General features: G+C 38.5%; 1 protein-coding gene and 1 pseudogene across 2 annotated transcripts; one reads left to right on the forward strand and one right to left on the reverse strand.

Annotated features, from left to right (window-relative positions):
* Window positions 1-28,660: 28,660 nt before the first annotated feature.
* On the reverse strand, window positions 28,661-30,624 carry LOC149821770 (protein ELC-like pseudogene; annotated as a pseudogene). Its single transcript, XR_016426058.1, has one exon. The product of XR_016426058.1 is annotated as a protein ELC-like pseudogene (transcript).
* Window positions 30,625-43,032: 12,408 nt separating this feature from the next.
* Window positions 43,033-44,458, forward strand: LOC149821771 (uncharacterized). The gene is made up of 2 exons (XM_089981433.1): window positions 43,033-43,444; window positions 44,271-44,458. The coding sequence occupies exons 1-2, from the start codon at window positions 43,033-43,035 to the stop codon at window positions 44,456-44,458; spliced, it is 600 nt and encodes a 199-aa protein (XP_089837559.1).
* The last annotated feature ends 13,135 nt before the right edge of the window (window positions 44,459-57,593 follow it).

A 57,593-nucleotide genomic window follows, 5' to 3' on the forward strand; every position in this document is an offset into this window, starting at 1 on the left:
GATAAGTTTCCAACATTCGTAATAACAAGATCTACCTGCAATAACCAAACAATGCCTTAATGGCACACAAGACGACATGCCTTCTTCATCGATAGCATGATGAGATGAAAAGCTACTCACGGAGCCTTAATGGCACTAGTTGGAATGTTTGTGAATCATTGCTTTCTTCCATGATGCCTAACGACAACAGAAATGAAGAGAAGACACTGGAATGTTTTGTAACACAAGGCAGGCACGAGAAGGCGACAGTGTGTTGTACAACAGGATAAAAAACAAGGCGGAAAGCTCGACTGGAGACGAAGGCAAAGTTTGGGTTGATAATGGGAGCAACTGTTACAGCAGCAACTGTTACAGCAGATGGCGCAGGCGAACGTCTTCACTTTAAATGGTTAACATCAAACTTTCTGGATGGAGGACTTTTTTGTCCTTTTCCCCACCCGTCGTTTCACAACTTTTGAATGGAGGATATTTTTGTCATTTTCTCGAACCGTCATTTCAGGGCAAGAAAAGCAAGTAAGGGTGATTAAGTCTTTGCAACAGCACCAGAGTCCGATGCAAAGTTATGTCAACATACACGGGAATACGAGCCCCATGTGCATGAATACGTGGCGCTCATTCGATCCCCCGAACACAGACGTGGGATTCAGTGAATCATCGGGGGCGAACATACACAACCCTTCTGTTGTTGCCAGGGTAGGTTGATAAGATCCTCTCACCAAACGTATCTAGGGTTATTGCCAGTGGGCTGGACAAAAAAAAATGTTGTGGATTAGGGCTGCCAATGGATCGGCTTTGGGTCAGTATCCTGCCCGACTCAAATCTCAACATTCGGGCATGGTTGATTTGAATATCATTTGGGTGGACCGGACGTATATAGGGATGGCAGTGGACCGGGGGAAAGCGGGGCCCCGCCCCGCCTCGCCCCGTTTGGACCGGGGATGGAGGGTATGAAACGGGGATGGAGGCGGGGACGAAGGTTAAAATCCATCCCCGTCCGGGGGTGGAGGCGGGGATGGACTGGCACGTTCCCCCGCCCCGCCCCATCCCCGCCCCGCCCCTGCCCCGTCCCGGCCCCGCCCCATCCCCGCCCCCAACCCTTTATATTTTTTTACATGTTTACTAACCCTAACTCCCTTCCCTAATTTCCTAACCCTGGAGCTGCCAAGCTGGGCCGTCGCCTCTTCCCCTTCCCCATCCGCATTATCATTGGAGCCGGGCCGTCGCCGACCACCGTTGGCCGACACGATCTCTCCCTCCTTTCATCTCTGCCGCTGCCTTGTGCCACTGCCATGAGCCTCCTCTGTGGTGCCAGCTCCTCCCTCTTTTCTTTTTCCTTTCCCCGTCTGTAGCCTTGCATCGTCGGAGCAGCGTCGTCGCCGACAAACGGGGACGGGGACGGGGATGAGGCGGCGGTGGAGCTCCAAAGTCTCCCCCGTCACGGGGGTGGACCGGGGATGAAGGTTACATTTTAGAGACGGGGCGGGGGTGGAGACCTTGTCCCCCGCCCCGGTGCACTGCCATCCCTAGACGTATATTCTAGATACAATTTAAACTATATGGGTTGAGTTTGGAATTTCATTTTCTTGACGTGACATAACACAAACCCGAGTGGTTGTTATCTAGGGCGGGTTCAGGTGCACCCTTATGGGTTGTATACCCAACTCTTTGGCACCTCTACTGTGGACTCAGATCTAAGTCAGGCATACAACCTTTTGAGTTGGGGAATGAATTTCTTTACTCATTCCTGTTTAGCAAAGCTCTTGGCCTAGCCGTGTAGGGCTGTTACTAGAGTTGGACTCACTAATGTGAACTGGTCGATGGGTATATAGCTGAAGAGAGCCTAATTGGATTTGGCCTTCTCCAGATATCGACACTAGTTTTCTTTTGATCCCAGGCACCTAATTCAATCTAAATGGAGACATGAATTGGCTGATTTTTGTTTTACTAAGACAATAAGTAGAGCTTGAGAAACCTATACCACCACCATCATCATCATGCATTGCCCCCAGCAATTTCTTGTAAATTCACTAGTCTTTTGCCCACTAGACACAGAATCTGCCACTCTTACTCTATCCATAAGAGGGTTGACACCATCCCTTTGGAAGGGTTTTGGAGTACGTACTACTAAAATAGGCCAATTGTCTAATGGGTTCTAGTTGGATGCAAGTAGGGATGCCAATGAGTTGGATTGTATCCATATTTGACCAAATTGGGTTTGGTTTAGTTGCAATTGGTAAGCCAAAACCATATCCGATTATAATTAGATGCATATATGGTTTTGAAAATTTGCTATCAAATTCAACAATTATCTGAATTTGATGGATATCCTAATCTGTTTACATGTAAAAAAGCATATCTAGTATGAACTTCTCACCAACCAAATCCTAATTCGAATTTGAATCTGTTTAGCTAACATCTTATTAATAGGATATGGTAATAGGCTACGTCTGATCCACTACAAGAAAAATGTGTAATGGCGACGGATGCTATCCGTCGCTAGTCCATTGCTAATCCATCGTTGTACATGTTTACGACGGATTTTTGCGACGGACTAGCGACGAATATCATCCGTCGCATAACCCTAGTCGCTAAATTATGACAGAATTTATCTGCCGTCAATCCGTCGCTATGTTGCGATGACTTAGCGACATATCATGTACGTCGCGAATTTATCGTTAAACGATGACCGATTCGGTTAAGCGATGAAATTTAATTTGTTGCTATTTCTGTCGCTACCATTCATTGATGGATGAATATCCGTCGCTAATTGGCGACGGACATTAGCGATGGCTTAAATTCTGCCGCAAACTGATGACTACCTCAATTTGGCGACGGAGTAGTGACGGATATTATCTGTCGCTACTCCGTCGCTAATTTGTAATAAAATTTTTAATTTTTTTTAAAATATTTTAAAATTCGAGAAAAATTTCTCGTATAATTCATATATCTTGCTTATAAAAAAATAATATAAATAAAAAAATACATACAAATTAAATAGAAATGTTAAGTTAAGCAAACTTTGACTACCAAGTACAGTCCTTGCGAAGTTATAATTAGTTACAAGCTTTTCAAACAAATTAAACAAAAAAATCTAATCCTCGCCAAGATTTTGGGCATTATCCTCTTCATTTTCTCGATCTGCCCCTTCCTCCATGCCTCCATCAGTTATGTTGATCATCTCCATCATCCTACAAAAGAGAACCAAAATATTAGTATTTATAAATAAAACATAATGAAATAAATTATATGGAATCCATCTAATCTAATGCAACAAAGTAAATGGCTGAATGACAAATAGACTAGTAATAAACTGAAGGACATTAACAAAATTATAAAGAAAAATTTATAGCAATTCAATCATGCATACCTGACGGGTACCTGAGCTCATGTTGAATGCAGATGAAGTTCTCCTATCTTAAAAAAAGGTGCACAACTCATTACAGACAAGGTTGAAAATAACTTTATTTAAAAAGTGTTGCATTTTGTCCTCAAGACGCTGATAAATACCATCCCAAGACATAGCAGGGTCAATAGAACGTTAAGAGTTGATGCTGGCGGAAGAACTCTGTGAGCCCGTGCTACAGGAGGCATGGTGTGGTGTTCATGTTACTCTCAAACCCGAACACGACCCTTTTTGGGTTCACTTGTAGCAGTCACCCATGCTGTAGGATCAAAAGACGAATGCTGAGTGGAGTCATCGTCATATCGTTGTATCATTTTTGCTCGTATGACTTCTACAAAGTAATAATTAGAATATGAATTAATAATTAAGAATTACAATATTTATGATAACATAATTCAAAGTAACTTGTATATTACAATGTTTATTAATACAATAAATACATACCGTTGTCGCTCTAGCCTTCTCTGATACAAAATCTTCTGTACTCTTACGTTTATGTGTTTCAACAAACACATCCTTGTAAGACACAATGCTTCATTTTTCTACTTCATGCAATGTGACATGATATAAAAAATTGATTAATAAGTATGCAAAAATACTCACAAATTTGACTATATATATATTAATGACTTACCATTTTCTTCTGGTGGCTCGCAAAAGTCCTAGATCCATCTGTATGTAGATGTGCATCAGGTATCACTGTTCGATTTTGTGCAGCCTTTGCTGAGCGGTTTCGAAAATCATTGCTCGCCCACTTGTTGCACATGCCCTCCCAATAATCTCTCCCGATAGTAGCCGGCCCATGACCCTTCCACTGCAGTGAATCATCTATCACACCAGCTGCTTTTTTTGCTAGTCTTCATATTATACAGTATGTCAGAAAATCGATTGGCAGCCACCGTCTGCCACACTACCCTCGCGTCCTTCTCCTCGTTTGCACTTGTGAAGTGATGAGAGACCTACAAATACTTTCATAACATTAGCACACATTTTAATAAAACATTGCTTATTATGATAAATGATTTCATACCATGAATGATAAAACTAAGCTGTCCAACACCTCTCTCGGGTACTCTTTCAATTGCGCTACTGGTCCTAAAAGATGATGCAGTAATCACTTCGTAATTCCTCGTATTACTTTTTGTTGCTCAAACCTCGCACTGCACATGAAAAGATACACATTAACAATCGATTGTCAATATACATTTTTTTATAAGTTAAATATTGAACAAGTGACAATGAAATACTTATGGTCGACCATCGATATACACTATTTGAATTACTTGTCGTGGGTCACACGGAAAAGACCTTGCATCTAGCGTATATGGGTCATATGTAGGCGAAACAACACCTATAGAACAATGAGTTAGAAATTCATATAATGTAAATTTCAACTAATCAAATATATAATTATTTAAATGATATACCTATCGAAGGAGCCCGTGAAGATGAAGGCTCAAACTGGCTACCAATGGGTGCTCGACGACTGTGTCCTCCACGAACCATATTCTAACAAATTAAAATGTACTGGCAATACATTCAAACATTGCATTACATTTCAATATATTCAAATCATTCTAATCAAATTGAAAAAACCTTCATGCAAGACATTCAAACATTGCAACACATTTCAATATATTCAAATCAATATAATACATTTCAATATATTCAAATCAATATAATACATTTCAATACATTCAAATCATTCAGATCAAATTGGAAAAAACTTCATGCAAGACATTCAAACATTGCAATACATTTCAATATATTCAAATCAATATAATACATTTCAATACATTTAAATCATTCTAATCATTAAGATCATTCATATCAAATTGAAAAAAACTTCATGCAAGACATTCAAACATTGCAAAACATTTCAATATATTCAAATTAATACAATACATTTCAATATATTCAAATCATTTTAATCATTCAGATCAAATTGAAAAAAACTTCATGCAAGACATTCAAACATTGCAATACATTTCAATATATTCAAATCATTCAGATCATTCATATCAAATTGAAAAAAACTTCATGAAAGACATTCAAACATTGTAACACATTTCAATATATTCAAATCAATATAATACATTTTAATACATTCAAATCATTCAAATCATTTAGATCATTCAGATCAAATTAAAAAAAACTTTATGCAAGACATTCAAACATTGTAACACATTTCAATATATTCAAATCATTCTAATCATTTAGATCATTCATATCAAATTGAAAAAAACTCCATGCAAGACATTCAAACATTGCAACACATTTCAATATATTCAAATCAATACAATACATTTCAATACATTCAAATCATTCTAATCATTTAGATCATTCAAATTAAATTGTATTACAAGTTGTATTTCACTAGCTCGTGAATGACTCATCATCACTTGTCTAACTTTCATAGTCTTCTTCTTCTTCCTCTTTGTCATCATCTTCTTCTTCATTTAGCGCCCATCCACTTCGTATATCATTTAGATCACATTCTTTCATGCATGTGCCATCAGCCAATGGAGATATGACATGCATACCATGTGCGACATCGTGACAATAAGAGAAGTCATACATATCATCTGATTGATAGTATTCATCCTCTTCAACATTCTTGTCTTCCTATAACTTATCATACTAGAGGTATAGTTTAGACTTCACCTTACAAACTGCCCACCATTCATTTCTATCTGACTTCCTTGTTGTCGGATATAATGTATAATACACTTGTTGAGCTTGCGAGGCTAATATGAATGGTTCATATGTTCCAAACCTTGATTTACCATTCATCTCCACAATGCCTGAGACTTTGTCGACTCTAGTTGTTGTGGGATCAAACCATTGACACTTGAATACAGTTAAGCTATTATTTGTGCCTAAGTAAGTCAACTTCATTATTTCTTCTATAACACCATAGTAGTCATGTTCATTTTTATCATAGTTTATACCCTTGACGCACATGCCACTATTCATCATTGACTTGTTGACACCGTTGTCTTTTGTATGGAAATGATAACCATTTACGATATACCCGTTATAACATTGCACAACTTTAGACAAACCATTTTGTAAATCACATATTCCTTGATCTTTAACATCACCATGGTGGACCTACAAGCACAAACAAGGACTATGATCACGACAAATTAAGTATCTTATTGTTGTATAAAGGAAAAAAATGTATACAATCGTCCTTACCAACTCTTTCAACCATGCCACAAATTTATTTTCACGTTCTTTCTATACTTCTGCATCAGTGAGTTATGGAAGTTTTTTTCGCAACTTCAGATCAAATCGTCTACACTTAACATAAACTTATTTTACTGAACCATGTACACACGTATAAAACTTAATGTTATGTATTAACTATACTTACTCAATGTATGGGTCGATTGCTGAGCAATTGAAAAGGATATATATTGTGTTGCATCTTGCTCTCGATCTTCCAAGAGTCTTGACCAACAACTGCCAAATACATGTCCAAGTGGTTGAAATATAGACAATTTGTCAGTTACAGTTAATTGTTCTCCATCATCATTACGAGGTGGGCATGTGTAACGTGTTGGAATGTGAGGTTCAAAGTACATAGATGAGAGTTTTGAAATCTCTTCCATGGTGTACGCCTCACAAATAGAGCCCTCTACTCTTGCTTTATTTTGAACCTTTTTTTTGAGGTCAAACATGCATCTGTCAATAATATACATCTCGGATTACAATAAATTTTTCAATAGTATTGAAAAGAAAATTTTAAATAAACATATACCTTTCAAATGGATACATCCACCGATATTGCACATGTCCACAAACCCTAAGTTCATATGGCAAATGTATGACCACATGTTTCATAACATCAAAAAATGCTGGTGAAAATATCTTTTCTAGCTGACAAATAGTAGTTACGACAGATTTCTCGAAATTCTTTACCTCAGATATTACAACTTCAGTTGCGCACAATGTTCTAAAAAATCTACTCAACTCGGACAATACATATGTTTGTCTAACATATCATGGAATGCTAGGGGTATCAACCGCTGCATAATGACATGACAATCATGGCTCTTCAACCCATATAACTGTCCCTCGTCTATCTTCACAGCCTGAGCAATGTTAGAAACGTAGCCGTCTAGAAATCTCAACTGTTTCAACAATTGACATACCAGCTTTACTTGATCTAGACCAAGCACATACCTTGCCCTTGGTTCCAGTACTTTGTCATTATACTCTTTGAGTTTCAATTCTGATCTTTTACATACCACTTTTAAATCCATACGTGCCTTTGGATTATTCTTCATTTTTTCTTTCACGTTCATTACTATATTAAATACATTATCGAACATATTTTTCTCCACATGCATGAGATCTAAATTATGTCGTATTAATAAAGTTGGCCAATATGGTAGTTCCCAAAATATAGATTTTTTTGTCCAATTGTGATCCTTCTCAAATCCAATAAAAAGCATTGCCCTACGGGCATCTATCAGTGCACATGGAAAGTATCACAATCTTCTTAAAATCTCTATGTCAGACAACCTTGTTGGTGGACCTTCCATTTCAATTGTGTCAGCTCGAAACACATTCTTTTATCATCGAAACAGATGATCGCTGGGTAGAAATGAATTGTGACAATCAAACCAGCACAGCTTCCTTCCATATGTCAATCTAAATGATTTTGTATCCTCCATGCAGTACAAACATGCTAACCTCCCATGTGTGCTCCAACTAGATAACATATCATATGCAAAGAAGTCACTGATTGTCCATAGAACAACAACCTTCATATTAAAGTTTTGTTTTTTGTAGGCATCGTACGTGAGAACACCGTCATCCCATAGTATTTCCAGTTCATCAATCAATAACTTCAAATATACATCGAGATTTTGGCCGGAAGACGTCGGACCAGGGATCAATAGAGACAAAAAAAGATTTTGACGCTTCATACACAATCTTGGAAGAAGGTTGTATGGGGTGACAAATACCGACCAACACGAATATGGGGTTGATCTACCCCCAAATGGATTAAATTCATCTGTACATAAACCTAACCTAACATTTCTCACTTCCAAAATGAAGTTTTGATGAGTACGATCAAAGTGCCTCCAAGCTTCTGCGTCAACAGGATGTGTGATCTTGTTTTCATTATGTCGAACTTTATTTGCATGTCATATCATTTGTTTAGCTGTCCTCAAAGACATATAAAGATGTTGCAATCTAGGAGTGAGAGGAAAGTAGCGGAGTAACTTATACGACACTTCTTTTGACCTTGTGCTACCATTTCCCTTTGTATTTGGCTTGAACCGAGGATGTCCACATAATGGACATGATCTGCTTTTTTCTTGATCTTTAAAATACAACATGCAGTGATTAGGACAAACATCTATCTTTTGATACCCCATATCTAGAGCATTGACCATAACCTTCGCACAATAGAGATTTTGTGGAAATTTCTCATCTTTGGGCAACATACTCTTCACAATAGAGCACAGATGGTTAAAACATGATTGACTCAAATTAAACTCGCACTTCAAATTCAGTAGTTGAAGAACTGCAGACATGATAGTGTGACTCTCGCAACTATTCCACAGTGGTTCATCACCATCTTTAAGTAAGTCATAGAATGTACTAGTTATATCGTTTGTTGCTTCTTCCTCTACCCCATTTGGTGCATCACTATGTCCCAAAGTAGAACCCATTTTCGGTCTCATGGCATCAAATATCAGGTCCACATATTGATTATCATGCACCACATCCACTCTTGCATCATAATTATTCCAAAATTCTTCACCATAAAGCGTCCAATTTTGATAACCACTAACAAAACCCTTCTTTTATAGGTGATGTCTAACGTCATGTGGTTCTACAAATCGATTGTTCTTACACATCGTGCAGGGGCATCTGATTCGATCGGTAGGATCCACTGTACTGACACTTGTCATTGCGAATTCAATAAAACTGTCAACACCATTCATATATTTATGCGACACCTCATTGTCAACTATCATACGATATATCCATTCATGGTTTGCAGCCATTTTGTCCTAAAATATTATAGATATTTTCATCACCAGTTAAAAGAAAATTTTAATAATGCTATGATGACATAAATATATTCATTTAAACAAAAAATTCATGATACAATTTTACATAGAAGGCATAATCAAATGAAAAATAACTTCATGCAAGCATAGATACAAAAACATCAAACATTGCAATACATTCAAATAATTCATATCAAAGCAATATCAAACATGTACCTACAACAAACACACTCCAATATCCCGCTAACTACTACCATGCCTAGCATTGAATCCGTACTTCAAAAATAAGAACACTTCTATTCTCATACATTAAAGTCATGCTCAGCATGATCTCCAAACTCCATCAAAGCAGTCCTAGATATCCACAACTAAGTGAGTGTGTGAATAAAAAAGTGTTGCGTCTAATAAATTAAATAACATGTGATGCGCTTGCATCACTTACTCACAACGGGTATTTACCCGATTTGAATTACTTTTGCCTTTGCATTTTTTTCTTATTTCTTTTTGGATTGCATTTTTAGTCACATGCGATGCTTACCACTAAGTATCCCACAATTAGCTCAGCAACGTACCTGCAAAACACATATATACAAAACAAAACAGGGAGGGGGCTCGACCCCTCCCTGACGAAAAAAGAGAGAGGGGGGCTCGACCCCTCCTTCTCATCCCGTAAGACAGAGGGTAAAAAAAAGGGGGGGGGGGGGGGAGGAGGCTGAGCCCCTTCCGGGCATCCCGTAAGACAGGGAGGGAGTCGAGCCCCTCCCGGGCATTCTGTAAGACAAGGAGGGGGCTCAGCCCCTCCCTGGCAAAAAAAAAAGGGAGGGGGTCGAGCCCCTCCCGCGGCTATCGTAAGACAGAGAAGGGGCTCGGCCCTTCCATGACCAAAAAAAAAAAGGAGGAGACCGGGCCCCTTCCGCGACTCCCGTAACACAGGGAGTGGGCTCATCCCCTCCTTGACGAAAAAAACATAGGGAGGGGGTCGATCCCCTCTCGCGACTTCCGTAACACAGAGAGGGGGGTCGTCAGCCCCTCCTCGACGAAAAATTTAATGGTCGGCCTGAGCATCGGGCGTCGGCGAAGGGGGAGGTCGGCAGAAAGAGATAGGGGAGTCGGGGGTTACCTGAGCGTTGGACGTCGGCGAAGGGGAAGGTCGACAGGAAGCGGGGGGGGGGGGTCGACAAAGGGGGAGCATTGGGCGACGACCAAGGGCCGACGGGCAACGGGCGGCGGACTGGGAGGCGACGGGAGGCAGGCCGGGGGCAATGGGAGGCGGGCAGGGGGGCGACAGGAGGCGAGCCGGGGGTAGACGGGAGGCGAGACGGGGGTAGACGGGAGGCGGGTTGGGGAAACGCAGCGGAGATGAAACAGAAAAGAGAAAGAAAGGGGAAAAAATTAGGGATTTATGAGAAAATTCATGACGGCCAAATTTTGTCGCTAAGTCATCGCTATTTGGCGACGACTTAGCGTCGCAATAGTTTTGTCGCTGATCCATCGCTAAGTTGCAATGTATATGGTGACAGAATAAAATCCATCGCTAATTCGTCGCAACGTAGAGATAGAATATTTTTCATCGCTAAAATTGTAAATAAACTATATTTTAGCGACAAATATCTTTCTCTCGCTACTCCGTCGTCAATTTACGACAATTTTTTTTCGTCGCAAATGTCTGCCGCTAATTAGCATTTTTCTTATAGTGATCAGAATCCAAGCCGTTTACATCCCTAGTGCAAGGCAGTTAAGTAAACCCTAAGATTGCAAAAGAAAACTTAGGCAACACTTAGGTTTTATTGTAAATCGCCTACAAGGGTAGGGATGGCAGAGGACTGGGGCTGGGGTGGGAAACAAGGACTCCACCCCCACCCCGTCTCAAAATCCTACCCTCCATCCTTGCATGGGTTTTGGTTTCAACCTCCATCCCCGTTTCATATCCTCCATCTCCAGTCTAAATGGGGCGAGGCAGGGCAGGACCCCATTTTCCCTCGTCCACTGCTCTCCCTAAAGAAGGATTGGGGATGAGGCTGGGCGGGGGGAAGAGTAATTCCATTCCCCCCCATGGGTTTTGATTTTAACCTCCACCACGTTTCATGTCCTCCATCCCCGGTCCAAACGAGGCGAGGCAGGGTGGGCCCCTGTTTTCCCCGGTCCACTGCCATCCCTGTACAAGGGTTCTGCTTTCTTGGATAGGTACGACCATCCTTTTTTAGTTTTCTTGAAAGGCAAGCTGGGGTTAGGCAGACCCCTATCAGATTCATTTAATTAGAAAATTTCAATACAGTGATTCACATATCACCCCTTTGCAGGAATCAATCTTGAGGTGGTCCTTCCAAGATTTTTTGATTTTTTTTTGATAATTTGTCTTGCTATACAATTAGAATTAAACTTTGATCTCTATACATTCAATCTATCAAACCTATACAAAATTTGAACCACCTCTTGCAGAATGTTTTGAGATGGGGGCAACCATCATTTTTTCACCTGACATGAGATGATCACGGTTTGAAGCTCATAGGAGGTGTACTTTCTGATGGGTAGGGGGACTTCAAGAGTTTTACCAACAAAATGCCTGTTAATGTGTGATCAATGATTGATTGGGGGGGGGGGGGGGGCGTGTTCCCTTGACTTAGCCTTAAAAAAATAGTTAGATTTTCCCTTGACCAAGCCCAATTTTTTTTTTTTAAAGGTTTGTTGAAAATCGTTTCCCTAAATGACCCTAATGTGAGTCAGGTTGCAGATGGCCATATTGTGCTTTGACCTTTTCAAGTTAAATATATGCCCCCACAAATTACGCCCTTGATACACAAATAGCTGGACCTGTTTTTTACTAACTTTTAGATATATGTTCATCGAAAAACTTTTAGATATATATAATAATGTATCTCGAAACTTATAAAGTCAAATTTGCTAGTGTTATAGTTCGCTTGGAAGTTTGATGCGGTTCATCTTTTGACTAAAATCTGACACGAAATTTTGTTTATTATATAGTTTTATCATAGGAGGGGACAGGGTGATGGGTACATGGTATATTTTATAGATATTTGCTTGTGTTTGAAGTAATTTGGTTAGTTAGTGGTAAAATTAAAGGATCGATTGTGTTCAGACCATGTGGTCTCCATGCCAACTGTGACCACGTGGTTTGGACCCTCAATTCAATGCTTGGGCCAACCATCAAAATGGATTGGGTAAAACACCTCGAGCATTGATTTCTTGAGTTGTTGCCTGCTGGTAAACGAACAAAGTTACCACTGTTCAAGCTCGGCTCATTCAAGTTCAATGTCGGTTTGAACTCGCAGGGAGCAAGCCAAGCCACGCCAAAGCTGGACATATATACCAATGGGGGGCTCAGCTTGTCTGGTTGGAGCAGCTAGTCGTTGCAGGTTCAAAACCCGATGGTATAGTTGTTTAACTGGTAGGGGTCTTCCAAAAAAAAAAGGTGGATATATATATATATATATACACGTTTGTTTGTCATTTAGTGGTGGTCCAAGACTGCCGCTAAAGGTCAAAAAAACATAAATTTTTTTGTGCTGCTGATCATGTGCATGATCAGCATCGCAAAAACTGTTTGAAAAGTGTCGGACTATATGGGTGTTTGAGATGCACCCATCTCTCTCTCTCTCTCTCTCTCTCTCTCTCTCTATATATATATATATATATATATATATATATATATATATATATATATATATATATATATATATATATATATATATATATAGGATGACATTTGGTAATGGTGCCATTATAAACAAATGTCTCTAGATTTCTATGGCATGGGTTGTTTTGATTCCAACCTCATGGATGGATTCAGCATGTTCAAAATAGTGGAAACCGCTTTTAGATTGTGTATTTTTTATGAAAAAACACAATTTTATGACCAGAGAAAGTATTGAATATTGTAAGTCATTGATTTTTTAATCCTTATGAAAACCTACCTACATGTCGTAATCAGACAATTTAGGAGCAGATTCTCACTAATCTAAACATGTAGATCACATCTATAAGGTTAGTTTCATAAAAAGAAAAAAGAAAAAAGAAAACTCATTTGTAGGTAATGGTATATACAGAAAATTGAAATGATCAAACCATGGGAGTCAAAAATGCACTAAAATTTCATGATTTAAAAAATTATATTTTTAAATCGAAATAACATGATCAAAAGTTTGATTCTCAGCAAACAAACCTTCTCGAATACATCTATATGTGGTCAGATTGAGTTGATAAAGCTTGAACTTATGATTTCCAGCTCAATAGTTTCATATAATTTGGTGCCTTTAATAGCACCAAATATTAACCCGGTGAAAGTTGCACCTACTCAATATGGCCACACAAATATTAGCGACCAAGATCCAACCATGAACCAGCATCAAAGTCTCTATGCGTCGAGAACACACTGAGAAAATTATACACCATGATTTCTTCACCCGGAAATGCCAGTTTCAAAGCCAAATGGATTTGGAACCGACCCGACCCAACTTACAATCAGGATAGAGCCTCTAAATCCTGTTTGAGCACTGCTGACTGTTGAGTTTGTTGTGAAAGTCCCAGCCAGCTTGTCCACACTTTAAGATTCTACAAGGATTCACACCAAACAAAAGCAAAACTACCAAGTAATTTTCTCTATGCCTTGTAACACATTTCAAACACCTAAGGATACCAATCCATATTTTAAAACCACAAATTAAATTCAGGGAAATCTTGCCACAAGAACTCTGCCCATCTAGTGGGAGCAACTTGCGGAAGTCACCAAGCTGAAGTGATGTCACAATTCACATGTTCGAAACCCATGGGTGTGCATTATATGCTACAAGACCGAATCCGGGTGAAATCGCGAGTGGACAAGAGTGACCTAAGGTTTTTACACCAATGAATTAGAAAGTGAGCGACATCGTTGTTTCTGATTATCCAAAAAAAAGAAAAAGATACAAATCCAGATTAATCGAAACTCCGAGGGGAGGGTGGTCCTAGGTTGGTGAAGATGGGTGCTGGCCAGCCCTGCCCTTTGTGCCAATTCACTGTGAGGGGGGCTCAAATGATGCCCAAACATTCTCATATATTCTTGCCACTTGATTGTGAGAAAGCTCCATCTCATGTTTTAAGACATGGGACCACCCATCACATTCGGTCATCATGATAATATTAGCTAACCATGGTTGGGGTGGTGGCACCGTGGTAGTGGAGATGGCACCAAATTAAATTGGGTGAAGTGACTTGCCTACATACCTCAATATGGTAGATGTGAACCATAGCTGCCAATGCACCTGGTAAAAGATTATGACTTTGACCATAGGGTGTGTTTCATGGCCTGTCCAAGATTGGTTGGAACAATAGGATATAACAGCTGGAACACATGTTCTCTTTGTTCTGTAACAACTGTATTTGGTTCAACCTTTGTTTCAACTGTGCACTGAAGCTGTGTTTCTTATGTTCGGCGTTTGATTTACGTAGTGCAGACAGCTTGGGCGCACATGGATAATAGGTCGGATAGCTTTGTTTTGGATCATACGATCTGATCTGCCCCCACCAAATCTTCACCTGAGAAATTATCCTTATTTTTCTTCTAGCTTAGGCCAAGGGGTTGAAATCAGGCAATATTGAAAATCACCACCAATGGTGATTTTTCTAATATCTAAACTCATTAGGAGGAATCCTTTTAAGCTCCTCTCAACGGCATTTTCATACCACCATTTGGGCTCCCTCAAGGGCATTTTCTTGGTATGGACATGCCTCCATACAAGATGTGTGGGGGATATATCACCTGATCCCAATCCCCAAGCTTCTCCCCCACCCAATCACTAATAGCACATTGACAAGCCTCCTGTTGGTAAAATCCTTGAGGTTCTCGTTGTGCACTAGGGAGTACACCCAGTTGCTGTAAGGGATGCCCCCCATGAGTTTCAAACTCGTGACGTCTTGTCAACTTGGTGACATTCACAAGTCACTCCTACCAAATGAGCGGAGCCCTCATGGGTTAAACTGTCCTTACTTGGGTACTCATACATGTTTTGTCATTTAGCTCACAATCTATTTTTTCTCAACCATTTAATCACAGAGTTTTTAACTTGTGATCACTTGAGACTAGGGATGTAAAAGGTACATGCGTTTGGATCAGATATCTTATCGAGCTGGAATCCGTTTAAGTGGGCTTCCTTAGGATTATCAGATCTGATTAGTTAATCGTGTTGGACTTGATTTTGTAATATCACATCCGAGTCCGAATTGGATATCGGATCCCACTCTGATTGTATAATAAAAAGGACCTTCGCCATCCAACTTGGAATCCAATTAGGCTGCACCCAATTATATCTGACTCAAGTCTTACATCCACTATTAGTTATCCACAGAATATCATAAGAAAATAAATTGATACGTTTAGGCCTACACAAGCTCGGCTTGAGCTTGGGCTTGACCTTCTCACCTCATTTAAGCCCGGCCTGAGCTTGTTTGTGAGTGTAAACGAGCTGAGCTTGAGCACAAGTTCAGGCTCAATCATTTAAACAAGCTGAGCTTGATCGAATCAACAAACTCGATTAAGCTGGTTAAGCCTGATTAAGCTAGGGATATATGTACATATACAAGTTCAGGAGGTGGCAGAACTTGAGCTTGATCTGAGACAAGCTTAAGTAAGGCTGCTCAAGCTCAGCTCAATCTCAAGTTGAGCCCCGAGCATATGCCTGCCTCAAAAAGTTTAAGAATCCCCGTATATGGATATAGAACTACTTAGAAAGATGGAGAAATGGTGACAGAAACAGCTTGGTTTCCATGAAAACCAGCATGTTTCCTTGCTGCACAAATGCCCACTTCATGATTCAAGTAATCACAAAAATTTGTTCGCATCAATAGGTTTCGACCCCCAGGGAGTACACCCAGCTTCGACCTTGCGGCAAGGGACGCCACCCATTAGGGGAAGTATGATGCTTATTAGAGAAGACCAGTAAGCCATCCTCCATGGCGTGCGGTTAGGACAAACTAAACCTTCGTCAGACAATGCACATTAAACTTAGCAATACATGGCTGACCAGTAATGTAGGAAACTGAGTTGACACTGCCCATCTACAAAAAATAACATCCAAAAAACATGCAACTGAGATGGCACGGTGTTGGGGGTGCTTGCACCAACCTACTACTAAACCAAAACGCAAGCAACTGAGTTGGCACGGTGCTGGAGGGTTTGCCCTAACCTACTACTAGAAAAATCCAACCAAGAGAGAGAGCATCAGCCATAACCATCAACTAGCCCTTTTCAAAAACCACACCCAGCTAAAATCTCATTACTAAGCTGGTAAGTGGACACATCGTCATCGAAACAAGGTGACAGCAGGCAACAAGAAAGTGCAATAACATTCTCTTCTGCAATCACATGTGAATGAGAAAGGGAGCCAGCTTCCACTCCAGGTGAAGCAACAATAGAAGTCATAGTCTTGTTTTTCAACCAAAATCCAGAGCTTTAAAACAGAAGCAAACTAGACCATGTAGACAAAAGTGAGACAGATCCAAGTGAATATCAGTTGATTGGAATTGGTTTCACCATTGCATTCATAGTTCACACACCTCTTCATTGATGGCATAGAACAAACCTAGCATGATATATACTGTATCCAAATTCACGACCTCAACTCAAACCGCCTTGAGTTTAATCTAGAGATAATTGTCAACATGTCAACAAGAAATGCATCAAAACTTTTGAGTCAATAATTATCAAGTAATGCCTAAAAGGCCTTACAAAGAAAATTTCCCATGGATAACATTAGCTGACACTAAATTCTGAACCATTTTCAATATCATAATACAGCTTTACTTTTCACAAGACATCTTACAGAGCTTCCCCAATGATCCCTAATGCAAGAGGCAAAATCTATATCCAAGAATAGGAGGGGATACGTGCAGCCCCATATACCAAAAATGAATTGTAAGTAATGGATGTACACATTATTTTACTAGACAAACAGTTGTTTAGTTACTAATTTGCAGCAAGTAATAGAAAAGGCTCAAACGCAAGTTATCTATCTATGAGAACAAGATACATATGCACTACTTATGCAGCTACATGGCGCCCAACCGCAATCCCAACCCAGCCCGAGAGATTATTTGGTGTTTTTTCTTATACAACTTGCAACTGTTGAAAAGCTAAATTCCAGGACACATCCTAATAAATCACAAGAATATCTTACCACACAAAATCCTTTGCCTCACCATTAAGTATGCATTTCTTTTGTATATTTTCTTCGTATGAGCAAAGATCTTGTCAACTAAGTATAGAAAGACCAGTCTTCTATCCTTTAGAATGAGATTTCTAGTCCGCAATTCCACTAAATACCAGGCTTTTCCAGCACACTAAATCATCACCAACCTATCATGGTCTCGACAACAATGAAGATTGTAATGAAGGTCTATCATGGTTTGGATAACAATGATTCAGGAAGCACAAGTAACTTTCTCATGCAGTATGAAATGGATACAAAAATGGTTGCAGTTAGAACTTTAGATAATTGTCTTCCATTGCAATAAATAGTTGTTGCATGAAGTCGCACCGAAGCCACGTAACTATTAACTCCATAGTCTACCATTGAAGATATTTCAGGATGACCCATGACTAACAAGGTGCAACACATGCCATTGATGGAACACTTAGAAAGCATAACGGGAAGTAAGCACCAACAATAGAAACAAGTAAAAAATAACATAAAAATATAAAGAAATGTTTACTTAAAATGAAGCATAAGTATTGTAATCAACAATATTCGTTATATATGTATATTTCATAAATAAAACATAAATTTTAAAAAAGAAAATACAATTGTTTTAAACAATGTTGCCTGTATCGTACGATACGATATGTATTGATGCAAGAGATCGATACGATGTGTATCGTAGGTGTATCGCATGGATCATTCGATACGGTGCCTGCGGACTTAAAAAGGGGCAAAACCGTGCTTTTATGTTTTTGGGTTTTAAAGAGATTTTGAGGGCTGAAACCCTCATTCGTATAGAACATATTAGAGAGTTTTTCACGCACCCTAGGAGTCGTGAGACCGTTTTGAGGGCAAGTGGGTGGACAGACAGAAAGTCAACGACTTTGATAAATTTCCTTGTCTATTGCTCCAAAGAAATCATGTTTTTAAACTGATTTGTCTGATATGCCCAAGACAACGGATGTATTGTTGAAGGTTTTCTACCAAGTAATGAAAGAGGTTCAGCCTCAAAACATACAACTCATTACTGATAATGCAACAAATTATAGGGCGGGTAGCCGGTAAAGAAATACTGCCAAGAAATTACAAAATTTATTTATAATCATGCATGGGTTTTGAGCTTAATGATGAAGTATACTAATGGTGTTGAATTGATTCGTAATGCAGTTACTAGATTTGCTACGACTTTTTTGATAATGCAGAGTCTTGTAAAAAATAAAAGTGCACTTAAAATGAGTGTAATGCATATCCCCATTCGCAAAAAAAGAAAGCCATGAGAAATTGTAGATATTGTATTTAGAAGTGAATTTTGGGATTCATGTCTTAAGTTGTTAATGATGTGTTATGTAGCTCATAGAGACATAAATGTTTCACTTGTGATTTTATGGTTGCATTTTATGCATTTCATCATTGTTTTGTCAGTGTTATGATTTTTTAGATTTTTTTTTTTTTTTTTTTACGATTCTTTATGATATTTTTTAGATTTTTTTTTCAAAATTTAAGATATTTTACGATATAATGCAATACGATACATATCTTATTTTGGGCCTGACCGATACAGGTTACGGTACGATACATACAACCTTGCTTTTAACAACAAAAAAACATTTAAAATATCTAATAAATTCATTAGCATAGTGAGAAAAGCAAGCTTTCCATTTCTTGCAAGCAAGTTTCGAAAGCATCTCGTTTCATGCTTCCAAAGCGAGTTTCCAGAAAACAAACTTTTGGAGTTTCAAGAAGTTCTTGGTAACTATGGTTGTGATATCCTATCTACTCTAGAAAGGGATGCTCCTTGGTAACATTCAAATAAGTAACGTGTAAGCAAGACAACCTAATTAGCAATATATATATATTTGAGAGGCAATGTGTAAATGCTGTATTGTATCAAACAATATGGTATTTCATTGATTGACATGACATGTCCTACACATTGGAATATCCAGTGTATTATGTCATGTCAACCGATATCATCCGACATAGTACTGCATCATGGTATGCCACAATATGGTATGTGTTCTTTAGGTCTTTCTAATGATATTTTTATTACTTTCAAGATTGGATAGGGCCATTTTGATCCCTTTTCCCACAACAACAAGAAAAATAAAAGGATTCACCCACTCCTTTTCCAGGGTTTTCAATACCCTCAATTTTGGGTTTTTTTTTTTTTGCTTTAATCTGACCTTGCACTCTCGCAAATCATGTGACACTTAATCATGCCCTAATCCAGCTTATAGACATCCTAAATGCGACCAAGGAAGCCACAATACACATTTGAGAAAGGGGAGGAAGGTGAACATGTTGTGTTTCAGCCTTATTAAAACTTCAGAGAAAGATTGGCCATCCATCTATAAGGTTTTCAAGACCTCCAAATCTATGAATTTCATGTTTCTTCCATATTTCAGCTGTGCAACCTCCAAAACTATGTAGGGAAGTTAAATCTGTGCTTGAGGAAGCATTTGTGCAAAAGTTACCAATAACCAAAAAACAAGATCCGATCCAATAGCAGGAGATAATGACTTTCTGCTTTGCTAAAATAACAAACATAATGTAGGTCTAGATATCAACTTGCAGGTGAAAATACCATGTTTATCAACCAGACTTTCAAATGAGATATAAGTGTCAATGACAGCATGAAAGATTTGCAATGCTCGAATTCTTCCACGCGTGAAAGCTGAGAGAGAGAGAGAGAGACTGCAGAGAAAAATTGATGCCCAAAATTGTATGGGTTGGCTGCTATTCTAATCCCTTTATAATAACATACTAATACAAAGATTAGGGTACTAAAATACCCTTATTACACGAGAATAAATTACACAGTGCCACTAATGAAATGGCAATGATCATGAGTCTGGATCTCCTGACCCGTGACCCGTAACAAGAGATACACTTCTTTTCACCCTCCCTCAAGTTGTGCATGGTCTTGAACCATGAACAACTTGCCTTCTAACATCCAAAATTTGTCTTTTGTCAGTCCTTTTGTAAATATATCCGTCACTTGATCTGTAGTTCGTACAAATTCGGGCTCAATCTCTTTCTCTTCTACTTTTTGTCTCACAAAATGCTGATCTATTTCAATATGTTTGGCACGACTGTGATGGATTGGATTAAAAGACATACTAATGGCACTCTGGTTGTCACACAAAAGAAGTGATTGAGAGATCGATTCTCCTACTTCTGTCAGTAAATGTCTAATCCAAGTCGCTTCAGCAGTGGCGACTGCCATTGACCTGTATTCAGCCTCTGTACTGGATCTAGCAACAACCTTTTGTTTCTTACTACTCCAAGAAACCAAATTCATCCCAACAAACACACAATAGCCGGATACTGATTTGCGTTCATCTGGATCTCCCGCCCAGTCCGCATCAGAATAAACAGTGATCTCATGTGCATTTTGCCCATTGGTCTTTCTCTTATATAAAAGGCCATCCCCAACCGTTATCTTTAGATATCGAAGTATCTGTTTAACCGCTTCCATATGCCCTTCACATGGTGCATGCATAAACTGTGATACTTGATTCACAGAGTAAACTATATCAGGGCGAGTAAAAGTGAGGTATTGTAACATACCCACTATGCTACGATACTGTGTGGGATTTTCATATGGATCTCCATCTTGAGAGTTAAGCCTTTGGTGAAGAACGCTAGGAGTTCCCAAGGGCTTGCAGTCTTTCATACCTGCTTTATTGAGAACATCAATAGTATACATATGTTGAGTGAGAGTCATCTCTTTAGGGGTACTCTCGACTTCAACTCCAAGAAAGTATCGTAGTTTGCCAAGGTCCTTCATTTTGAACCTCTGATTCAAGAGATGTTTGACTTCTTCAATATGCTCATTGGAATTACCAGTGATGATAATATCATCTACATATATCAACAACAGAGTAACTGTGACTTGGTTCTTAAATATAAATAAAGAGTGGTCAAGAAGAGATTTCTTAAAACCATATTTTTGTATTTCAAGAGAAAAACTATCGAACCAAGATCAAGATGCCTGCTTCAATCCATATATCGCCCTTTTTAGTCTGCATACATATTTTGTAGGATTGCCTTCTGCGTAACCAGTGGGTTGTTCCATGTATACTTCTCTCAAATTTTCATGAAGAAAGGCATTCTTCACATCAAGTTGGCTAATAGTCCATTGATGTTCAATAGCTAAAGAAAGTATGTCTCTGATTGTCCCCATTTTGACCACTGGACTAAAGGTTTCATCATAGTCATGTCCTTGCTCCTGTGTAAAAACTTTGTCTACAAGTCTCGCCTTGTATCGCTTTATAGTCCCATCTGGTTTATACTTTATTTTGTACACCCATTTCGAACCAACAACATTTCTGTCAGGTGGTCTTGGTAGAACATCCCACGTTCCACATTCATGTAGAGCTTTCATTTCCTCATTCATTGCTTCAATCCATCTTTTGGAATTTGATGCTTGGGAGAACGTTGTGGGTTCATCTTCTTTGCTCAAGGCTGTTAGAAAGAGTTGAAAATCTAATGAGAAATTTTCATAACTGACCCATCTTTCAATTGGATGACGAGAACGAGTGGATCTTCTAGCATCAACAATGTTAGATGTATAGGATGTGTCCATTTCTGGATTAACTATGGTGGGCGGCACTCTTTCTCGTCAAGTGTAAACAAGACCTTTATACCTTTCTGGATCCAAAGTTGGGTCTGTATTTTCATGGGCAATCATCTCATCAGCAGACACAAATTCCTTATCCTTTTGAGTACAATTTGAGGGGCAGACATCACTAGCTTCGGAGAAAAGTTCATAATTCAACCAAGGATAATAAGTCTCAATTTTAGAATTTGATTCTGAAGAGCTAATACATCGACAATCAAAATTCAATTTATCGAAGATGCCATTTCTTGATATTTTGATGTGCTTGCTCACCGGATCATAGCACCTGTACCCTTTATAGTCATCAACATAACCCACAAACCTGCACTTCAGGGCATTGTCCTGAAACTTATGTTTCATTGAACTATCAACATGAACATAGCATAAACAACCAAACACACGCAAATCATGATAGTTGGGATGTGCACCAAATAGAAAAAAATAAGGAGACTTGTTTTCCAAAATAGTCATGGGCAATCGATTTATCATGAACTGCAGAATGAAAGGCCTCTGGCCATAAAGTAATCAGAAGATTACTATCATGCTCATCGCACTCTCAACAATATGGCGATGCTTCCTTTCAGCAATCTCATTCTGCTGAGGTGTGTGTGGGCAAGACACCCTTCTCCTTATCCCATTACTTTGAAGAAAGTAAAGTCAATGAAAAAAAATTCACCTCCTCCGTCACATTGGAAACTAATGATGTTTTCAGAAAATTGGTTTTTGACAAAGGAATGGAAGTTTCAGAACAACTTGAAAGTCTCAGATTTGTGTTTCTTGAAAAATATCCAAGAATAACGAGAATAACTGTCAACAAATATAAGATAATATCTAGTTCCAGATATGGAAGCAACTGGAGCAGGCCCCCAAACATCATAACAGATAATCTCAAAAGGTCTTGAAGCTCTTTTATTTATAAAATGAAAGGGTAAGACATGACTCTAATATAAGAGACAACTAGAACATTTGTTGTCATTGACATTTATTCTTAAACTTGACTTGGAAATGAGGTTATTTGAAACAAGCTTTTCAATGAAACTACTACTGCAATGACCTAGACGACCATGCCAAAGATTTAACTTATTGATTTCAGAGATACTAAAAACACATGTAGAATTCTCAAAAGGCAACGATGAGTGAAGCTACAAGTTTGGGTCTGCAGGGCGAATATGTGCTGAAGGATCTTCTTGAAAAACATACATATTGCCTTGCCGTTTTCCTCTAGCGAACGTCTCCTTCGTGCAGAGGTCCTTGACAAGAACAAAAGAGGGAGTAAATTCAACTGAGGCTTTGATATCATCAACAAGTTTAGAAAATGAAACAATGTTTTTCTTGATGTAAGGAGCATAAAGAACTTTTGAAAGGTTGATAGAAGATTCTGACAAGGGTATAATGGAGTTTCCAATATGAGAGATAGAGTGGTAGGATCCATCCCCAGTAACTATACTACTTCTACCAATGTAAGGAACAAGGTTTAGGAGCTTACCGGCATCACCAGTAACGTGAGTCGCTGCGCCAGAGTCCACGTACCAAGTACCTTGCTCATTCTGTTTCAGATTCAATCCTGCTAAAGCTGACAGCAATAACTCCTTTACTTCTCCGTTGGTCCTTGTACTGTCGGTGCCTCTTTTTGCTTCAGTTTGTGTCGATTTTCCTTTTTTGGGGGGATTGAACCAACAGTTAGCTTTGATATGCCCCTTTTTATTACATAAAAAGCTAGGAATTGGCCTCTATCTTTGTGGATTGATATATGTGTTGGGTGTAGGCAATAATCCACGGCCTCCTTAACCACTTCTTCCTTGTCCTCCTTTTCCCTTGATATCATAGCTTCCTCGTCCTCGTGCATAAGTAATCCCTGTAGCAAGAACTTCTTGTGCCCTAGTATGCATAGATGATTCTTCAGAAAATCCCTTTAGGTTCATCTCATATTGTAATAATTTTGCACGCAGATCTTCAAAGTTAGGCAGCTCAGGTAAACATAACAAGGAAGTAACAATCATATGATAGTCGGGTCCCAATCCACTGAGAGTTTGCTGTACAAAATCTTTATCAGTTACTGCACATCCAACAACTGCTAGTTGATCTGTGATAACCTTCATTTTGTTCAAGTATTCCATGATGGTCATGGAATCCTTTCTTAACATTTGAAATTCTCTTTTAAGAAACATAATCCTGGCCTGACAAACCTGTGAGTATGTCTGAACAAGTCTGTCCCAAAGTTGCATGGCAGTGCAGTCATCTGGAATTGCTACAAGCACCTCTTGTGATAGTATAGATGTAATATAAGCAACTAGCGCTTGGTCTCTTTTCATCCAAGCTATAAATTCAGGATTTCTAACATATACCGTAGTAGATGCTCCTTTGTTGTCCCTTTCTTCTCGTGATATGAACCCGAGAGGAACTGGAACAGATCCATCCAGATGTCCGGAAAGATCCTGACTCCTAATGAAAGGTATGATTTGTCTCTTCCAAGTCAAGAAGTTAGAATTGTTTAATTTTTCAAACACGAGTTGATTGAGGAAGCTTGAAGAAAGGACCGACTGAGTAGGAAGTGAATCCATGTTTCACAGTATTAAGAGTGTGTCCAGCACAATCTGTCTAGAGTTTCTGTAACCCCTTTTTTTTTGCAGAAACTAATTCAGATCAATGTCTGATTTAAAACAGATATTGAATATCTATTAGATTTCTGATTTTCAGAAGAGAATGAATATTGAATATGAAAACCACAAAAAAAAATGTGAATAGGAATTCACACTCGGTGTTGACGCAGTGCTTTCAAGCTAAAAGAGATAAAATGGTAGAAATGAGGGTAACGTCATGTCTGAGCCTGGTCAAATTTAATCAGGGATGTGGCTGGATCAAATAAGAACCCGATTACGTGATTAGATCACGCTCTGATTGAAAATAATAAACAATATATGTTGACGACAGATTGAAGAATGAGAGAAGGGATTGAGATCGATTACCTGGACTGAGTTAACTCAGATTTATCAGAGAAGAAAGTTTAATCAGATCTGATTAACGTCAGATCTGATCGAGATCAAGAGGCAAAGAAAAATAAGGTGAGACAGATCTGATTAACGTCAGATCTGATCGAAAAGAAAATTGAGGAATGAATATTCAGACGAGATTGAGGAAACAGACAGAAGAAAAAAATTTCTTGACTTAGAAGAGAAAATTGATAGGGTTCAGATCTTTCAGACGTACCTTTGAGATCGATTCTAGGTCCAGTTGTAACCTGGCTCTGATACCATGAAAGATTTGCAATGCTCGAATTCTTCCACGCGTGAAAGCTAAGAAACAGAGAGAGAGAGAGAGAGAGACTGCAGAGAAAACCGATGCCCAAAATTGTATGGGTCGGCTGCTATTCTAATCCCTTTATAATAACATACTAATACAAAGATTAGGGTACTAAAATACCCTTATTACAAGAGAATAAATTACACAGTGCCATTAATGAAATGGCAATGATCACGAGTCTGGATCCCCTGACCCGTGAGCCGTAACAAGAGATACACTTTTCACAGGAAATGTATAAGAGAGAAGGGAAAGAGCATGACCAATACTAGATATTTGGAAAAAAAAGGGACAACTACCTCTGCCACCAAAAGTTGAGAAAACCACTAGCATCAGAATATGCAAATTTATCACCAGCACCACTACCAATGGAAGTACATCCATTATTGCCGCTAAAAATCGGGGGAAGCATATGCTAGAAGAACTTCTTTGTATGAAGAATCAATAAAGAAAATTCATGACAAGATGTCAAGGATCTGCTTGGGATAAAATTGGAAGAAGTAGGTTAGTTTTAAAATGTTTGAAAAAATAGATCCTTAATATCTTTTCAAGTCTGGTATATATTCTTGTAACGTATTCTTGTAGTTTATTGTCTTTTATGTTATAATGAATTATGAACTTACAAGTTATGGTTCTTAAGATTTCAATGATATAAAATTACAACAATATGACTGATTTGTTAATAAATATATATCGCATCCTAGGATTTGTATTTTTTGCCCCACATAAGGGCATTTTTTACTTTTGTCAGCTAGTCGTTAGATTAGCCTAACTGCTAGCTGACTAGCTGTTAGACTAGTCTAATGGCTAGCCCTCTCTTTCTTTTGTGTATATATTGGGGATGATTCCCCTTGAAGTATTTTTGCTCAAGAGCATTTCATTGATAAAATTAATATTTTTAAGTGTTCTCTCTAGTGGCAGTTTGTGTGCGGCCTTAGTGCTTATTTTGTCTTTGAAGATCATTTTATTACATGATTGTTTGTTATATAGGTATTCAGTTATGAAGTTCGGTCAAGCTTCAGTTCTGATAATAACCAAATTTTATGATCAACTTACTTTGCATATATATGCTTAATTTCTTATCAGTTATAATTTTGTTTTTAGGTAGAATTACAAAAGTATGTATTTTGAATTTGTAAAATTTTCTTTTCAATATTAGAAACCTTTGTGTATCACACAATAATGTACGGGAAATCTACATCTTAAGACCCTGGCCTCAGTGTTCATGGCAGACTCTCTATGATACGGATGTTGCTGGTTCAGTTTCAATGCAGATGAAGGTATTGCCAAATCTAACAATAGTGCATATAGCAAAACTGAATACGGCGCAAATTTATATTTCGACAGGAGAGCCCTTCCTAGACAAATCTGATTAGTTCTTTGACCACAGTACTTCTAAATTTACATGTGAATTGGATTTGGCCTTTCTCGGGCTGCATATGAAAACCTTGTACCAGCAGATTAGACAATTTACACAATCAGGATATTGAAGGAGGTTTATAGATGGCAATCTGTCAGTCGGACATCAACCCTCCCTAATGAGATGGGAGTCTTCTGCCAATGAAGTTAGTCCCATCACATGATGATGAACATAAAAAATGAAGATCAATTATTTTCTGTAAAATCTGAACAAGAGATGGTCAGTTCACGTGGGATTTAAACCTGCCACCTCTCTCCTATGAAGAAAGATAGTGCCAGTGGATTCAGAAATCTTGCCACCTTTTGTTACTGTTAAACACATCAGCTAGTAGAAGTTCTAGCAAATTATGTGCATGATGTTTAAAGGACCCATTGGAGAAAAAATAAATTCTCAAGAAAGGACATCAACCAGAGAGTTGTTTAACATACAGAAAATCCCCATAGAAACCTTTTCTTGACATGATAAAACAATACATGCCACATCTTGATCTTAGAGCATAGATCTAGCTCTTCTGTATGTTTTCTGTTTTAAATATACTATTAAGAGCCCAATACAAGCTCTATGAAATTATTTTTTATGCTCCATAAGCATGTGTGCACTAGACGGGTCACAAATATGCAAGATGAGCAACCATGCAGTGGACATGCTCTTCCCAGTCGAACCAAAAATTCCATGTAGAGAATCCAAATCAGAGTTGAAAAATAGATGGGAGGCGAAGCTCTCGATGTATTTTCCAACATCCACCTTTTCTTTCTTCCTTTCAAGAGGAGTCATTGATTAACACATACAGTTTTCACATAACCTTTAGGAAGGGTAGTTCAGAACCTTATTAATATGCACCATATCAAGAAAGTGAAACTTGAAAGGCAATAAGACAAGAGAAGGAAACCTGGGTACAAATTTTTGAAATGAACGCTAGTTTGATCAACTATATGAATGTGGAAGAATGCAAGAGAGGCATAGTTTCATTGATCGATCCATGGCCCCTAAATGGGGTCCAAGGTAGCAAAGTAGATAGTTATTATATTATATAGTATTGGAGTAAATCTCACAATTTTTTTGTACTTTGCCAACATACCTAAATGAGCAAATCAGCCTGCCAGGTTACCAACAAAGAATGTTACTTCCTGAATACAGTTTAATCAACCACATTGTCTAAGAAACTTTCTTTGGGTGGTAGAACAGTGAACTCAAGAAATGTCAATCAGGCCTATTCACAAACCAAAAATGTACAACAAAGAACCTCACTGTAGAAATGAAGGAGCAACCTAAAAACATTCCAAGTATCTAATGTGAAAGTTCTATGAAAAATATCTGTATATTCATTCGAAGCAGAGAAAGAATTGTATTGATTCTCAACCCATACTTCTTCAAGAAAAGGGAAAACAAGCTGAAATGCGTTTAAGACACCAGAATTAGTGACTTTTTTAAGCAAATTATAATCTATGTTTATAACAACCAAGTCCATAATACTATAAGAAACATCTAACATCTGTTCATGATTTTGATATTAGGAGATCCAAAATAGACACAGCCATCTCAACGGAAAAGAACTGTTAATCGTTAATCAGCCAGTTGAAGCACCCAATAGAACCAAAACAAAATCATATAAACTTAACAAGATGGTTGAGAAAGTCTTGATTTGACACATCTAAGCGGAAGGAAACAAAATAGCGAATAACAACACTTGCATTCTGCAGAAATGCTGAAATATTTATTTGGATTAAAAACAGCACAAATTTACAACTCTAGGCACAAACCAACACAAGTCACAAAGAATATATTTTTCAGATATATGCTGTTTAAGTACTGTAACATGTTACACCACCAAAAGAGAAAAAGAACTGTCATCTTGTCAACTTAATCCAAATTTTAAAATATCAAAAAGGATGATCCAGAGAATGCATTTAGCAGCATAGACAAGTACCGGTCACATCCCCCGGATTCTTCAAGAGAAAATTGAAGCAGAAAAACTGTACAACAGCGCATCATCAAAACAACCGGAAAACTCCCCAAGAATCAAATCTCCCACCATTACCATTCATTTCTATTTGGACCAAATGTAATAGACATCCTGTCTTCCCATGGTAATAAAATTGACAGTATATATTCCTTAGTCTACCCGAAACCAATTACTGTAAACTTGTAAGGGACAAGCAACCAGCCCATCATAATTCAGATGCCATAGGCAGAAACCCTGGATGCCATAGTGCAAATTTGGGCCTGCATTTGCGCAGCCCTCACTTTCTCAGAAGTCGCCCGATGAAAGAATTGCTCGTGAGACAGCGTTCTTATGTTCCTCATGTAAGCATCGAATGAGATAGTGCCTTCCTGCATTGCCTTATCCAAGGAATAGATCATATCCTCGATTACCAAGTCAGCAGCCGTCAATTCAAGCATCTGCCTCGACAGAGCATCGCAGGGATCGAAAACATCGTCGATATCCATCTCCGACCTCTTCTTGTCGCCGTTTTTCGTCACCCAAGTCTCGAGCACGTCCGCATTCATAAGCAGTATCTGAAGCAGCTGCTCCAACCCCTCCTTCTCGTCCAGCATCTCCCTCAACCTCTTGTCGAGCTGCTTATCCCGCTCCTTCAACTCCATCTGCATAATGATAAACTCATTCATCTCAGCCTCCCTCGACCTCTTCAAAGCAACGGTATCAGCATGGAGCCGCTCCACCAGCTTAGTGATGGCATCCCTTTTGAAAACCTCAGATGGGTCTTCCACATTCGGCCGCTGAGGAGGAGGCGCCATCGTCCGGCCGTAGGGCGACGAAAGACGATTGGGGCGAACGCCCGGCGCCGGAGAATCCGACGCCGTAGAAGAGGAAGAAGAAGGAGCAGGGGACGACGTCCTCCCCACGGCAGCAGAAGATGAAGAACCTTGAGGTGGGCTGGGAATCCTGAGCCCCGCAGAGGAAGCAAGCTGCTTGGTGTACAAGGGGGGGTCTTTACCAAACAGATGGCTCATATCCTTCCCCAAATCGACGAGGTTCGAACTGGGGAACACCCAACTCTGCAGATAGGGAACAGAGACCAAGCCAGAAGGATCCACATGGTGGTGGCCGCGTTTGATGATCATATCCCTGGTGGGGTTGACGTAAACGCAGGGAGGTTGGCGAGGGTAGGGCTCCATCAACCAGATGACGACCGGGATGTTGTAGGTGGCCTGCTGGTAGAGCATTGGGATGGTGCCGTCGGCTTGGAGGAGGTTGACGTTGCGGCCGTCGTTGTGGGTGAAGACGGCGGGCTTCACCTGAAGGCTGGGGAACTCCTGAAGGAGCACCAGCAGGTGCTGTCTGATCAACCACTTGACGTCTTCGTTGTAGGGCAGAGCCGATGGGCCTCGACGAGAGAGGACGTCGTTCAGGAACTGAACCGAGAGTTGGGAGGAGTTGGCGCCGTACATAGCTCCCCCTCAGTGTGAGAGAGAGAGAGTTGGGGATTTGGGAGACGACACGGACGATGGGAGTTTGAGGGTTTTCCTTACGAACCCAATAGGGAGAGAGAGAGAGAGAGAGAGAGAGAGAGAGAGAGTTGGACACCCTCCTTTCGATCGTCCCCTCCTCTCAATTCTTTGTCAATCAAAGGAGAGAGGAGAAATAAGGAAGGAGCGTTTGGACTTTGAGAGGCAGCTTCCTCACCAAGAAATTGCTTCCTACTTTCTTAGGAAGTCCATCTCAAAACCTTTGAGAGGAACTTGTGCTTGGATATTTTCCCACATATTTTATTTATTTTGTTGCTCTGCTGACTAGAGGGAATGGCATATCCTATCCATTGAATCAGCAAGGGACGGTAGATTGGAAATGTATCGTTTTATAGAGTTGACAAACACAACATGTTGGGCCCACTAGAAGCCCTATCGTGTCCTCATCAGTAATGGCGAAAGTTCCTAGAACACGTCGGACAATCTGATTTAACATGTAAGGGGGTGGATGATAACGAAAATTTTGAGCAAGAAGAGTAGGGGCAGCGATCCAGAGAGCGGTTAAGGGTCATAACTATTTGACACATTACAGCATTTGTGGTTCTGAACTAAGTAGTTGTGGGCTCTCTATGCAATGTTGTCTTGGCTAGTGTCACTTAGTGTTGCAAATTGAGAGAGCATGATTTATAATCAACTTAAGATTATCTTTATTATATATTTTAAAAAAATAAAATAATAAAAAGTTAAAATAATTGAAAAACTAATAAAATACTAAATTTAATATTCCAAATCAACTCTACTAACTCTCTTATCTATAAATATATGAGATTTCATAATTCTAATCCAAATAAATCTCTTAATCTCATAACTTTCTAAAAGATAAAACTTATCATAATCTAATGAAGCCTGAATATTGAATCTAATACATAAATTTAATATTTGTTACAAATGACCTAAATACAAAATTATCTAAATGCTAAAAAGTACTAAATATAAATTGAATTCTTATAGACTCAAGTCTTCTGCTTGGCTCCTACATCATTCTCTTTGAGTTGGAGAAGACTTGCCATTAAGTCTAAATTTCACTTTTGTTTCTTTCAATTTTTCTCCACCTTGTGGGTCATGGGTTCACAATATAAAACTGGGTATGTTTGTTGCTCCAAGAAAAGACATGCTGAATTTGATCTCATACATGTGACAAGACCAAAAAGAGTTTCCAAACCAACAATAGTCTTTTGGGTCCCTATATTGATCTGAGTCAAAGAGATCAAATAGATCTAATGTAGGTTTGATCCAACGTGAAGAAGTCCATGAACAAATGAATTGGACCGCTCGCTTTGACATCCTATGCTTCAAATGTTGTTGATGTGCTCAAAATAAACTCAAGGCTTTAGGAAAGATTTCTAGATCCCAAAACTAGAGGACTTAGTTTTTGGATAAAAAAAATGAGGTGATGCAAGGTCCAGACAGGAGAGAACCGAGTTTTGAACAAGGCTTTGGATCCAGAAAACTAGGAAAATTGGGTCCTCAAATGAACGATCCACAATCTAAGAAACTAAACCAATGTGCACAACCTCTGACCTAGTGTGATTAAGATCTGAATTAGCTCTGAACTGGTGAAAAAATAGCCATAATCGGGTTTTGACACTGTTATCGATACAAAATAGTATTTTAAACTAGTTCATACTCTTAACAAGGTTGTCTCCATGCTGAGGTCACTGGTGGAGGCGTTGTCTACTGCCACTGGACCATCCTGGCCCATGTTGCCTCCATTAGGTGGGGGTGCACCGATTGGCTAGATCTGGCCAGCGGATGAATGCCAGCCAAGATCCCACTGAGAACGAGTTTATCGTTGGAGTGTTGTTGCAACTCGATGGTGGGGGAGACCACCCTCACTGCCACCACATCACTGGCAGGCAGGAGGTGCCGATGTAACATCCCTAAAAAATCCAACATTTTAAAAGCTTTCTCAAAACCTAAAATTTTGAGAAAATTTAAAATTTTCATTTGTTATAAAGTTTTACATGACTCCCGGGAGTAATATGTCAACAAGTTCATCTATGACCACATTCCAACCATTTCAAATACTAGACGACCCACCTGAACACAAGCACAAAGGTATATTAGTCTTCCAATATCAGATACAATACAAAATTATCCTTAGACATAACTTGATTGAAGTTATTAATCTAAGAACAATTACATAAAAATACAAAAGACCATTTTTTTTTAAGGGTTAAGATAGTTGAGTTAGGTAAAAGTTTGAGGTTTGCAATCATATTCGTAATTATTGCATGAAAAAAAAGGACAACATACATAAGAAAATCTCATTCCAAAGTATTTACAAGTCTTAAAAGAATAATGATTCTGAACTCTAAAGTTTAATGTTTTACAATCCTTTAAAATATAAACAAAGTCTGGATCCCTAGGGATCATAATGAGTAAGAGACTTTTTTCGAGTTTGCAATAGTCCAACCTTCACCTAGTCTTCTGGGATGATATATGTAATATTGTATGGTATTGACAACATACCTTTAGGAAACCCAAAACCAAACTGGAAGAATATAAATCAAGTTTATAATTGTACAATCAAAGTGTTATTCTCATCATTTATAAAATGATGGTTCAAGAAAATTTACAACAACATTCATTTCCATAGCATTTATTCATTCATTCACATCCATGATATTCATTCATTTATTCACATCCATGGTATTTATTTATGCATTCGCATCAATGACATTCATGCATTCATTCACATCTATGGCATTCATTCGCATAAATGAATAATGATCAAGCACTTCACATATGATTGCACATTGTAAGTAGGTCAAATCCTATTTGACCATGTCCAGCATAGAACACATGCGTATGTTTTTCAAATAAGTCAGGACATAAGAGTCTCTCTCAACATATCCCGTGCATTTATAAAGTTGCATATGACAAATAGGTCAAAATCTCATTCGACCATTTTAGCGTATTTTATATATATGTGCATGTTTTTCAAGTAAATAAGGCATACTAGTCTATGAAAAATGAAAGCATTTACATTCTTTTCTCAAAAATAGCATACACATGTCCATCCCATGACTATGATATACATTTATACATTTATGTAATTATTAGGTCCATTTTTAGGACTATTTATGCATTTTTGTATTTTTTTTAATGAGGAATAGGTCATTTCTCTTGACTTTTCTCGTGTGTTTTACACATATGCACCTCACGTGCATCCTATTAAGTTTGTGACTTGAATCATCAGGCCAATCACATGACCCCATACATATCTTTTTCATCAATGACACATGTAAACATTAGAAAATTCTATATGTCTACCTTTATATGTTTATGCACACAATAAAAGTGATTCTACGAATCTATTACATTGTTTTTTCTTGATCACTTTAAACTCATCTAGTACAATAGAATGTATAGTCACTCAGAAACAATCATATGAGTATTTATTATTCTATGTATTTTAGTTTTTTCTTCTATAGCTTAACTAAGTCTATCTTAGGCAGTCAATCCTCCAATATAGCACTTAAGAGATGGACACAGAGTCCTCAAATTGACTTATGCCCATGTACGTCGCTCGAGCTAAAAATAAATGAAACATCTTCCCTTATTCTGCAGAGTTTTTAGCCCTACCTCGTGAATTCTCTGGGTAGGCCTGTCCCCTTACCTCCGTGGGGCAGGAAAAAGGCACACGTAGTCCTCCAATACTAAAAATACTTCATGTGGTTTGTACTACCTTTTTCTTTTCAAGGAAGATATGAGATCGAGACAGATCCAACCATCTCATTGAGATTTTGATGAACCCAGTCATATCTAAGATCCTGACTTCAACGATGCCTCAATTAGACCCATGATCTAAGGATTATCTTTATTATTAAGTCATAGGTCACATTTCAGTGTCATTATCTCACAGGATAACCCTCTCATGCTTGTATGCATGATTCAATAGTTCATTCCATCAAGCATGACTAAACAGTCTATGTTCATATGCATGACTCATTCAAATATTTTTTGATGCAAGGTACATGTTATGATCTATTCATTCTCCTATGCAGGAATCATTCATTTCAAAAACATGTTAATTATATATTGGTTACATTAAATAATTTAATTAAATCATGTTAATTATATATTGGTTACATTAAATAATTAATTCATGATATAATTAACTAATTATGCATTTCAAAAACATAATTTGCTAAACATGATACTACGCTAAGCAATTCATTCAATATAACACTAAAACATAATAGATTGCAACAAAATAATGTAATTACACATTCAACAAGTTTAGTTTAGGGATCCTACCTTCGTAGATCAGAATTAAAAGAATGGTGAAACCCGAAAATTCAAGGGGTTTCACGAAAACTATAATGAATTGCTGCTTTGGCAATTCATCGAACACTTGGTGTGCGCATGTAACACCAAGTATAAATAGCAAGTATGGTTCAGTTGGGGTGCTCTCTTGCTGACGGAGAGTGCTATAATGCTTCATGCAAATTGAGGAAGTGTCAGATGATCTCTCCACACACGAAACAATACAAATCGACAATCATGTAAGCTGATTTTTCAAGAATTGAATTGGACAACACCTAAAATGACAAAGGCTGCACTGATCGACAGTGGCTAAGCATTCTCCTCGATCTGCATGTAACCCAAGACATTTCCTACATTGGCATGGTTCTCGAGGCACCCAATCTTCAAAAGGGAATCTGATTTTCTTGGGGAAATTGTTTCAAAATGGTTGGAAAACAAAAGAAGTAGATGCAACGACTCTATGCTGAAGCTGCTCATGAGCATGATTTCCAATACAAGGAATGTGCACAAAAACAAAGAAAATCCCTATTTAGAAAAAATGGCTAGGAATAATGCTAAAAAATCAAAAGAATTCGATGAAGAAAGAGATGAGGAAGAATACATACCTCCACACGTCAATGGGGATGTGAGAGAGTTTGAAACTGTCAGGACATGGTTTCCAAGGCTGAAATGGTGCAATGACACAAATCCCAAGAAATATCCATTTTAAAAAAAATAAGCTAAGAAAAAATCTCCAAAAAAGAGATGAAGGAGAAGAACTCACCTATGCTTGTTGATGGAGAGTGTGGGTGGTGCCAATCCCTAGAATCTAGAGGACACGAATTCCTAGGTGGATCTGCTAGGGTGAGAGAAGGAGGGAAATGGTTTTCTCAAAAAACAAAGAGAGGAAAAAGGATAAAATGGGGGTGTCGACCCCTAGGGAGTAAAAAGGACTAAAAGGGGTTGGGGTGCCCTAGTTGGCCCCACCTGACCACGTTTTGCCTCCCCCTTGTGTGCCTATTCCAAACCGGGTCCAATTCAAATCTGGTTTGGATCCGTTATGCCTAAAGGAACCCTAATTTGACTTCTAAAAGATATATTTTTTTAATCAAACCATTATACCACATAATATATATATATATATATATATATATATATATATATATGTATTTCATTTTAATTTTCAAAATAGAATAAATAGAAATAGTTATAAACATGTTTACTTATCATAAAATCCCTAAAAACTCTAATTGGGATCGACTCAATTGAGTCCAATTAACCCATATGGGGTTTCGGTTCCATTCTAAATTTTTTTTTCTCAAAGCTAAAACTTACATTTTGCTAAAACAAAATATCTATGCTAATTCTGAATAGTCCCTTGTTTTAGTACTTTCTAAAATATTCATTGTATTTGATTAAAATATTCCATTCAACTTATTTATGACCAAAATACCCTTTAATTGAATTTCTTTCGTAAACCACTCAAATACATCTACTTTAGCTCAAAACAATTTGAAAGCACCTTGATAAGTCATAGTCCACTAGAATAAATAGTTTTAAATATAAATTAAGTATTTTAATTAGTAAATTGTCTGAAATAATCTTAAAAATACCAATTATGTCCTTATTGGCTAGAAAATATTTGTTCAACATGTAAATTACCAATAAATAAAATTTAAAAGTCAAAAACACATTTCTAATTAGAGGATAAATATGATTTATTTATTTATGTATAATCCTAAAAAATTACAGGTTTTATAGCCGACCAATGCGATTCAACTTGCAGACGAACGTTGGCCGACAACCCACTGATGATAAGTCTCTTGTCAACAAGGAACTCCACAAGGGAGTTGGGGGCCAGCTCCCACCACTCTGTTGGGGGCCTGGCTGACCATTCTCCGACGGTGCGGGGTCCGGCTGGCCAGATCCGATCAGCAAAAGGTCTCTGGTTGGATCTAGGCCAGTGCTAGACCTTTCTTCCATGACGAAGTCCATAATAGTTATTATAGTTGTCGCCATATTGACAAATATTAGCCATATTTTGTAAATGTCATGGAAAACACAATATTTTTGTTTATCATGTATTGTTCAATGAAAATATCACAGTTTTATTATCATGGTATTTATGTTTCTAATGGCTATTTCGTGGAGACAAAACAGGTTTTTTTATTTATATTGGTTTTTGCTTATTTTTGTTTCTAACTTTTTAATCTATTTATTTTTGCTAAAATACAAGAAACAAAAAAAAAAAACACTTGTCACAAGATTTTTTATTCCATTATTTTCCAGTTTTAAACTTTTGTCATTATGGTTGCAACAGTGAAAGTTGGAAATTTATCTGCAAAGAAATCAATCCTCTCTAGTCTTTGGAAAATGGTTGACCTTAATTATGTTGGGTATGAACTAAACTTGTACTTTTGAGTCTGATATAACGGATTTGATCCAAGATACAAACACCAACTGTTATGGAAAAAACAAATACAAGCACAAAAGTTCTCCGCTCATCTGTTAGGGGCAACTTGTGAATGTAACCAAGTTGACGGGATGCCACAAGTTCGAAACCCATGGGTAGCATCCCTTGCCGCAAGGTCAAAGCAGGGTGTATTCCTCGGTGGGCAGGGGGTCCTCAAGGGTTTTACCAATTGGAGGCTAACCAATGTGCGGTCGGTGATTTTTTTTTTTTGAGGGGTGTTTGTCCCCTCGGATTATCAAAAAGAAAAAAAAACTAGGCCGCTAACACATGGGATCTTGGTGTAGTTACCCAACCCGACCTGAATCTAAGCATATTTGGGCACAAAAAGGGAGACCCGAGCAATATCTGTGCTAGATTCATTTCAACTCTGGTTTAAGTTTGGGCTTTGATCGTTTATCCCATATCCAGTGGCCAACCAAACACGAGCACTTCGCTTACATTTATAACCAAGTAGACACTTAAATAGCTAAATTTTTTCAGGTACCGATTTGTAGTGCTGTCAATGAGTCGGATTTTATCCTATATCCAACCAAATTCAATTCCTTTTAGTTGCATTTGGTAAGACAAAACAATATCAGATTATAATTAGATGTGAATATAGTTTTGATTTTTTGCTACCTAATCAGAGAAATATCCTAATTTGATGAATATCTGAATCCATTAACATGTAAAAAAGTGAGTCTGTTATGAAATTTTCATCATCCAAGTCCAAATTCAAATTCAAATTCGAAGCCGTTTAGTCAACATCCAATTAGTCGAATATGGTATTGGCCACATCTGATCTGACTCGGAACCATTTACATCCCTACTGATTTGGCTGCAAATATGCACAACTCTACATGATCTGAACTTAGGGATGTGAACGGGTTTGATTCAGGCCAGATATAGTTGGTTTTAAGGTAATTGGATTCAGATTTGGATGGATAGAAGCTATACCAAACCTGGATTTATTTTATGTAAAACAGGCAAGATTTTCTGAGACTTCAAGTCGAACTCGGATTCCGATTCAGGTTCAGGTGTGAAACACTAGAACCATTAGCAGTTGGACTTGACTTTCTCTACTGAATCTGACTAAACGGACTTGGATTAGATAGGATCTCTGACCAAACCTGAGGCGTTTACAGTCTACCTTAACCAAACAGTACATTGCTGTACAAATTTGTGGTTCCCCAAAATGAGTCAAATGGTTTGGGTATAGGTTTAGTTTTAGGACATGTTCAGATAGGGGTTCAACTGGTTTGGGTTTTAGAATGGAAGATTAACAAAGGCCTAAGCATGTTTTGGGTCAAAGTAGGATCCATTTTAAGGTTTAATAGTGGATTGAGATCCAAATCTGTGCCATCTAGATCTGGACACTTAATAGGATTTGGTAAAGGTTCCAAATGAGATTTATTTGGGTTAAGTTTCTGCAAGGCTGTATATAATTTGATCGGGATGAGCTTAAAACTGGAGCATACAATGGATCATCAACAGACTCGGTATTCATTATTTGCTTGAAATCATTCCATGTTCTAATTCTTTCACTTGTGTGACCTTCACAAGTGATCATCCATCAAAATTTAGCTGCATCATGAAGTCGAGCAGATGCCAACATGACTTTACAATAGTTAAGGTTCTGATGTCACTCAAATAAGCTTTCTAGTATATGGATCTAAGCAAAGAAGGTATATGAGGCGCATTTGCTCATGAGCTCGGAAAGGCCCAAATTGATAGCATAAGCTTCATATGGAACTGGCTAAGGGTTTCAGGTTGGATATTGAATTGAGTTAAGGTTTAAGTAAGAGTTTAGGTCAAGTTGAGGGAGGTTAGACCAGGTTCAATATAGGTTCGAAGGTGTTAGATGGGGGCTTTGGGTTGATTTGAATAGAATTTAATGGGTTTGGATAGGTAGGAGAATGGATAAGGGTAGGATTTTGATGTTTTAGGTCATGTTGGGTCCGGTTTATAGGGGTTTAGGGCTGATTTGGGTCCAAAATATATAGGTGGGTGAGGGTTGTTTTGAGTTGAAAACTGGTTCAGGCTAACCAACAAGGGGCTCAGACCATCTGGTAGGAGCAGTTTGTGCAAGTAACAATGTATGAGACATCGCAGGTTCAAACCCCACATATGGGTGATTGAATAACTGCCTAATAGTTTGAACAGGCCTCTGGCATGTTTGGGTTGGCTAAAAAAGCTTCTTGTAAAAGGGAGGGTGCCCTAATTCCCTCAGCTCGATTATGGAAAAAAAAAACGATTTGGACTATAGAAACCGGTTTTAGATGGAGGCTTCTTTGGTGTGCAAGGGTGGGAATAAGGAAGAATCTGTTGGAAACTGAGCCGGTTTGGTTCGGTTCGGTTCCTTGAACCCACCCTCACGATGGTGAGGAGAGGGGATGGTGGTGGTGGGTTAGGGTTTTAGTGCCAGAAAATGAGCATGATGGAGAAGAAGGGAAAAGAGGAGAGAGAGAGACGGAGGGGTGTTGGGGTTGGCTTTGGTTTAGGAGGGAACAAAGTGAGGTAAGGAGAAGGGTGATGGGTAGATGGAGGTGTTGGTGGACCAGCCAGAAGGGCCAGGTTGCCATCCAACAGGTGGATGAAGGTCTCGGTCGCTAGGTGCGGGTGGTAGGCTGCAGCCTAGTGGCAGCCATTTGAGGGTTTTATATATGGCTCCACAGGAGATGATGATGGCACTCTTTGGAATCAGAAAGAATCAGGAAGCAACTGCCTTGTCAGGTTTCTAGTAGAAACAAGGCCTTGGATGCTCAAGATCTTTCTGTTCCTTGCTTACTCTTCAACGGCATCATCCAACTATAATCAATCAATGGCTTGGATCAACCACAAAAAGATTGCATGGAGCCAGGCAAAGATACTATGAGCAGCTAAGAAGATAAGGGAGGTACGCCCAAACAAGCCAATAATGACTCACTGATTGAACACATGAAAGAATCATGACACTCAAGGAGTGTTGCTAAAACTCATCAGCTTGTGACAATAGTAGTAGTACCATTAGAGGATCCAATAAGTTAATTTCCTTCCATGTCTATTTGCTAGAGAATGCACCTAAAGCAGAGGCAATTATAGACTTTACAGCAAAACTTAGTACATAGGTATCTAGAGAAATCTATGAAGATAGAACCAGGGTGTAGGAAAAATGTGAAAATTTCTATCCTGATAAATTGCCTGAAAGTTTAAAAAGGCAATTTCTCGTGAGATTTTCAAAATATCACAAGATTTATGAAAAAACATAAATACCTTGATGTAAACGTGATATTTACATTTTAAACTGTTATTTGTCATGAAAAATTTGTGTATTTTTATTTTTAAATAATTTTTATTAATATTTTCTTATAAAGAATATTTTTTATATATTTTAATTTATTTTTTTATTGCCAACATTTTGCCAAAAAATGCAAGATTTATGAAAAAAATTCAATTTCTTGCAAGTTTTTGAAAAACAGGATTTTGCCAATAAAAACATCTGTCACATGGTGACTTGCACAAACTGCTCCTATCAAACAAATGAAGCCCCCCTTTGGTGAGATAGCTGGGTGGTTAGGTCGTGCTATCATAACAAAGGGGTCTCAGATTCAAATCCTATAGCGGGTTATCCCCCAGCTTTCCTATCCCCTAAAATAAATAAATTAACACAAGGTTTCATCAATGCAATGGAACCTGTTTCAATTAGGCTAACTAACTAGATTGGGAACTGATACTATACATCTTCTGTTGTGTGGCATCAATGGAGATCACAACACTAATTTAAGAAGGGATAAGTTAACAGATAACCAATGAGGTAATCCTCAGAGAAGCCAATGAAATTTTGCTCTTGTAAAGGATAAAAAACACTGACCATCATTGGCATAATCAACTGTACCCAAAGACTTTTTCTTTTTTGTTTTAATTTGGGTACGGTAGGTTTTGGTTTTGTTTTGTACCTTAGGAGTGTGAACGTTTGGTTTTGGAAAGATCTGCACCAAGAATTATGTTCCCAACAAGCAAAGGCCAAAAAGGCATCCAAAGCACTTTGTCTTAACAACTGACACACCAGACAAGGATTTAGGTGAACAAAAAAAAGCTTGTAAATTTTTATTTACCAAGAGAATGATAAGGCACAACCACAAAAGCACAAAGCTGTCAAACTTTTATTTAATAACAGAATCATTATGCAAGGTGATGTACCTAACTTATTTTAGTAAGAAACATCGAGATACCCTCAAAGTTCAAAGTCTAATAATTAGCTTGCTAACTAAGAAACTTTTCATCAGAATAGCCAAGTTACTGGGCTTCATGATTCACCATTCATACTGAACACGTGTGCACACACAAACACACACACACACACACACAATCTACAAAAGGTCATTAATGATCTCAAAGAGAGCTAGGTCGCATATCTTTAGATCTAAAAAATGATCAAATTCTGTTTGTCAAGAACGTGGAGAGTCATTGCCATTGCAATTATTGGTGACCCTAACAATGACTTTTGTAATGCATTGTCCTAGATCAGAGCCTACCCCATGTCACGAAGCTAATATGAGTGTAACAATTTGCTTAAAAAGAAACAAAAAACAAAAAGATGTGACGAGTATAACCCCATAGCACCTCAATCACAAAGACAAACTCATCTAAAGTAATCACTTAGTTGGATGAACGTGATAGTTGGGACCAACAACCCTCTTAAGACTATAGGGATCTTGACCCACATGAATCACAAAAACAAGGGAGAGTAGACAGATAGGCAAGGAGGGAAAATAGTTTTAGAATGGTATCTTTCATAACCTCAAGAAGTAGTGGAGGACCAGTACTCAAACTGGTAGGAAATCACGGGATTAAGACGCACACCTTTTACTGAATTATGTTTTTATTTGCAGCATGACCCTTCAATTATTTAAAAGGAATATCAAGACAAAGATGCACTATTGCCTTAGGTATGCAGAGTCTTTTCTTTAGTGATGACCTGATAATTGATAAAGAATCTCTGTAATAGCCATTTGTGGCCGTCCATCTGACAGATGGATGGTCTTTAAGAGAGGAGTGGGTAGGTGCAGTTATGAGGGCTAATTGCAAACCGACCCAAGGTATTGGTCATTGAGATGGATGATGCTGGTTGGTTCTTGATACCTATTCCAGTTGAAGCCCCTAGTACAATGTTGTCTACCAGTCTCTAGACTCCACAAAGATCTTCCCTACGTCATGCACACTCAAAGCAACTGCCTGCACAATGTTAGTAAATGCCATGAGTGTCATCCTCACCAAACCCAAAAGCAAACACATGCGGATGAGAAAATATCAAATCCATGTTCTACCATGTCCTGTCCTCTTTGATGGATATCATGTGGCTCGCCTACAGAAAATGCCAACATGGAGTTTGACTCTTGCATATGAACACTGCTTAAATGACCTTGTTTACCCAAGGTTGGTAAAAGGGATCAGAGTACAATATCCAAAAACTCCTTTACCACAAAGATCTTCATTCCTATGGCATAAAATATACAAAATTGTGTAAGTAAATGCAGAAATATGCTGGACCAATGAAAAAATATAATGATATTAGATATTTATAACATATCCCGGTTTATGGCAAGAAAATTTTGCAGGACATTTTGGTCATTTAGCAAAGAGAACACCACGGGAAGCATATGGTCAAAACCCAATAACCGAAAAGGATCCCACAGAAGGCAAGTTTGGAGAGAGAGAGAGAGAGAGAGAGAGAGACCCCACATCATCAAAGAACTTGATGATGGAGTGCTTGTGGAATGTCCCACGTCTTGCAAGCTTTTTAAACGCCCACTTCACTCAACGTCCAAAGAATCCAAACCATCCCAAATAACTCTCTCTCTGTCTGTCTCTCTCTCTCAGAGCAAAGAAAGAAATGGGGTGTGCACTAAGAAAACATTTGAAATCCGACCCATGTGAGGACCCAGAAGAACTAAAGCAGGTGATTCATCATCTAGAAGCAGAGGTTCAACAGTTGAGGAAGGAAAGGAAGAGGGAAGAGAGGGCTCGAAGGAAAGAATTGGCAATGAGACAAACACAGTGGAGTCAGGAGAAGAAGCGTTTGGAGGAGGAGATGATCGCCCTCACCAACTGCTGCAGAAGAATTGAGGGGATGCAGCTGCTGGAATCGAAGGAAAGCGAGTGGTCTCACATCTTGGCCGAGCAGATGAAGGAACAAAAACAAAGGGAGGAAGCAGTTGAGAAATGGAAACGCCTGTACCTCGCAATCAAGAACGAGCTTGACCAACTCATTCAAGCCACAGCACTTCTCTCTAAACCTCATCAAGGTAGGTGTTTGTGTGTATGAGAGAGAGAGAGATCAGGGGGAATTGGGATTGCAGAGGAGAGAAAGATCGATCGTTGGGGATTTGAGAGACGACACGGACGATGGGAGTTTGAGGGTTTTCTAGGTTGCTGCTGCAGATGTGTGTGTGTGTGTGTGTGTGAGTGAGAGAGAGAGAGAGATTCACTTTGTTCGAGTTTCCTACTAGTGACAAAAGTAAAAAACGGCAAAATCTCGGCAGCCAAAAACTGGCAAAAGATTTATTTTTTTTGTAAATCTCACGTTTTTTTCCGGCAAAAAACAATTTTTTTGTAAATCTCACATTTTTTTTCGGCAAAATCTCAGCAATAAAAAATAATTTATAAACAAAAAATAAAAACAAGCGGTTTTTTTATGATAAATATGCGATAAAAACATAAATATCACATTTAAAACATGATATTTCTGCTTCTGATGAAAAATTGTGAGAAATTGCCGTTTTAACTTTCAGGTAATTTCTTGCAAGATTTTCATAAATCTCGCGAGATTTGAGATTTGTCATTATGGTTTCCTAGAGTTCACATTTAGAAACGAAATTCCAAGCCAGGTCAAAATTCTAGTGTTTGGACTATAACTCAAAATCTAGAACCTGCTTTCCAGAAAATTTCCGGAAATGACCAATTTCCAGAATTAAACTATACCATCCAAAAAGGCTAGATGATAAAAATCCTGGCTTTTTGCAAAAGCCACACTTAGAAGAGGCATCCGAGTTTGGGAATTCGACGACCTGAAAGAAGTCCAACCACAACGAGTTGATGCACGCTAATGGTTCTAAACTTTCTGATGAACAGGAGAAGAGAAATTTTGCATAGAATGGCTAAAAGAGGAACTGAAGGCAAAAGAAGAGATCAATGGGGATCTAAAGGCAAAGGTTGCAGAGATTGAGAAAGAATGCGCAAAACGAGAAAGAGAAGCAGATATACTGAGGCAGAGCCTTCGCATCATTACCACCAGCCGCGCCAAACGGCAATCCAAGTAACACCAAGCTTTCGGTCTGAATGAAAAGGATTAATATTTGCTAATGGCATGAAAATTTTCTAGTTTACAATGTTAGAAGACAAAAAGATCACTTGGTATATATCATTTAAAAATGTGATCTTAGATTTTATGGGGATCCACCGTACCACCTGCTGCTCTGATGATTAGCCTTAGGCAAAAAGAATCCCATCCTTTGATACAGGTATGTCAATCCTAGACGTTCAGCTGAAACATCAGGACAGCAGGGATCAGTCCACATCCAGATGAAAATGTCAATCAATCCACGCCATTGATTCAATGGCTACTATGCGGATGAAATCCTTTGCCCATGTAAAATGATGAGATCCGTACTCAGCCTTATGTTTCTATTAAGCCTTCTCACTGCATCAGGCCATGCTATGGCACATCTGCCAATATATATATATATATATATATATATATATATATATATATAGAGAGAGAGAGAGAGAGAGAGAGAGATGTCATCCCATGAGGGTGCAGGTTCAAGGTTGGATCAAATATCTGAACCAAAATCGGAGTAGGTTTGTTAAGCTTCTGGACAATTAAAATTGGGCATGGCTCATGGTTTCCTCACAGACCCAACTCCTCCAAGTTGGTGCAAACGTGATCAAGAATTTCCTAACCCAGTTTGAGTGCACGCCTGCCCAGATCCAATTCAGTCAGATTGAGTATGCCTAGACCCATTTGCATGTGTAACAAAATATGATTTTGCCAAAATGTGGTGTTGCCAAAATGCAGTGGAGTTGTCAAAAACATCTTGCAAATGGTCTAAACTCTAAAGAAGTAACCCCCCAAACCAGTGATTTGGCAACAAGACTGATCCCAAACAACGAGACTGAAGGGAAAACTGCAACACATCCCATTCAAGGCTCTGAAGCTGAGCCTTAAAGTTGTTTTCTAGATTAGAAAAAAGAGGGAAAGGGAAGCGTAAAAAGGCAAGGGGTATCACCAAAACAGGAACCTAAACTTGTCTTCAGAATTACTCGAAAGGGAAAGAAATGGAAGATTAAAAGACACGAGGTATGAGCAACGGGAACTGTGCAAAATGATACGTGAATACCTCCATCTGGTGTTGTCAAAACCCCCAAGAGTTATACCTATTATCACAAGAAAATGCACTCCAGATTAGAGAACAATTGAAATGGGCAACAGAAAAAGTAGGGCCCACATAATAACATCAGGCAACATAGTAACCTACCTGTAAGGTAGCAAATACAAGTTGGGATTACACGCATTGTTCCCTGACAGTGAATACATGGAACTTCAATACTGAAAAACCACTGAGTTTGTATGAAAAGATTTTGCAGTGCATCACTCTACAAGATGATTTTCGTATAAATGATGGAACTGAGTGCTGAAAGTGAGGTTAGCAAACTAGATCATCCACAGGGTTGCCCAGGACGAAAGTCCCGCATGAACAAGTCAGGGATTGGAAAGCTAGGTTACTAGACAAGCCGAAACCTTGGCCAACTGAAGATATGTCATAGAGAAGATATGAGATGAACCGGGACCAAGAGTTTCATTCATGCAAAAAACCACGACACAAAATCTCTCGGATAGTTAAAATGCAGACTGACCGTTATCGTCGGTCGACTACTGTGTTTAACAAAATCGTTTTAAAATCTGGAGTTTGAAACTTAGTCGACTAAAGAAAAGTTAGTCGACTGATGAAATCATCAGTAGACTGAAAAACCTTTCAGTCGACTCCTACTAAATTTTTCTGAAAACAAACATTTTGTCCGATCGACTAAGAAAACCTTTAGTCGACTCCTGCTAAATTTTTCAGAAAACAAACATTCTGTCCGGTCGACTAAGAGTCGATTAGTCGACTAATCAGAAAGTTGACGTTTTTGCTTTGAAAAATTGACGCGAAAAAGTTGGTTGACTGGTGAGTCTGTTGGTCGACTAATAAACATGAAAAATTAAGTAAAGAGTTTTCTAAAACGATTTTCATGAAAGGTTCTTTTAGAAAAGTTTTTCTAAAGATTTGATAGATGAAATGCAATTGAAATATGTACTCTAAGTAAGGCTCTTACAAGAATCTAAGACATTTAATGAAATTTACATTTGCACATTTGTCTTCAAAGATTCTTCATCGAATTTTTCAATTCTTGTCATCTTTCTTCATTGCCTTAGCTGAAATGCAGTTGATTCACTTGTTCATCATCAAAACCTTGTACTTGAAGTGTCGTGTACAACTTTATTATCGTAACAGTAATGTCTTCCCAACCTTGATGCACAAGGATGTTGAAAAATGAGCATTGTGATATCAAAGAGCCACAAGTCAGGACGTACTTTGCTCAATCCCACCTTCACCTATTAATTTCACAAGTGACTATGATCAAAATGCATTCACACCTCGAGATTTAAAGAAAAAAAAATAAGCAACCATAAATGTCTAAGAAAAAATATCCAAACGCAGCAGATGCATCTCAAACAGAAAATCAGACCTGTAATAGTTTTGGAATTATCGACTAAGAGAGAGAGAGAGAAGGTGTACTGCCTGCAAATTTTTCAGGATTATAAATAAACTATGTTAGCATAATTAATAATATTAATTATGATCAACTATTATTATCGAATTATTTATCAATAATATTATGGTATGTATTAGATCATTTTATCTCGATATAGTTAATAATATATATCTCGAAAAATTCTGGGAAATCTGATTATCGAAGGAAACACTAATTAACTAAGGATCTAAATATCATATTTGTGATCGGATCCATTGAGTGAACTCAATCTAAATTAAAAAGTTAAATTTAGTTTGGATTGAACCCAATTTGAAGATATGGCAAAACCATAATTTATATTCTTAAAGATCTAATTTATGTTATTCGAGAATACAATAGTGTTCACATAAAAAATTCAAAAGAGAACAAAAGTGATTTCGTCAAAATCGTAACTCGCAATAGCTTAAAGCATGCCTGACAACATCAAGGGAAAAATCATAATTTTGAAAGATTATTATATGATTTTCGAAGACATGATTGCATTCATATCGAAAATCCAAGAAGAATGATTTTGGTTTCATCAAAATCAAAGTTAAAATGCATTTGAACCGGTTCAACGATTCCAAGGGCATAATGGTAAATTTCTACCCAAAAAAGGGCATAACCATAAGCTATGAAATATGAGGGGTATTTCTAGAAACAAAGATAAATGAAAATTATAATAAATGGATTTATTTTCCTTGACTAAATTCAATAAACAAATGGTTTATAAAGGTTGGTTTCCTAAACCATGGTTACTAGAAGCGCCATACCATATAGGGAAGCGCACTTCCCCGAAGCGCGTTTCGAAAGCGTGAAACATGGTGCTTTTGAAACATGTGGGGAAGCACACAAAAAAATTTGGGAAGCTTGCTTCCTCTTATTTTTTATTTATTTTTCTTATTTTTCTCTTTTTTGGCTTCCCCCTCACTTCTTAGGTTCGCTTCTGAGACAATTCTTGGTTCGCTTCTAAGTCATCCCGCTCTTCCCGCTTCCCCGATTGGCAACTTTGTCCTAATCTAAGTTTTGGTAACTAAAAGCTAACTAGAGCCTAACCCTAATAGAAAAATCTCCAATTGGAGTGGATCTAGATCTGCTCCAGATCCAACACTCACACCACAATCACAGAGGAGTTTTGGCCCACAATTTTGGTAATTTTAACAAGTGTTAATATTACTTTAACACTTGTTAGATGGGCCATAACATGTGAAGGGCTTGGTGTTGCCATTTGAAAAGACCACAGCCTCTCACCTTGCGTATACAAAGGCTTTCCTCCTCTCGTTTCATTACTTTAACTCTTTCCTCCTCTCGTTTCATCACTTATTGAGTTCTCTCGCACCCTCTCTCTCGCACCTTTTGCTCTCTCACGTTGACACCCCAGACCCTTGTTGTGCCTCCCCTTGCCACTCTCCACCTTCCTCAACACCAGCCACTTCACCACCATCACTCCCACCATTGTTGTCATCTCCTCCACCACCATGCTTCTCACAACCCTCCTCCCATTCAGCTCCACCCTGCATTGCCACCTGAACTGCCTCTCTGTGTAACTCTACGACACCCCTTGCTCGGTTTTAATCGACTTGCATGCTACACCCAATCCACCTTTTGATTTGGTTGCCCCATCCATCTGCGGTTTCACTTAAGCACAGGCCGCCACCAAGCGCAGGCCACTGCCAGCTTGGGTTGGCCGAGCTTCCATCCGGCCCGACCCAATCCTCACTAGACCCGGCCTGAGCTTTCTCTTAGACCACCTATGCTTTAGCTTCAATAAAAAAATGGCCTATATTTTAGATGGACGTCAAAAATGCATTTTTAAATGAGAGTCTTGTTAAAGAAGTGTACATGGAAGCTCCGTCGGGTATCAGTCTTCATAAGGGTAAAATTCGTTGTCTTAAGAAAGCTCTTTATGGTCTCAAACAGGCACCAAAAGCCTGGTATGACAGATTTAGTCATGTTATGACTAATATTGGTTTTCGTTCTTGTTTGACTGACATTGCCTTGTTTATTAAGCAATCTGATGCAAGTATCATCATTCTTCTTCTTTATGTGGATGATATGATCATCACTAGAGGTGAAAAACAGGGAGTTGTCAATATCAAAACTCTTCTTAAAACTCATTTTGAGATGTCTGACCTAGGACTATTACGATATTTTCTAGAAATAGAAGTTGCTTATTCCTCTAAAGGGTATTTGATATCTAAATCTAAATTTGCCTTTGATATTGTTTGCAGGTCTGGCATTATAGATGATAAGAAAGTAGATACTCCAGAAGTAGTTAATGTTAAAATGAAAATTGATGATGAAGAACGACTTGAGGATCCTACTCCGTTTAGACAACTTGTTGGAGCACTTTTCTACCTTTCCATCACTCGACCAGACATCGCACATGTTGTACACGCAGCTAGCCAATTTCAGCATGCTCCCACCTTTGTTCACATGAGAGTAGTTTTACGTATTATAAGATATTTAAAGAGTTCTCACTCACGAAGACTCTTTTTGTCTACATCATCATCTTTAGATTTAATTGCTTATACTGATGCTGACGGGAGAGGTGATCCTAATAATAGGCACTCAATTACTGGTTTTTGTGTGTTTTTAGGTGAATCTCTCATATCGTGGAGGTGCAAGCAGCAGCAGAAGGTTTCTCTATCCTCCATTGAAGCTGAATATAGAGTCATGGCAACCACCACAATGAAAATTGTTTGGCTTAGACGATTGCCAGCTGATATGGGAGCTGAAGCAACACAAGCCTCACGCATGTGCTGTGACAACAAAAGTGCAATCTACATCGCAAGCAACCGGACTTTTCATGAACGCACCAAACACATAGAGATGTATTTGAAAGAATCTGAATAGGGCTTCAAGCTAGTGCGCCTTCAAGCTTTAGAGAATAGCCTTCAATCTGAAAATACAAAATAAAGAAAAGAGAGGAGAGGGGGAGAGGAGGAGGATGCCAAATGAAAAGTAGGGCACGTTAAAGTATCGTGACCCTCTCTTAATAAGATATATATAGGATCTAACACTACTGAACAAAATACATGAAAAATATACAGGATTACAAGTATGCCACCGCCCAAGCATGGGGAAAGCATACGCTCGGATATGGATCCAATATCGGATCCATATCCGATACAAATACAATTCTAACATCCCCCCTCAAGTTGTGCATGAGTTTTCATCATGCCCAACTTGTTCTTCAAATGCCAAAACTGTGATCCAGTGAGTCCTTTGGTGAAAAGATCAGCAACTTGTTCAGAAGTATGTATATATGCAGGGGAGATTTCCTCATCTTCTATTTTCTGATGAATGAAATGTTGATCAATCTCAATGTGCTTGGTACGACTGTGAAGTATGGGATTGAATGAAATTTTAATGGCACTTTGATTGTCAACCAGCATGGAAGATTGAGCAATAGGAAGAGATAATTCCCCAAGGAGGTGACGAAGCCAAGTAGCATCGGCAGTGCCAGCAGCCATGGCCCTATATTCAGCTTCTGTGCTAGATTTTGCAATGGCGCGTTGTCTGCGACTACTCCAACAGACAAGATTAGAATTGAGAAAGACACAATAGCCAGAAACAGATCGGCGTTCATCAAGATCGCTTCCCCAATCAGCATCAGTGTAAGTAGAGATAATATGACCATCCACAGTAGGAGACATGCGTTTATAAGTAAGTCCATCGCCAATAGTTCTCTTGAGATAACGTAAGATACGCTTGACAGCTTCCATATGAGTGTCTGTGGGAGCATGCATAAACTGGGAAACTTGATTGACAGCATATACAATGTCGGGCCGAGTGAATGTCAAATATTGAAGTTTCCCAACAATACTGCGGTAAATGGTTGGAACAGGATATGCAGGACTGCCATCTGAAACGTTCAACTTTGCATGCAAAACGCTGGGCGTGTTAATGGGCTTACAATCAGACATACCAGAGGATGTGAGAATATCAAGGGCATACTTGTGTTGAGAAAGAGTGAGGGAATCCTCAGTCCTGTCTAATTCAACACCCAAAAAATATCTGAGGTCCCCGAGATCTTTCATTTTGAAGTGTTGTTCTAACACTTCTTTGATTTGGACGATATGAGAGGAAGTATTTCCCGTGAGAACAATGTCATCCACATATATCAATAACCAAGTAGTGATCCCTCCTTTGTGATAGATAAAAAGAGAATGATCAAGAGCACTCTTCTGAAAACCAGCTTCTTGAATGTGAAGGGAGAACCTTTCAAACCATGAACGAGAAGCCTGTTTTAACCCATATAATGACTTGTGCAACTTGCATACCCATAGATTAGAATCATTAGTAGCATATCCTGGTGGCTGTTCCATGTAGACGTCCTCTTTGAGGAAACCATGAAGAAAAGCATTTTTGACATCAAGTTGATGTAATGACCATCCAAAAGTAACAGCAAGAGAGAGAATAACTCGAATGGTACTCATCTTAACAACAGGGCTGAAAGTCTCATCATAATCTTCCCCATGTTGTTGAGTGAAACCTCTAGCCACAAGACGAGCTTTATACCTATCAATACTGCCATCTGGTTTATATTTGATTTTATAAACCCATTTAGACCCAACAACATTCTTATCCCTTGGCCGTGGAACGACTTCCCATGTTTGACATTCATTCAAGGCTTCCATTTCTTCATTCATGGCTTCAATCCAACAGGAATTTTGAGAGGCCTGAGAATAACACTTTGGTTCAGTCTGTTTATGCAAACTGGTCATAAAAAGCTGAAAATCCAAAGTGAAAGTGTTATAGCTTATCCATCTATCCACGAGATGTCTCGCTCGAGTGGACCTTCGTGGATGAGAAGGAACAATGACAGAATCAGTAGTAGAGGCAGGAGTGCGACGAGAATAAACCAAGCCAGAAAATCTGTCTAAAGGAGCATCAGCCATCTGAGTATCAGACATGTCTGCTTCAATGTGAGTACTATCCATCTGGGCATCAGACATTTCTGCTTCAATGTGAGTACTGTCAGAAGGGGCTGGAAAAGTGGTCGGTTGAATCCCATCGCCTAAGATATTAGCACATAACCATGGATCATATAGTCTGGACGCTGAATCATGAATAGCCTTGGAAGAAGTGTGAAACTGCAATCTGAGTTCATCAAAAACAACATGTCTTGAAATATGTATACGGCCTGTTAGGGGATTATAGCACCTATAGCCTCGATAATGGTCTGCATAGCCCACAAACTGACACATTATAGCCCGAGCCTGAAGTTTGTTCCGGAGGCTGGAATCAACATGAACATAGCAAATGCATCCAAAAACCCGAAGCTCATCATACTTAGGATGCTCATGATTCAAAAGAAAGAAAGAAAGGAGATTTCCCTGCGAGAAGAGCTAAAGGCAATCGATTTATAACATAAACGGCCGTGTGAAATGCCTCAGTCCATAGAGTCATAGGGAGATCAGTGTCATGGAGCATGCTTAAGGCAGTCTCTACAATGTGTCGGTGCTTGCGTTCTGCAATGCCATTTTGCTGTGGTGTGTGTGGACAAGATATCTGTCTAGTGATGCCATGATTTAGCAAGTATTTAGTAAATTCAGATGATAAATATTCACCACCACCATCACATTGAAAATGCACTATGTTGGATGAAAATTTTTTTTGGATGAGGGCATGAAATTGGCTAAACAAACGGAACACTTCAGATTTGTGTTTTATGAAGTGTATCCATGTATAGCGAGAAAAAGAATCAACAAAAATGACATAGTATCTACTGCTGGAAGGAGATGAGACAGGAGCTGGTCCCCAAACATCAGAGTAAATCGTTTCAAACAATTTAGAAGCTCTTTTATTGATGGAATTAAAAGGAAGGGCATGACTCTTACAAAGTTGACAGCTTGAGCACATGCCTGACTCACTAACAGGTCTCAGACTGGATTTGTGCAACAATCCATTATTAACAAGGCTAGAAATAAAAGAATGACTACAATGGCCTAATCGATTATGCCAAATGGACGACATATCAATTTGAGTCAAATTGACTTCATTCGGACTGATAGGAAAAGAAACAGATGAACTGGACTTGGACACTGGAGGAACTTCTTTGAGGACATACATGTTGCCTTCACGAATTCCTTCAGCGAATATCGTCTTGGTGAGAGGATCCTTGACAAAAACAGAGGAAGGAGTGAATTCAACTGATGTGGAAGAGTCATCAATGAGTTTAGATACTGAAATAATGTTTTTCTTGACATTAGGGACGACTAAAACATTGTGTAAAGGAAGAGAAGTATGCGGCAAAGAAACATATGCATTACCAATGTGAGTAATTTTGTGGTGAGTGCCATCACCTGTAACTACAGAACCTTTTGCTAAATATGGAGATGCACTAGAGAGTTTACCTGCATCATCAGTCACATGGGCGGCAGCACCAGAATCCACATACCAGACACCATCATCATTTTGCTTGAGATTCAGATTAGAAATAGTTGTCATTAAGAGTTGTTGTGCATCGGGCGTGAATGAGGAGGAAGACGCTCTAGAAATGATAGAGGGGGTTGGCCTGTGATCACGTCGACCTCCCTTAGCTTTGTTCTGAGGATTGTGCCAACATTCAGATTTAACATGTCCTCTTTTGTTGCAATAGAAACATGTAGGGATACGCTTTGGCATGTTAACAAGAGTGCTGCCCTGAGGAGTAGGAAGAATACCCTTTCCTTGTCCGGATGTATGAGCCCAAGTATGTGCACGCTGTCCTGACACACCATGTGTAGAAGTAACTAAAATACTGGGCGAAGTAGAAATGGAAGCATCATGCCTGTGAACTCTACTAGCCTCATGCTGGATCAATTTTGCCTTTAAGTCTTCAAAAGAGGGTAAGACAGGGAGAACCTCCAGAGCAGTGCAAAATATATCAAACTCTGACCCTAGACCACTAAGAGCCTGCTGAACTTTATCCTTGTCTGAAATAGGATGGCCAATAACAGCAAGTTGATCGCTTACATTTTTAATCTCATAGAGATACTCAAGTACAGATCTGGAGCCTCTATTTATGCTTTGAAATTGACGCTTCAATTGAAGATATCTAGCTTCTGAAACTTGAGAGTATGTATTTGCAAGCGTATTCCATAGTTGAAAAGCTGAGATATCATCATCTATACCTGCAAGCACTTCTTCAGAGAGGGTAGAAGTAATATAAGCAACTAAAGCCTGATCATGTGCCATCCATACGGCATATGCTGGATTAGGGATATTATCTGTAGCAGTCACCGAACTAGTAGCATCCTTTGTTTCACCCAAAATCAATTCAGGCGGGGCTGGAGTAGAGCCATCAATATGACCATATAGACAATGGCTCTTAATGAAAGGGACTATCTGACGTTTCCACGTCAAATAGTTGGAATGGGTTAACTTTTGGGAGATGAGTTGGGAGAGAAAACTCGAAGAGAGGGTGGACATGATTATGCTGATATAATATTTGCGTTTCCAAAGGTACTCGGCTGAAGGACCAGGCACTCGGCTGAAGGATGAGGATCAGGCACTCGGCTGAAGAATCAGGCACTCGGCTGAAGAATGAAGATCAAACTCAGCAGATCGTGGCCTGATTGACAGGCGTGATGAAGAAGGCAGACGTAACTCAGCAGTTCGTCGATCGTGGCTGGAGAAGACTCGCTCGTGGCTGGAGAAACAGGCGTCGATCGTGGGTTGCTCTGATACCATGAAAGAATCTGAATAGGGCTTCAAGATAGTGCGCCTTCAAGCTTTGGAGAATAGCCTTCAATCTGAAAATACAAAATAAAGAAAAGAGAGGAGAGGGGGAGAGGAGGAGGATGCCAAATGGAAAGTAGGGCACGTTAAAGTATCGTGACCCTCTCTTAATAAGATATATATAGGATCTAACACTACTGAACAAAATACATGAAAAATATACAGGATTACAAGTATGCCACCGCCCAAGCATGGGGAAAGCATACGCTCGGATATGGATCCAATATCGGATCCATATCCGATACAAATACAATTCTAACAGTATTGTCACTATGTCAAAGAGGAGTACCTGCATGGCACCATTGATCTGTCATATGTTACATCAGAATATCAATTAACAGATTTCTTCACCAAACCTCTTGCAGCTCCCAGATTCCACTTCCTTTTAGACAAACTTTCGCTCATTGTACTGTAAGTTTGAGGAGGAGTGTTAAAATGTAACATATACATAATATAATAATAATAATATCATATATTATTATTATTATATTGTATATATATTTTTCTCTTTTTATTTTTTTTTTTTGTTTTTTTATGTTATTTACATTATCTAGTTCACTTAGAACTAGATAATGGGCTTTGGTCAAGTTCCAGTTGGAACTTGACCAAGCAATCTAGTCGTTGGAACTAGTCCAATGGCTAGATTTCTAGCCGTTGGACTAGTCCAACGACTACCATTGCTCTTGTATAAATAGGGGTTCAGCCCCCTCTTGTAAAACCACTTCTTGTAATGCTTTTTAAGCGTTTTCTTACATAAATAAAAGTGTGTTATTTATGTGTGTTTTTCCATTTTTACCGCTTTATGGGCATTGCTTAAAGTGTCTTTTAGACACTTCCTTTTGAGTGATTCAAGTGCATTAGTGGAAGATCACCATTTCATTACACCTCATGATATTGGGGTAAAAAAAAAGTCCAACGTATATCAATTATCATTCTGAAGCAATTTGGAAGCAACAGCCATATCAAAAACATATGTTATTAATGAGAAAATAAACAGCCAATGCGACTCAACAATGACACCTAGTGTTTACAAAATATTAACAGCAATTACCATTAGTAATGTAGAAATAATATATTTGCCTGTGTGAGATCTTTGTCGGGGTCTGGCAGTCACCCCAGAAGGTTGCCTACAAGTTCTGTAAAAGAAACTTTAAACACAGGCCAGCACCTGGTAGGGTGATGCACGGCCCAGACTGGGCTCAGCTGGCTGCCAGCCAGCCCAAGGAACTTTGTTTTTTTACAGGCCAGCCAAGCATGGCTGGGCTGGGCTGTCATTGAGCTCAGTAATGGTTATAAAAAAAACAAAAAAAAAAAAAACATGGCCAACAATAATAGAAATTTTGTTCCAAGGCCTTTGAATGCATGTATATTTCAGATTAATAATTCAAGTATGCATTCATATGCATATTCTCACTCAAATAAATTAGCATATGGAAATCTTCACTTAGGTATGCCTGCATATACGTATTTACACTAATATGCATGTATGATCAAACTTACATTTAGGCATGACTGATTCATACATTGAATATGCTTCCATATGCATGCTTACATATAAACATGTGAGGTATACATTCATAGGCATGATCGAAATCCAATATACATTAACTTTTCACATGCTTGTGCAAACTGTTATTGAAATATACATGTTTACACAGATTTTTTTCTTTTAATACATGCATTCAACGGCTCATGCGTTGGAATATCCATGAAAATCAATATTCATCAAGAAGAAAATCTAAACAAATACTTTTACCATAAATAAAAATTATGTTTTAGATGTACAGAATTTTATTTCATTGAAAGATGAAAAGAATCAAAAATACAACCATGGAGGAAGATACATGGATCATCCTCCATGTATTTTTGAGAAAACATCCATATAAACACTTTTTTCATGAATTTCCATCAAAATATTGCATGAAAATCTCCTCTATAATCAATTTCTCACTTCATTCAAGAGAGAAAACTCATACCATAGATGTAAATCACCCAAAAACAGTGGTGAAAGATAAAAAATGTAGATGGTTGAAGAAAAATTGATCTTATCTCCCTCTTCTTCTTCTCTTTTCCTTTCTTTCTCTCTCCTCTTCCTTTTTCCCTTTCTCTTCTTCTTTCCTCTCTCTTTCTTTTGTAGTTTTTATAGGCCCCATAGGGCAGAACGCCCCTCCTTCTCCAACCCCTTATAAATGGGCTGGAGAGGGGGTCTCTACTTCATTTGAGACTCTATCTCTCCCTTGGTTTTTCGAAAATCTTAAACTCTATAGTTGACTTTTCAAAAAACAAATCCAAGAGGACTCTAAGTCTCTCAAACCTTCTAGAGCCTTCCTAACTTTAATAAGGACTCTATCTAGGAGTCCTAAATAAACATAAAAATTAAATTTCAGAATTAATAAAAATTATTTAATTAATTATTAATTATTTAATAATAAATTAAATATTTTCGAAATTTCAAAGATAGTTTAATTACTTTAGGACTCTTCTTAACTCCAGCTAACTTTAATTTAAAGCTTTAAACTGAATTTAAGGCTAGATTTTCATTAGACAAGGACTTGGATCTAGATCCAAAATATAAATTCATATCCAAAACAAAATTGGATTATGATCTGGATCAAATCCAGATTAATATGGGTCTTGGATAAAGTCCAAATCCATTTTAATTCAGATCATAAACATCGGATCCAATCTGATCCAATCCGACAAACTGCTCATTTTTTTGAAAAAATGTCATTTTCAGGCTAACCGGTAATCGAATTTGGAAAAATAAAATATTGTTGCGCTCAGAATTCCGAGATGCATCCAACGATATATAACTTAAATATAAATTCTGAATTTTGCCAAAAAATAACCTGAATTTCGCTTAAATTTAAAAGTCAAAAATTAAACTTTTTC

Source organism: Nuphar pumila, chromosome 11 (genome assembly GCF_984573655.1).
Source record: "Nuphar pumila chromosome 11, dmNupPumi1.hap1.1, whole genome shotgun sequence".
NCBI lineage: Eukaryota > Viridiplantae > Streptophyta > Magnoliopsida > Nymphaeales > Nymphaeaceae > Nuphar > Nuphar pumila.

Bases quoted from the DNA above. Each gene is read 5' to 3' on its own strand.
- LOC149821771 (XM_089981433.1), top strand. From the start codon at position 43,033: ATGGGGTGTGCACTAAGAAAACATTTGAAATCCGACCCATGTGAGGAC. The intron at 43,445-44,270 runs GTAGGTGTTTGT...TCTGATGAACAG, and splicing joins TCTCTCTAAACCTCATCAAG to GAGAAGAGAAATTTTGCATA.